This window comes from Miscanthus floridulus, chromosome 8, assembly GCF_019320115.1.
Source record: "Miscanthus floridulus cultivar M001 chromosome 8, ASM1932011v1, whole genome shotgun sequence".
Lineage (NCBI taxonomy): Eukaryota > Viridiplantae > Streptophyta > Magnoliopsida > Poales > Poaceae > Miscanthus > Miscanthus floridulus.
Window position 1 is genome coordinate 66,727,493 of NC_089587.1, and position 60,948 is coordinate 66,788,440.

The following is a 60,948-nucleotide window of genomic DNA, read 5'->3' on the forward strand; positions in this document are numbered from 1 at the left end:
CCCACTGTACTATCTAAATAAATATATCCTTTACATATATGCACCTTCACTGTTGGTTCTACTTACAAACCGGCACTCCGGCAGTGATATTAACTTTCACTGTCGGTTCTACTTAAAAACCGGCAGTAATGTCCATGCTCCCCTATATAAAACAAACCGCCGACCACATACATCAATCCCACCCACCAACGAACTCTCACAGTCTCATTTCTCACGTTTCACTCTCACTTCTCAGGAAATCCTCTCTCTCTCTACGTGATTTGGTCATGGCTCCTGTAATTTTCAATTGTATTGATATGTTGTCTTCTCCAATATTCTATCTATATTCATTTGATCTATATTTATATTCATGTTTCTTTGTATTCTACATTTATATATATTCTTATTCTTTGCATTCAATCTATATTTAATTATGTTGCCATATTTTACTTAGAAGAATTTTTTGTGCATATATTTTATGTTCATATTTTTTGGCATTTTATCGATCAGGTGTTATGAACAACAGACCTCCCCCACCACAAGAACCAGGTTTCCACCCTGGCGATGAGCCATTCACTCCTAATGTGGCCATTCCACGGTTCCCTGTTCTAGCTATTATATGAAATATTTTCCAACATCTTTTGTTTTTTTATGCTAACAAATAAGTGAAATTAGTTTAATATCATTGTTGCATACATATATGTCACAGACTATATCCCCAATAGATTGGCTGCGAACAGCACTTGGCTGGTTCTTTATCTCGGACATCGTCGAGAACACGGCATCTAATGCAAGTGGTTGGCTATGGACGTGTGAACTCAGTTTTTCTATCCCTTTGAGGGGTGCAAATCATTGGAACCATATCTACAAGACAAGAAGACAGAGCCCGAACATTATAAGTGCCCAATTCAGTGTCGTGCGCATCTGTTTAGAGGCACTTCGATGTGTTTGTTATGATGTGCCTGATTTCTTGCACTTCAAGGCACTTTGCTTTGAATGCTGGTGATATCCCCGTCCCGCAAGCAAGCGAATGCTTTGCAAGCTACAACCGTACAGATGTGGTAAAATGGTCACTTATACCTAAGTCGTGGTTATTTGTTGTTTATTATTGTAATAACATTCTCTAATTTTTTTTTCTATTTCTCCGTATGCAGATTGCGCTCTAGGACCTTACCAATGCTTCATATGGCTTGTGGGCCATTCTAGACCAAGCAACGGAGCAACTCGGGTACAATTGGGATTTCTGCAACGGTAACCTTGTCCAGCTCACTATAGAAGGACACTAGTACTACATAAGGATTACTAACAGGGGCAATGGTCGTTTAGTAGGTTACATCTATGGCCGACCATTCTTTCGGTATTGTGAGGCACGAGAGAGTGCACTCATACGGCTATTGGACTTCATTGATACAAGCGGATACATAATCCGTGATATCAATTACAATATATGGCTACAGAGGCATGTTAGTGTGCGTGGCCCGATTGAACCCGACAGTGATTCTGATAGTAATTAATATTTATTAGGTTGTTTTCAAGGTCATAGTTTAATTGGGTTCTAATTTTAATTTGTACGGCTTTGTGTGTTTAATTATTATCATGCTTGTAATTCGTGTAAATTTTGTTGGGCAACTAGAAATATACATTCTGGTGTCATATTTGTCTCAAACTTTTTCTTAGGCTTGCACGTGCCACGTGTCAAGGAAACACCAGTTTGGGATTTTCTGGAGATGGTTTGCTACTTTCTGAGGTTTAATTGAATTTCTGCGCGATGACACTATTTAATTATAGGTTGAATAGAGTCTATCCACAAAAAGATTTGGAATGGTTGAAAGGTCCTAATGGCTAGAGGGGGGGTGAATAGCCTAATAAAATTTCTACAACAACACTTAACAAAATGGTTAGACAATTATGAGGCGAAGCAAGTGTTGCGCTAGCCTACTCAAAATGCAAGCCACCTACCATAATTCTAGTTTAGATAGTATCTATTCACACAAAAGCTATGACACTACCCTATGTTAGTGTGCTCTCAAAGGCTAACTAAAGAGCCACACCAATCAAGCAAGCAAGCTCTCACAACTAGCTACACTAAAAAGCTTGAAAACTAGTTTACGGTAAAGTAAAGAGAGTGATCAAGTAGGTTATACTGCCGTATAGATGAAGGAACCAATCAATCACAAGGATGAATAACAATGAAGACCAATCACCTCAGAATCAATGATGAACATAATGATTTTTTACCGAGGCTCACTTGCTTGCCGGCAAGCTAGTCCTCGTTGTGGTGATTCACTCACTTGGAGGTTCACATGCTAATTGGCTTCACACGCCAAACCCTCAATAGGGTGCCGCACAACCAACACAAGATGAGGATCACACAAGCCATGAGCAATCCACTAGAGTACCTTTTGGCTCTCCACCGGGGAAAGGTCAAGAACCCCTCACAATCACCACGATCGGAGCCAAAGACAATCACCAACCTCCGCTCAATGATCCTCGCTGCTCCAAGCCGTCTAGGCGGCAGCAACCACCAAGAGTAACAAGCAAAATCCACAATGAAACACGAACACCAAGTGCCTCTAGATGCAATCACTCAAGCAATGCACTTGGATTCTCTCCCAATCTCACAAAGATGATGAATCAATGATGGAGATGAGTGGGAGGGCTTTGGCTAGGCTCACAAGGTTGTTATGTCAATGCAAATGGCCAAAGGTGTGAGCTTCAACCGGCCATGGAGCTTAAATAGAAGCCCCCACGAAATAGAGCTATTGTACCCTTTCTCTGGGAACAACGCGGGGTGATCGGACGCTCCGGTCGGATTGACCGAATGCTGGCCCTCAGCGTCCGGTCACGTGATACACGCCATGTGTCTCCTGCTTCAAATACTATTCATTAGATTTGAACGGTCATCTGTTGACCGGACGCAGCGCACAAACTGACCGAACGCTGAGCCTCCAGCGTCTGGTCATTTCCAGTAAGGTTCCAGAAATGATTTTCTTCGATCGGACGTGTCCGGTCATGCTTGACCTGACCCTGCAAGCGTTCGATCACTCAGTGACTTTTCTCTGCACTGCCCAACAATAGGACCGGACGCTGGACCTCAACGTCCGGTCAGTCCAAGACCCAGCGTCCGGTCGATGACCGACGCTGGCATCTACGCTGCCACACTTGACTAGACGCGCTGGTCCCTCTGAGACCAGCATCCGGTCACTCAGTGACCAGCAAGACTAACTCCTTTTCATCTCTAACTTCTTCACCCTTGCTCAAATGTGCCAACCACCAAGTGTATCACCTTATGCACATGTGTTAGCATATTTTCACAGACATTTTCAAGGGTGTTAGCATTCCACTAGATCCTAAATGCATATGCAATGAGTTAGAGCATCTAGTGGCACTTTGATAACCATATTTCGATACGAGTTTCACCCCTCTTAATAGTATGGCTATCAAACCTAAATGTGATCACACTATCTAAGTGTCTTGATCACCAAAACAAATAGCTCCTATGGTTTATACCTTTGCCTTGAGCTTTTTGTTTTTCTCTTTCTTCTTTCCAAGTCCAAGCACTTGATCATCATCATGGCATCATCATTATCATGCTAGGATCTTCATTTGCTTCACCACTTGGAGTATGCTACCTATCTCAATATCACTTGATAAACTAGGTTAGCACTTAGGGTTTCATCAATTCACCAAAACCAAACTAGAGCTTTCAATCTCCCCCTTTTTGGTAATTGATGACAACCCTTATACAAAGATATGAATTAAAATTCAATTGAATCCATGTTGCTTGCCCAAGCATATTTACCATGTGTAAAAGAATATGGACAAGTTTCATGAACCCCATATGGTAGCAATTGCTCCCCCTACATATGTGCTAAGAGTTTGGATTGTAGCTTGCACATATTCTTAGATAGGAAATATAGGAGACAATGTCTACCAAATGATGCTAAGGTATAAAAGATGGACCTTTGAAGCGTGATACCAATCGGAGTGCACCATTATACCATCCTTAGCACCATGGTTAGCTTGATACCACTTGGAAATACTTGAAAATGAAATCATTAGATATCCTATGCATGCTAGTTTTCATTTTATCATTTAAACCTATAACTAGCATACACCACATAAGCATGGATATTAAAATTTAAAACTTGTGCCATGCAAGCAAACCATTTGAAATGCACCATACAAGTTCATGAGCTTGCTCCCCCTACTTGTGTGCTTAAGATTTTAATTGATCCCTTCCCTTTGTCATATCTTTATATCTTAGTTTTTCTCCCCCTATGTGAAATATTCCCCCTTTCACTTATCTTTTCTCCCCTTTCACTATCTTTGTACAATATTCTCTCCCCCTTTGTCATTAATGACCACAAAGGTTTAAAATGTAGATAGTACCACTTGTAGGGTTGAGATTATCAATGTCAATCAATAGGGTGAGGATTATATTCTTAAAATTTGGTTCAAACTAGAATATTTGCCAAAGATATTTAACTCAGTTTGATCCAAGGATAAGCTTCTTCACACCTCTAATTAAGGGTTATCTTGTACCATGTTGAGTTAAACACTTAGAGCTCATTTTCTAGATTAAACACTAGGTTTGCAAGCCCACAAACATATCATATGCTACCACTAGATCCAGTCAAGCATAGAAGCAATAGTGGTACCATACAATCATCAAATTCATTTGATTTTCATGAATAAGCCTAATAAAATGTGAGAAATGACTAGATGCACTAAACATGTTCTTAGCAAGGATGTATGTCATGCCAATCAACTTTTACCTTAGATAGCTCGAAGGAGAGGCATGTCATAGTGGGGGGTGTATCAACACATATTTGAGAAATCCAATATGTTCAACTCATTCCTTAGCTTGGAAAACCTTTTCTCATCCAATGACTTGGTGAATATATCAGCAAGTTGATCTTCGGTGCCTACACTCTCAATGCAAATGTCCCCTTTTTGTTGATGATCTCTTATAAAATGGTGACGGACATCAATGTGCTTTGTTCTTGCATGTTGAACCGGATTGTTGGTCAACTTGATTGCACTCTCATTGTCACATAGCAATGGCACTTTCTTGAACTTGATTCCAAAATCACTCAAAGTGGCCTTCATCCAAAGTATTTGTGCACAACAACTACCGACGGATATGTATTCGGCTTCGGCGGTTGATAATGCAACACTATTTTGCTTCTTTGATGACCATGAAACAAGTGATCTTCCTAACAATTGACATGTGCCAAAGGTGCTCTTCCTTTCAACCTTGCATCCTGCATAATCCGAGTTGGAGTAACCAACTAGCTCAAACTTTGCTCCTTTGGGATACCACAAACCAATATTTGGTGTATGCTTCAAGTACCTCAATATTCTCTTTGTAGCCTTCAAATAACTTTCTCTTGGTGAGGCTTGAAATCTTGCACACATACATACACTAAACATTTCAATCATAGACCGAGTCTTGATGCGGTCACATAGAGTAGGCTTCCAATCATAGACCGATACAACTTTTGATCCATCATGTTTCCACTTGCATCACTATCCAAGTTGCTATTGGTTCCCATTGGTGTGCTAATGGCTTTACTATCAATCATTCCAAACTTCTTGATCATGTCCTTGATGTACTTGCCTTGACTTACAAAGGTACCATTCTTCAATTACTTGATTTGAAGATCAAGGAAGTAACTCAACTCTCTAATCATGGATATCTCAAACTCATTAGCCATCATCTTTCCAAACTCATCATAAAAATCTTGATTGGTTGATCCAAATATGATATCATCAACATAGATTTGCAATACAAATAGATCTTTTCCAATCTTCTTGATGAAAAGAGTGGTGTCAACCTTGCCCATTGTGAACCCTTTAAAGAGTAGAAAGTCCCTCAATCTCTCATACCATACTCTAGGTGCTTGCTTCAAGCCATACAAAGCCTTCTTCAACTTGTACACAAGGTTGAGCTTCTTGTCATCTTTAAAACCAGGAGGTTGCTCAATATATACTTCTTCATTGATGTAACCATTGAGGAATGCACTCTTAACATCCATTTGATAGAGCTTTATGTTGTGGGCACAAGCATAGGCTAGCAAGATTCTAATTGCTTCCAATCTAGCAACTGGGGCATATGTTTCTCCAAAGTCAAGACCTTCAACTTGTGTATAGCCTTGTTCTACTAATCTTGCTTTGTTCCTTACTACTGTCCCATCTTGATCTTGCTTGTTTCTAAAGACCCATTTGGTTCCAATCACATTGTGTCCTTTTGGTCTCTCTACTAATTCATATACTTGATTTCTTGTGAAGTTATTCAATTCTTCATGCATAGCATTCACCCAATCAACATCCTTCAATGCTTCATCTATCTTCTTTGGTTCAATAGATGACACAAATGAGAAATGCTCATAAAATTATGCCAATCTTGATCTTGTTTGTACACCTCTAGAAATATCACCAATGATAGTGTCCAATAGATGATCCCTTACAATATTAGTTAGTTGGAGCATTGAAACTTGATTGCTTGCACTTGCTTGATCATTGGATTGAGATGATGTACTAGCCACTTAATCTTGTTCATTGTCATGAAATCCACTTGAACTAGCTTGATTTGTATCATCTTGCTCATTTGAGTTAGAGAGCACTTGTACTTGATCATCTTCATCATCATTTACTTGCCTCAGCCTCAATTCACCAATATCCATATATCTTTATGGCATTTGAAAGTTGAATGCCTCTAACATCTTCCAAGTTCTCATTCTCTACTTGTGAACCCTTGGTTTCATCAAATTCAACATCATGAACTTCCTCAAGAGTACCATTATCCAAATTCCAAACTCTATATGCTTTGCTTGTAGTGGAGTAACCAAGTAGGAATCATTTATCATATTTCTTGTCAAACTTGCCTAATCTAGTGCCTTTCTTCAAGATATAGCATTTACAACCAAAGACCTAAAAATATGCAATATTGGGCTTTCTACCATTCAAGAGCTCATATGGTGTCTTCTCTTTCAATGGGTGACAATAGAGGTGATTACTACAATAGCAAGCCATGTTGATAGCTTCGGCCCAAAAAGATTGACTCACATGTACTCACTAAGCATAGACCTTGCCATATCAATGAGTATTCTATTTTTCCTCTCAACAAGGTCATTTGATTGAGGTGTGTACTTGGCTGAGAATTGATGTCTAATTCCAAATTCATCACATAACTCATCAATTCTAGTGTTCTTGAACTCACTACCATTGTCACTTCTAACTCTCTTGATGGTTGTTTCAAACTCATTATGAATGCCTTTGACAAATGATTTGAATGTTGCAAATGCATCACTTTTGTACACTAGAAAGAATACCCATGTGTATCTAGTGTAGTCATCCACTATCACAAATTCATATTTGTTTCCACCAATGCTAGTGTATTGTGTTGGCCCAAACAAATCCATGTGCAATAACTCAAATGCTTTACTAGTGCTCATTATGCTTTTCTTGGGATGGGTGTTTCCAACTTGTTTGCCGGCTTGACAAGAGCTACAAAGCTTATCCTTTTCAAACACAACATCTTTCAAGCCTCTAACCAAGTCATGCTTAACCAATCTATTCAATTGTTTCATTCTAACATGACCAAGCCTTCTATGCCATAACCAACCCATGCTAGACTTAGTGAACAAGCATGTAGATAATTTAGCTTCACTAGCATTGAAATCAACCAAGTATAGATTCTCATATCTAAATCCTTTGAATATCAAATTAGAGCCATCTACACTTATGATCTCTACATCATCTACCCCAAATATGTATTTGAATCCAAGATCTCACAATTGAGCCATGGATAGGAAATTGAAGTTTAAGCTCTCTACTAGCAACACATTGGATATGCTCATGTCATTGGATATTGCAATCTTACCAAGCCCTTTGACCTTGCCTTTGCCATTATCACTAAATGTGATACTATCATAACCATCATTGCCATTGGTGTTGATTGAGTTGAATATTCTTGCATCACCGGTCATGTGTTGAGTGCACCCACTATCAAGAACCCAATGTCTTCCTCCAGCTTTGTAATTAACCTACAAAAGAAGATCAATTCTTTTTAGGTACCCAAACTTACTTGGGTCCTTGAAGGTTAGTCATTAAGCTCTTTGGTATCCAAATGGCTTTCTTCTTTGAGCCCATCCATGGTTTACCAATGAACTTAGCCTTCACACCATTTGTACCCTTAGTAAGCATATAACATGAATCAAGCTTTATGAAGGATACATTAGCCTGTGATTTCTTGTTCATGCATTTTTACTCTATATGACTAACTTGCTTGCAACTAGTGCAAAGCCGACCATTGTTCTTCACAAAACTAGTCTTGTAAAGAGCAAAGGCCGCCTTGCCTTTCTTGGGGGTGTAGTCTAATCCCTCTTTGTAGAGAGAAGCTCTTTGGCTACCCAAGTACATAAGCAAGCGGTCCTCACCACCATAAGCCTTAGCTAAGGTGTGAGTGAGCTTGTTGACCTCCTTCTTGAGGTTCTCATTCTCAACCACTAGTGAGGCATCACAAGTGAGACCGTCACTACTAGATGAGGTGCAAGTACTACAAGAAGGGTTAGTGGGAGCAACAATGATAGGCATAGATAATGATTCATCAAATATATCACAAGTTAAGCCTATATTGCAAGTTTCAACATGCTTCTTTTTATTTTGCTCATTAAGCAAAGAAGATTGAGCTTTTTCAAGCTTCTTGTGAGCCTTGCCTAGTTTCTCATGGGCTTCCTCTAGCCTCTCATGAGTTGCTTTGAGCTCATCAAGGGCTTGCTTAAGGGCTTTTACCTCCTTATTCAAGCTATTGCATTCTCTTCTCTTAATGTCAAAATGTTCTTTAGCATCTTCTAGCATGTCAAACAATTCATCTTTGGTAGGCTCATCATCATCACTATCACTATCATTTTCATGTTTATTTTCATCATCATGTTCTTCATCACTTTCATCATCACAAGATTGTAGCTTAGTGGCCTTAGCCATGAAGCATGATGAAGATTCAAAGAGAGAAGGCTTCTCATTGATAGCAATGCTTGCAAGAACCTTCTTCTTGGTGGTCTTGACATCATCACTATCATCATCATCATCACTTGATGAAGCATTGCTATCCCAAGTGACTACATATGAACCACCCTTCTTCTTCTTGATGGCCATCTTGTCCTTCTTCTCTTTCTTTTCCTTCTTCTTGTTCTCCTTGTCATCATCATCATTGTCGCTATTGTATTAACATTGAGCAACAAGATGATCTTTGCTTCCACACTTGAAGCATCTTCTTGACTCTTCTTTGTTCTTGGATGAAGACTTCTTTCTCCTAGCACGATAGCCCTTCTTCACCATGAACTTGCCAAATCTCTTGACAAAGAGAGTCATCTTCTCATCATCATCATCATCATCCCATGAATCATCATCTTCACTTGATGTTTCTTGCTTAGCTTTGCTCTTGGATGATGTGGCTTTGAATGACATGCTCTTCTTCTTGTCATCCTTCTTCTCATCATTCTTCTCATTCTTTTCTTCCTTCTCATTATCATCTCTATATGTATCATTGATCATTATATCTCCCAATACTTGGTTTGGTGTCATGGTGCCAAATCGCTTCTCACTAGAATGGTGACCAATATACCAAATCTTGAAGGCAAACATCTCAAGAACTTATGTGAGAAGTCCTTGTCCTTTACCTCTTCACCAAGTGCTTTAAGATCATTGGCAAGTACTTGAAGCCTATGGAACATCTCTGACATACTCTCATCCTCCTTCATTTTAAAGCTTACAAACTTCTCTTTGAGGATGTATGTCTTTGCACCCTTCATGGCTTGAGTGCCCTCAAATGATTCTTCCAACTTCTTCCAAGCCTCATGAGCCATCTCAATATTCTTGATTTGCTCAAATGTTCTTTCATCAATTGCATCATGAATAGCACTTAGAGCAATGCCATTGTTTTGGAGAAGCACTTCTTTGGCCGTGGTGGGATTCTCCGGATCTTCAATCTCAATTTTGGTTTCCACCACCTTCCACACTCTTCTATTGATTGACTTGATATGTGTGGTCATCTTTAACTTCCAATATGGATAATTTGATCTATCAAATTGGGGTGGCTTCTTGGTATTGTTGATTTGAGTCATTTTTACACCGAAGGTTGTTAAGCCTCAAATCATGGTGACCTTGGCTCTGATACCACTTGAAAGGTCCTAATGGCTAGAGGGGGGTGAATAGCCTAATAAAATTTCTACAACAACACTTAACAAAATGGTTAGACAATTATGAGGCGAAGCAAGTGTTGCGCTAGCCTACTCAAAATGCAAGCCACCTACCACAATTCTAGTTAGATAGTATCTATCCACACAATAGCTATGACACTACTCTATGTTAGTGTGCTCTCAAATGCTAACTAAAGAGCCACACCAACCAAGCAAGCAAGCTCTCATAAATAGCTACACTAAAGAGCTTGACAACTAGTTTGTGGTAAAGTAAAGAGAGTGGTCAAAAAGGTTATACCGCCATGTAGATGAATGAACCAATCAATCACAAGGATGAATAACAATGAAGACCAATCACCTTGAAATCAATAATGAACACAATGATTTTTTACCGAGGTTCACTTGCTTGCTAGCAAGCTAGTCCTCGTTGTGGTGATTCACTCACTTGGAGGTTCACGTGCTAATTGGCTTCACACGCTAAACCCTCAATAGGGTGCCGCACAACCAACACAAGATGAGGATCACACAAGCCATGAGCAATCCACTAGAGTACCTTTTGGCTCTCCACCGGGGAAAGGTCAAGAACCCCTCACAATCACCATGATCAGAGCCGAAGACAATCACCAACCTCCGCTCAATGATCCTCGCTGCTCCAAGCTGTCTAGGTGGCGGCAACCACCAAGAGTAATAAGCAAAATCCACAACGAAACACAAACACCAAGTGCTTCTAGATGCAATCACTCAAGTAATGCACTTGGATTCTCTCCTAATCTCACAAAGATGATGAATCAATGATGGAGATGAGTGGGAGGGCTTTGGCTAGGCTCACAAGGTTGTTATGTCAATGCAAATGGCCAAAGGTGTGAGCTTCAACTGGCCATGGGTCTTAAATAGAAGCCTCCACGAAATAGAGCCGTTGTACCCCTTCTCTGGGCACAACGCGGGGTGACCGGACGTTCTGGTCGGATTGACCGGACGCTGGCCCTCAGCGTCCGGTCATGTGATAGACTCCATGTGTCCCTTGCTTTGAATACTATTCATTAGATTTCAACGGTCATCTATTGACCGAACGCATCGCACAAACTGACCGGACGATGAGCCTCCAGCGTCCGATCGTTTCTAGTAAGGTTCTAGAAACAATTTTCTTCGACTGGACGTGTCCGGTCATGCTTGACTGGACCCTGCAAGCGTCCGGTCACTCAGTGACTTTTCTCTATGTTGCCCGACAACAGGACCGGACGCTGGACCTCAGCGTCCGATCAGTCCAAGACCTAGCGTCCGGTCGATGACTGACGCTGGTGTCTACGCTGCCACACTTGACCAGACGCGTTGGTCCCTCTAAGACCAGCGTCTAGTCACTCAGTGACCAGCAAGACTAACTCCTTTTCACCTCTAACTTCTTCACCCTTACTCAAATGTGCCAACCACCAAGTGTATCACCTTGTGCATATGTGTTAGCATATTTTCACAGACATTTTCAAGGGTGTTAGCATTCCACTAGATCCTAAATGCATATGCAATGAGTTAGAGCATCTAGTGGCACTTTGATAATCGTATTTCGATACAAGTTTCACCCCTCTTAATATTACGGCTATCAAATCTAAATGTGATAACACTCTCTAAGTGTCTTGATCACCAAAACAAATAGCTCCTATGGTTTATACCTTTGCCTTGAGCTTTTTGTTTTTCTCTTTCTTCTTTCCAAGTCCAAGCACTTGATCATCATCATGGCATCATCATTATTATGTTATGATCTTCATTTGCTTCACCACTTGGAGTATGCTACCTACCTCATAATCACTTGATAAACTAGGTTAGCACTTAGGGTTTCATCAATTCACCAAAATCAAACTAGAGCTTTCAATGGTGCCAAACTTTTACACAGGCTCTAATGTGCCATAAGGATAAGAATTTATTGGAGGTGGATGACCAAATCTATTGGGTCCAAGATGAAATTCACCCTCTTTTGTCTCATTTGGCACAGAGAAAAATATAATAAATAAAAAAATGATAAGAAAAACCTCAGATTCTGTGTGGGGTCTTTAATTTTGGTGTACATGCTTGCCAAAAAAATTTCATGCCCCTTCGACATAGGCGGAGTATACATGCTTCATAGAGGTACATGTGTCTTTTCATCGAACCATGACTATACACATAGGTTATCAAGGTTTCTGTGGTTCATAGGAATTCTGGTGTCGTAATCATCTCAAACTTTTTCTTAGGCTTGCACATGCCACGTGTGAAGGAAACACCAAGTTTGGGATTTTCCGAAGATGGTTTGCTACTTTCTGAGGTTTAATTAAATTTTTGCGCGACGACACCATTTAATTATAGGTTGATCTGAGTCTATCCACGAAAAGATCCGGAATGGTGCCAAACTTTTACACAGGCTCTAATGTGTCCTAGGGATATAAATTTTGTAGAGGGGGATGACAAAATCTATTGGGTCCAAGATAAAATTCACTCTTTTATCTCATTCGGCATGGAGAAAAATATAATAAATAAAAAAATGATAAGAAAGACCTCAGATCCTGTGTGGGATCTTAATTTGGGTGTACATGCTTGCCAAACAAATTTCAAGCCATTTCAACATAGGCGGAGTATACATGCTTCACAGAGGTACATATGCCTTTTCATCGAACCATGACTATACACATAGGTTATCAAGGTTTCTGTGGTTCATAGACATTTTGGTGTTGTATTTATCTCAAACTTTTTCTTAGGCTTGCACATGCCACATGTGAAGGAAACACCAAGTTTGGGATTTTTTAGAGATGGTTTGCTACTTTCTGGGGTTTAATTGAATTTCCACGCGACGACACCATTTAATTCCAGGTTGAACTGAGTCTACCCAGGAAAAGATCTAGAATGGTGCCAAACTTTTATATAGGCTCTAATGTGCCCTAGGGATAAGAATTTTGTGGAGGTGGATGAAAAAATCTATTGGGTCTAAGATGAAATTCACCCTCTTTTGTCTCATTCAGCACACAGAAAAATATAATAAATAAAAAAACTAATCAGAAAAACCTAAGATCCTATTTGGGGTCTTAATTTGGGTGTACAAGCTTGCTAAAAAAATTTCAAGACATAGGAATACATATGCTTCTATTTATTCAGTATATAAATGAATTTTTTTAATATATATAAACATCACTGTCGGTTTTAAAAAACTGGCATTGATGAGAATAAACCGATAGTGATGCTGGTTATCACTGTCGGTTTATTTTGAAAACCGACGGTGATATATAAAAAATTAAAAAAAATTGTGCCAGCCCTTGGGTTCGAGCTCGAGTCTCGGGCTGTAGAGTTCAGAGACTTAACCGCTGCGCTAGTATAGGATGTGTGCCAAGTGTGATTTATTTTATCCTTTTGACCTTTAGGCCGCTTAATAAATTATAAAATAGAACAAAAAAATTTGGGCCGCCTAGGACTCGAACACGGGTCTCGGGGGCTAAGTTGAGGGGTCTTAACCATTGTGCCAGTAGGAGTTCGAAAGAAAACTAAAAGTTATCCTACTTAACACCTACGTGCTACACCACTTCACTACCGATTTGGAGAATCACCCGGCAGTGATATACCACCATCACTGTCGGTTTACAATCAAAACCGGTAGTGGTGAGCTATTTCTCGAAGTAAATTAATAATTTATAAAATAGAACAAAAAAATATAGGCCGCCTAGGACTCGAACATGGGTCTCTGGGGCTAAGTTGAGGGGTCTTAACCGTTGCGCCAGTAGGAGGAGTTTGAAAGAAAACGAAAAGTTATCCTATTTAACACCTAACTTAATACCTAACTGCTACACCACATCACTGCCGGTTTGGGGAATGACCCGGCAATGATGTACCCCATCACTGTCGGTTTACAATCAGAACCGACAATGATGAGCTATTTCCTGAAGTAAATTAATAATTTATAAAATAGAACAAAAAAATTTGGGCCGCCTGGGACTCAAACACAGGTCTCGGGGGCTAAGTTGAGGGGTCTTAACCGTTGCGCCAGTAGGAGTTTGAAAGAAAACTAAAAGTTATCCTACTTAACACCTACCTGCTACACCACTTCACTGCTAGTTTGGAGAATCACCCGGCATTGATATACCACCATCACTATCGGTTTACAATCAAAACTGGTAGTGATGAGCTATTTCTCGAAGTAAATTAATAATTTATAAAATAGAACAAAAAAAAATTGGGCCGCCTAGGACTCGAACACGGGTCTCTAGGGCTAAGTTGAGGGGTCTTAACCGTTGTGCCAGTAGGAGAAGTTTGAAAGAAAACAAAAGGTTATCCTACTTAACACCTAACTGCTACAACACATTACTGCCGGTTTGGGGAATGACCCGGCAGTGATGTACCCCATCACTGTCGGTTTACAATTAGAACCAGCAATGATGAGCTATTTCCTGAAGTAAATTAATAATTTATAAAATAGAACAAAAAAATTTGGGTCGCCTGGGACTCGAACACAGGTCTTGGGGGCTAAGTTGAGGGGTCTTAACCATTGCACCAGTAGGAGGAGTTTAAAAGAAAACAAAAAGTTATCCTACTTAACACCTAACTGCTACACCATATCACTACCGGTTTGGAGATTGACCCGGCAGTGATGTACCCCATCACTGTCGGTTTACAATCAGAACCGACAGTGATGAGCTACTGGTATAAAAGAGGCATGGGTTGAAATTATCCAAATTTATTTCAATCCCATGCCAACCCCTCCCCCCATGCTGCTGAAGCACCACCCCACACCGGAGCACCGTCCCACGCCATGCACTGCCCCAAGCCAGAGCACTGCGTCGTCCGTGCCCTCGTTCGTCGTCCACAATGCCAGTCGTGCCCCTCCTCCTTCATACCCGCACTCCCATCGTCGAGGCCTTCAGGAGCATGCGGACAACTGCTTTCTCTCCCCCATGGTGAGTGTGTGGCTCACTGCCCGCTGTGTGTTTGATGAAATGTCCCACGGTGTTGCTGCTTACTTGAATCAGTAGAGGTGTTGCTGTGAATCAGTAGAGGTGTTACTGCTTACTTGAATTAGTTCCTAGTCTTTAATATGTTTCTAGAACTCTCAGTCTCATTTCTTAAAGAGTTTCTTGACATAGTTCCAATGATTGCATAATGGGGACAGGTTTAGCTTTTGACTGTTTATTCCTGATCTATGCTTATTCTGTGATTGTGACATGCTGGTAACAAATAACATCACATGTACAGAGTTCTACTCTACAAGAGGATTCAGTGCTCTAGCATTAGTAGATGTCAGATGTCAGGCTTAGGTCATGAATCTGATTGCTAGCTACTTATGGACCCCTCAATGTTTGCACCGTTAGTTCAGGGAACGAAAATAAAGAATTGCCTTGTGACTTCGAAGAGCATTTGCTGGTTTTTATGAGCTTTTTAGCATCCTTACCAAGATAGTCTTTTCTACTAGATTTTAGATGATTACTGATGATGATGTATTGTGTGATCTTGATACAATCACTGTAGCTACGTATTTGATGTTCAAGTACAAATTTGTGTGCTCTCGCCTCTCTGTCAGTCAAGAGAAGAAATGATACATTTCAATGGCACAAACATGCACCAGCATCCCAAAAATGCATCTAGTTGATTTTTTAATTTCTTGGAAGATGTGGTTTTCTATTATTTGTTCATCAACCCTTTTACAACAAAAGCCCCATTGACATACCTACAAATATTGTTCATTAGAGCAGTGGTATCCAAGCCTCATGTTTCATGTAGATTTTGATATAACAGTGTGTGGATTACCAATGCATCAATGAGAGGTTTTTTAGATACTAATGGCAATGTAAAATATGACATAGATAGGTGACACCTGAATAAGTGGATTTTATTAAGATATGACTATATAAGTCAATTACAGCTTCCTCCATAATTCATAAACCAATCGGTATAATATGACTATTGGGAACAATGAAGAATTTGGTTATTCACCTTGCACATCAGCAATACTGATAATGTATTGTCAAACAATGTTCTTACTCTTAAGCTTCCCTAGTTTAGTGAGTTACTATTACCACTTACCACATGCCTAATTTACTTAAATGTATAGGCAACCATGGTATGGTATGTAGTGCATGTTGGTCACATGCCTGGGATTTCTCGAACCTAGGAAGATTGATATGCTCAAGTCAATCGCTACCTTGGTAATTTGCACAAAAAGTATAACACATAAGCTGAAGCTTTGAGGGCCTACTATAGTCATCCGGCCTACCTTGCAAACCATGGGCAACAAGCCTACTGTGGTCCAATGAATGCAAACCATGGCCATCCGCTAGCACTGGAGATTGAAGAGAAGCCACCTGACGGAGATGTGAAGATTTGGGGAATTGCTCCTTGGTCTTGGAAAGATATCATGCTTTTATTTATGGCTATGGTCATTGCTTTTCTTATTTGGAAGTTGATGGAGGCTTAGTTTCGTAGAATAGTAGGTGGACTTTGTTGTATGTGGTCAATCAAACAATGAATTTGTTCTAGGTGAACATATGCTATTATTTGACTTTGTTGAATGTGGACTTATTATTAGACTTTGCATTAAACATATTATATATATATATAATATGAACATATGCTATTAGTAGTTGTCCACAGCCAAAACTAACCACGATCATGTCATAGCCATGACTCATTGTCGCCTGTTACCCCATCGCCGAAGAACAGATCGGCAACAAGAAGCGGCTAGTATCGCTAGGACGGAAGAGCCGTATGATCCGATAAATGGTGATGGTGTCAATCAAGATGGTGAGAATGAGCAGCCATGGACCCCATCTGGCCTGCTCGATCTGGGTCAAAATGACCAAGATGGCCAGGTAACTTTGGTATCATGTGACTATGTAGCTACACACGCTAATCAATTGAGAGGATCATAGCTTACTTGGTGTCTCTAGTAGGAGCCTCCACCGGCTAAGGAGCCACAGGGTTCGGCTAGCAGGAAGGTCAGATCCAAGCAAGGCATGTCAAAGATTCCTATTGGTAGGAATGCACACTAGCACATTACTGAGTTTGATGAATTCGGGGATCCACTCTCACCGCCTATAGCTTTGACCAAATACAAGACTATCCTCGGGTTACTTGTTAGGGACTTCATCCCGATTAGGTACATGAAGTGGATTGGGAAAGATTATGACTCGTGGAGGGTTCCCGAAAGTAAGAAGGATTACATATGGGATGTCAAGATCCTAGAGTATTTCACTTTTCCAACCGAGTATGATAGGGAGTTAGTCAAGAAAAAAGCAAAAAAAATAATGGGGACATGCTTCAAGAATTTCAAGGAGACATTGTACAAGAATTTTGTTCTCTAAAATAAAGAGCCAGATTTCGATGATGGATAGTTTAGCAAGCAGAAGGACTTCTGGTAGGATTTCAAGGAATACAGGTTATCCGAGGAGTACTTAGAACTGAGCAGAAAGAATAAGGAGAACTCACAGAAAGCGATGAATCCTCATCATCTCGGCTCTCGTGGCTACGCCAAAAAGATACCAGAATTTGAAGCAGAACTTTAAAAGATGGATCGCCTTGCTGAGGAAGGCATTCAGGTTGAGACCAACGATTAGGAGCCTAGATCGGTAATATACTGTATGGGGAGGAATGTACAGCACGCCGAGGACGGGAGCTTTAGCTCCACAAATCAACCCATGAGCGAACTCATCTAGAGGATCTCCTAGGTAACTGAGGAGGTGAGGCAAGGGACTCGCACTTCTAATAGGGAGAAAGATGTTGAAAGGTCCTAAAATGGCTAGAGGAGGGGTGAATAGCCTATTTAAAAATCTATAAATCAACTAGAGCAATTTAATTAGTATGACAAATAGCGAAATGCAAACTTGCTCTAGCTCTACAAAGGTTGCAAGCCACCTATCCAACAATTCTAGTTGCAATGATTACTAGGCACACAACTTGTAATGTTACTACTCACTAAGAGCTCTCAATCTTGCTACTCTAAAGAGCTCCACTAGATAAACTTAAAATAACAAAGCAAGCTCTTAATTCTAATTACACTAAAGAGCTTGCCACAACTAGTTTGCAAGAATATAAATGAGTGAGTAGGGTGATTATACCGCCGTGTAGAGGAGTGAACCAATCACAAGATGAATACTAAATCAAACACTGGGAGAATACCAAAGGACAAGAGACAACCAATTTTTCTCTCGAGGTTCATGTGCTTGCCAGCACGCTAGTCCCCGTTGTGTCGACCAACACTTGGTGGTTCGGTGGCTAAGAGGTGTTGCACGAACCTCGTCCACACAATTGGACACCGTAAGAACCTACCCACTAGTGAGGTAACTCAATGACATGAGCAATCCACTAGAGTTACCTTTCGGCTCTCCGCCGGGGAAGGCACAAGACCCCTCACAATCACCATCGAAGCCGGAGACAATCACCAACCTTCGCTCAACGATCCTCGTTGCTCCAAGCCATCTAGGTGGCGGCAACCACCAAGAGTAATAAGTGAATCCCACAGCAAAACACGAATGCCAAGTGCCACTAGATGCAATCACTCAAGCAACGCACTTGGATTCTCTCCCAATCTCACAATGATGATGAAACAATGATGGAGATGAGCGAGAGGGCTTTGGCTAAGCTCACAAGGTTGCTATGTCAATGCAAATAGCCAAGAGAGTGAGCTTGAGCCGGCCATGGGGTTTAAATAGAAGCCCCCACGAAATACAGCAGTTGTACTCCTTCACTGGGCACAACATAGGGTGACAGGACGCTCCAGTCAGATCAACCGGACGCAGGACCCCAGCATCCGGTCGCCCGATGCTTGCCATGTGTCATCGGCTTCAAACGTCGATCGCCCGATCTCAACGGTCAAGTGATGACTGGACGCGTCAGTTAGAAAGTGACCGGACACAGGACCCCAGCGTTCGATCGTTTCTAGTAAGGTTTCAAATGCGAAATTTCATGACCGGACTCACCCGGTGTCTGGTCACTCAACGTTTCCTCTGTGCGCCTCACGTCAGCGTACGTCAGCACTGACCGAACGCACCTGGCCAGCGTCCGGTCACTCTTTGCGCCAGCGTCCGGTCACAAGACCGAGACGCGTGCTCACTGCTGCTACTGACCGGACTTTGAACCCAGCGTCCGGTCACTACACCAAAAGCGTCCGGTCACTCTGTGAACCCCTATCTTTTCTGTCTAGGGTGCCGGTGGCACCGTCGGACTGTCCGCACTCTATGGGTGGACACTCCACCGATAAAGTTCCTAACCCTTGCTCAAATGTGTCAACCACCAAGTGTATTACCTTATGCACATATGTTAGCATATTTTCACAAATACTTTTAAGGGTGTTAGCACTCCACTAGATCCTAAATGCATATGCAATTAGTTAGAGCATCTAGTGGCACTTTGATAACCGCATTTCAATACGAGTTTTACCCCTCTTAATAGTACGGCTATCTAACCTAAATATGATCACACTCGCTAAGTGTCTTGATCACCAAAACAAAATGGCTCCAACTATTTATACCTTTGCCTTGAGCCTTTTGTTTTTCTCTTTCTTCTTTTCCAAGTTCAAGCATTTGATCATCACCATGCCATCACCATCGTCATAATCTTCGCCATTGCTTCATCACTTGGAGTAGTGCTACCTATCTCATAATTACTTTGATAAACTAGGTTAGCACTGAGAGTTTCATCAATTAACCAAAATCAAACTAGAGCTTTCAGACGTGCTCACCCCAAGCACTCGGAACCAAGGAGCACCCTGGTTGCACTAGAGAAACCAGTGTTTTTCCTTGGAAACTAGCATTCCCCCAAGAATCTAACACTTACTAGAGCCGCTCGAGGGGTAGAGCGGATCAGGAGGTAGAGTATTTGAGGCGACTAAAAGAGATGGAAGAAAAAATGGATGCACGGATTGAGACGACTGTTGAAGCATGAGTCCAACAAATTTTGCTATCTAAAGGGTCAGGAGTACCACAAAATCCTACCCCTACTGCCTTTAGCCCACAGTTTAGGGGTCACAGCAGCTACGGATTAACCCCGCTCAACGAAGAAGATGCGAATGTGCCTCATCCGGTGGACGGCATCACGGAACCCATCAATGTCAAGTTGTACATCTGTCAGGAATGGACAAAGGACAAGGTGGCACTTGGCCAGGCCTGGCCTATGGGAGATGGGACCATTAATGGCCACCCAATTCCATAGGAGTACGCTTGCGTCACCATTGGCAGAATACTTGATAAGAAGTATAACAAGATACACATTGAGTACCCCGCAGCGGAAGATAGGCTGAAACTTAGTCATAACAAGGGCTCTCAAGTGGCCTGGCGCAAGTGCTTCATTAAGCTTGACCACCAATTGTCCTCTGATGATGAGGACGACTGTGAGTCTTCGCCCACCCGTGATGATCACTCACCATCTCCCAATAGAGATCACTCCCCTCCTCATCCCTTGCTATCACCCCCTAGAAGATAGAGGTCTCCTTCTATTCCTCCTCGTCCGACTCCATCTTCATCAGCCCCAAGAAAACAGAAGACTCCTCCTCCTCCATCTTCATCTGCCCCGGGAAAACATAATTCCCATCGTCATCCTCCTCCTCCTCCACCTCAGCCCAAAACAAGATCAAAGGCATTATCGCAATCACAGAAAAGGTCCTTGGATTCGATCGCTAATGCTCCCAAAGTGGACCAACAAAAAAGAAAAAGGCCGTTCAGTGGCAGCGTTACAAACTTGATGGAAGGAAAATTTACAGCACACATCTCGAAGGAAGATTGTATTAGTTTCTTCAATCTCTGTGCCTCACTGCCTCCGTTTTTGTTTAAAGTCCGAATTCGAAAGGCAAACACAGAATCAGTACGCTACAACAAGAGCCGATGAAATACACAATGAAGATTTAAGGAAGATATAGAAGTTCGTCAAAGACAACCCCAAATTAACCATGGAAGAGGCCACGACCATCTATTATGATGTACAAGGGATGGCAACACCGGCAATGAAGTATGAAAGGGGCAATCTTCTGGTTCCCGATCATGAGTATAAAAATTTGACAACATATATGCGTCAGTTGCATGAATATTACATGGCTCCAACAACAGAGACGGAGGACTTTGGTTTTGAGGTTATTATCCGTTCGCCACATGTTTTTAATTATCCTAAAGAAGAGAAATTCGATATCGAGTGGGAGTGCTTGTTCTAGCTATACCAGAAATGCTCTCTCGATACATAAATATTGACGCAGTGGACTATGTAAGTACCCTACACGCACAATATTACAATTAACTACTCTCTCAGGACACAAATTGATAACTTTTGAGCACTTCCCATGATTTTATGTAGATGTATAGCAAAATTTTGCATTCTAAAAAGCAAATGGGATAACATAGGCTTCTTGGATCCCTTGCAAGTTAATGAGAAGACATGTCTAGGCCTCCATGGATGTGACGTGAAAGACCTGAAACAAAGATTGATTGCTGTTTTCGATGAATTCAAGATGAAAAATAAAACCCACATACTTCTAGCCTACAACTGCGAGTATGTGTTCTCAACTTTTAATTTTATGCTTCTTTTTTGTTAAGATTATTCGATAATTAGGATTCTGTGATTGCAGTCACCATTTTGTCTTCATTTGTGTTAATCTTGCCAAAAAATCTAATCGAGGTGTGGGACTCAAAGAAAAAGTCATTTCATCATCTGGATGCACTGGTGGCAGTGCTGAATTAGTAAACGATCATAATAACATATTATTTTCTAATCACACATACCGCTTTCTAATGTTTCTCCTTTTAATGTTGCTCAGTGTCCGAAGAAGACATATCGGTGAGACGCAGGTCCCATTCAAGGTTGTCAAAATGGAGGGAAAGTACCTAAAACAGCCAACGGGAAACAATGAATGCGGGTTTTATGTAATGCGGGCAATGCTTTGCTACATCGGCGGAAAATCGGAAGAAGCCGATAAGTTGGTGTGTATAATCCACATTTCATTTATGTCTGCTAATCATTCAACAAAATGATATCATCTTTTTTGAACGACGGCGCAAGAAATATAACCACGAAAGGCTGTTAGACATAGAGATCGTCGCGCTGCAATCGGAGTTGGCAAAATTCATCTTAGCCGAGGTATTGAAAAAAGATGGAGTATTTTCCATTGCACAATCCATGAAGTTCAAGGACCAGTATGGCTCAGAGCAGCTCGCCAAATTATTGTAAGAAGTCCGAGAAGCATTGCACAATCTGTGAAGTCCGAGAACATTTCTTTTTTATTTTGAGGGATCGAGATCTTGATAAGAACATTTGAACTGTAACTGTAACATTTGTAATGTTTAATATTGATGAACCTGTCGTCTAAGTAGCGTATATAAAGCGAAACCCGATTTCACGAAAAAATATAAATTAAAATAAATTATAAAACAATAAAATACGAACGTGACATCACTACCAGTTAGCAGAAAACCGGCAGTGTTGTCGTAAACATCACTGTCGGTTAGCAACAAACCGACAGTGATGGCACTGCCGGCTGGAGCCACAAACCGGCAGCGTTGGCTTAGCCATCACTGCCGGTTCAAACACAAACCGACAGTGTTGGTGAAAATAAACTCTACCGGGTGGTCTTATGAACCGGCAGTGTTGGTGAAATTGAACTCTGTCGGTTGTGTAAAGAATCGGCAGTGAAGTTGAAGAACACTGCCGGTTTGTAGAAACCGACAGTGATAGCTTACCCTCATCACTGCCGGTATGATTGTGCCGGTTCAAAATCCGACAATGATGGGGTATTTTGAACCAGCAGTGAAGTGCAATTCTGACGTAGTGACATGTGTGTATGGCATGCACATTTCATTTCTTTCATAAATAAGACGTGGCTTAAACAACTTGCTGATAGCCTGATACAAGGGCCTACAAAATCTCTTTTGATCATGTAATGCACACTGCGCATGTGCATATACGTGTATATTTCGATGAGGACCGTATGTGTGTATCTATGAGTGGGAGCTCATTTTCTATATTGTTACTGTTTCTGAAGATACATGACACATGTAACGCACTGGAACAACTTAGGGTACTACCTTACAATGGAAGCAGTTTTTTTAATTGCCATGTATGTTCCTGTGGATGTGGAGACTGAAATAGTGCGTACTGTTGGAATAACCAGGGAATAGAAAAATAAATTTAACTAAACCAGGACATCCATTAAGCCAATGTCAGGGTTTCAATGCTCTTTTTCTTGGATAGTTGCTACATATAGATAAAGCATGGATCATCTTCTTTTTTATTAATATCAGCACAATACATGTGTGAAAATTAATTGGTTTCCCTACCTATGTAATTCTTTTGATTTAGTGGTAATAATAATAATAACCCATCACTTTTATTTACGTTGTTTCTATATTTCTTGGTATGATATATATATAGATGCACATAACCATATTAAAGTAACACTTAAGAGTGACACTATATCATATATACATTATTACCATATTATATTAACATATAATTAACCGCACACACGAGGGTGAGCTCAAATGTCTCGGAAAAAATCAGGCTTAGCTTAACATACGAGTTGGGGGGGGGGGGGGGGGGGGGGGGGGGGGGGGGGGGGAGGGGGGAGGCAACATGCTGAGACTTCTATTTTATTTTCATTTTACTATTTTTTTGTTAACATTTGTTCCAATGATTTGGCCCAATCCCAACAATTCTATAGCAACAGTGTTATCAAAATAAGGTATATCAAGTTTTCTAAAAAATATTAGAATATCATAAACTGCATAAGTGTCGTTTATGCCAATTCTTTCCTTAAGCTAGTTCAAGGAAAATTTCATTTGGTGTATGTTCCCTTCTACATGTTCATTTTGTACCGAGACTGCATCATGTATAAATGTGGACCCTTTGTTCAAGTTTCCCTAGTATTTTTAACAAAACTTTGACATGGAATCAAACTGCAAAAGATGTATCAACATAGCATTGTAGTGTTGTAGATGACAAATGCACTCCAAATGAGTTTGAACTGATGATCAGCAAGAGAGAGCATAGGTTTGGTTTTATATCAAAATCGGAAGGGGAAATTAAAGTATTATAACCTTAGCTTACATTTTAAAAAAAAAAACATATAACTCATATGGGTGTCAAGGTTGCACTTTCTCCTGGCATATATACCTAGGCTTTGCCATTTGAGATATATAGAATCCTCTTGTGAATGGAACACACATATCGGCGTGCACCAATACAGCAACAATGTAACATATGCAATCTGCATTGTATACATGCATGTACACAATGATTGATGAGTGTATCGACACAAAGTGGAATTACATACGATTGATTCATCGCTCTTTATTAACAAACATAATGTTTAGATTAGGTCAACAATTGGGCTCAAATGAAGCTACCAATTGGGCCAGATAAGTGTTATTTCATCATTCTTAATGGTGAAAAACATACTTGTCCTTTTAATGGTGAAGCGTGCAATTGCGCTAGATATCTATATACATAGAAATAAATTCAGCATCACTACTTGAAGGTACACAAATTAAATTCTTTTATGGCATCAAATGTTTGTGTTTTGATTTAGAAGTTGTTGAAAATGAGTGTGTAAATTAAAAAAAAATCAAAATACACGCATGATTTACGTGCATCTTACAAGCATGGTATCTTATTACTTCATTTCAGCTCGTTGTGAATGCATTTGCATGCACAAGACCTGCTATATTAGGTTACCATGGTGCACTCTTTACATGCCTTATAATTGGGGGAAAATATAAAACCAACTCGTACAAAGTTCATTGTGTGGTCTTGAACAACAATCAGTTGTCTTGCAATCTGAAGACGTCAAAAGCATCCTTATATGCATTAGAGCATTAGTTATATGTGAAGTGTGATGTAGAATATGTCGTTATTTTCATTAGATCTGACATTCGGCCTGTTCGCTGGTTAGTTTCTGGGCTGGTTTGGGCTGGCTGGTGCTGATTTGTTGTGAGAGAAAAACACTGTTGGTTGACTGGTTTAGGCTGGTTGAAACCAACCAGCGAACATGGTGATTATAAAAAAATATAGGAGAAACAAGGGGGAGTAGTAATTGACATAATACAGCTGGGCTTTGTGAAGACAAAGAGAATAATTAACATCTCAGAACATGTCAAATATTAGAAGAAAAAAATTGTTTTATGCTTCAGATAATTCAAGTGCCATTATCATTATACATATGCACATTAGAAGGCTGAAATTATACAACTATACATAATGCAAGCTTGACATCAAAATATGAACATTTTTTCAGATTACATCAAAATATGAACATGTGCATGGCATGTGTTTAACCTGTGTTTGATCTGGATTAAACATGCATATATGTACTCTCCAGAAAATGTGTTCTCCAGAAAATAATTAGTACAATAATTAGTAAACGTGCTCTCCAGAAAATAATAATATGAATTGCATTGCTAGAAGCATATATATCCTGTACATGCATGCATATATGTGTAATGGAATTTTTGGCAAGGGTGGGACGAAGAAAAAGAGCACAAAACATTGTCATTTTTTTCGATGCTAGCTAAGAGCAGCACGGTGCATGCAGGCTACTCCGTACTAGAGAGGGTAGGGTGGTGGTGAGGTAAGCGTGATCCACTAGACATCATGCATGCCATAGGTGGTAGACGACGATCGGTGTAGCTAGAGAGAGGTCGTCACGCACAGCTTTTCGATGGTTGGTTTGGTCCGATCCTCTGGGAACTCTCTCCAACCAAAATCTCCAATATTTTTCTCTCTTTCTCTCTGTCTCTTGATGCATAGAATTCAGCACCTCACCACTTATGACTGATCATGGCACTGAATACCTTGCACCAATAATTCATCCTCCACCACCCCTCCCATCCTATCTACTACGACTACCAGTAGCTCTACCTCCTCATCTCCCTATTCCTTCCTGCAGGAGGTCCATTATATATACACTAGCTAGTATATATAAAAATTTCAAGAGAAAAATATATGTGTATATACTCCTTCCACCACCACCACCAAAAAAAAACAAAGATGCAATTTTAAAGTAGTGTTATTAAGTCAAATGATTTCAAGCTTATAGCTAAATTTATATAAAAATAACCAATATTTCTCATACTAAATTAGTATCAGTAGATTTTTTATGAAATATATTTTTATAGCGTATATATACCCATTCAAAGTTATACATGTTTATGATATTTTCTACAAATTTAGTCAAACTTATATTAAGATAGTTTCATCTTTGGTCGGCCTTGAATTGGTTTTCTTGGGGTGGAGGTAGTATATAAGAGTATCTCTTGAATTAATTAATGAAATGAATGAATCAAAACAAAAATGCAAAGTAGTTAGTAGTATGACAAACCGCTAACAATAACAGTGCCTGTTTAGTTCCTAAAATTTTGCAAAATTTTTCAAGATTTCCCGTCACATCGAATCTTTAGACGCATGCATGAAGCATTAAATATAAATAAAAAAATAAAACTAATTACACAGTTTAGACGAAATTCACGAGACGAATCTTTTAAACCTAATTAGACTATGATTGGACACTAATTGTCAAATAACAATGAAAATGCTACAATATCATTTCCAAAAAAAAATCGTCAACTAAACCAGGCCCAGCAAAAGCGATCTGCATTCATGGATCGACTCTCTGATCCATCCATCTATTACATAGGAGTATCTATGCTGAAGCTGAAGCATACAGCAGGTAGTAGTGTACGGAGTATATATGTAGCTAGTCAACCAGCCCTGTGACTGCAGCCTGCAGGCTTGGATGATGGATGATGGAATGCTTGCCACCATGACACGGTGACACCACACGCAAGCCAGCAATGCTAGTACAACGACACAACAACACATCATGCATGCATGGACAATTTTATATGTGTGTAGCATAGCATCTAGTACATACTGTCGCCGTCCCTAAGATTCAATTTAAATTCTGGGTCAGTTCATTATTCCTTCCTTAGATATTGATGGTTGAAATTTCCCAAAGATATTATATATGATGAACATTCAGGGATATGTATGTATATATGTTATATAATTAATCAGGGAGTTGGGGAGAAAAGAACAGCAGTACAGCAAGAAATACACCTGCCCTGATGAACTGATCAAGACGAAGAAGAAGGGCCGGTAAAAATTGGCACAAACCCTAGCTAATAAACTTATTGATTAGTTTACTTTGATGATAAATTAAAACATGAATTAACACCGGAGACTGGGAGAGAACTGATGAGAACACATGGATTACTACCCTGGATTTATCACAAGAGCTGACTAGCTAGCTAGAATGATTATATTATGATCAAATCAAAATTACCTCTGATATATCTCTAGTTCGTCATCTCATCATCTCCATCCACCAATCGATCCACCATCATCGTCTATCATGGATAGACTGATGATTCCTAGTTAATCTGATCTGCTACAAATTAAGAAAAGGAAGCTCCTTTAATTAATTTGCCCTCCTCGCTCGCTCGACAGCTCGCTCAGTGCATTCCATGGCTGCTCTGGCCGCCGGCGCTGCTGAAGCCGAAGCCTAGGGCGGCATGGGCGCCGCCCATCGACGACGAGGACGACGACGACGTCGGCCCGTGGATGTCGACGGGCCTGACGAGCCCGGCCCAGTCAATAAGCGGCCCTGGACCCAGTGGCAGGAACGGCGGCCCGCCAACGGGTCGCCCTGGCGCCGCCGCGCCCACGACTGAGGTGCTGGGCCCGGCTCCGGCGGCCACCGGGTACTGCTGCTGCGTCGGCGGCGGCTGGTGCTGGAGCTCCTGCACCTGGCGCTTGAGGAACTTGATGTAGCGGATGGCCTCGTCGAGCATGGAGGCGGTGTCCATCTTGGTGCCGCCGGGGACGAGGCGCTGCAGGATGCGGATGCGCTCGCTGATCCGCTCGCGCCGGTGCCGCGCCGCCACGCTCTGCGGGTCCTCGCTGATGCGCACGTTGCGGCGCCGGGGCTTCTTGATGGTGGCCGGGTCGATGTCCACCGGCTGCATGGCGGCGATCCGGTACATCATCTCCTTCATGGCGCCGAGCTCCTCCTCCACGTCCTCGGCGCCACCGCCGCCGCGGTCCTCCTGCCCTCCTCCGCCGCCGCCCGCCTCGTACTGCTGCTGCCTCATCTCCTCCTGATGCTCGTGCCCGCCGCCGCCGGGCTCCTGCTGCTCGCCGTGGCCGCCGCCGCCGTACTCGTGGTGCCGGTGGTGGCCGTGAGAATGGGAGGCGGGATCGAGGTCGAGGCCGAGGAGGTGGAGCCGGTGGTGGTGGTGATGCGGTGGGAACAGGGAGGAAGATGGCGAAGGATCCAAGCCGGGATGGTGGTGGTGGTGTGCAGGATGCGGTGGAGGATGGTGGTGTGCAGGATGGGATGAGGAGAGGTGGAAGGGTAATGGCGGCGGCGGCGGCGGCGGCGGCCCCGGGTTGGGATGGCTGTCGAAGAGGAGCGGGTGGTGGTGGCTGCCGAGGCTCATGTCCAAATCCCATGCGCTGCTGCTGCTCGAGTTGTGCGTGATGTTGTCCATGCCGGCCGGCCGCCCACGGACACGGACAGCACCGCCCCCGGCGACCCCTTCTTGCAGCTTGCCTTGGTACAGCGACCACACACTGTAGTAGACGAGCTAGCTCCCAAGTGCAGCGTGTATGTAAACCTAGCTAGCTAGCTAGCAAGAAGAGAAGCTGCTGCTGATGCTGTCTCTCAGAGAGAGGGGGAGAGGAGAGGGAGCCCATGAGTGGTCACATAAGTGAGGGCTTTATAGGGGAATGGGGAGGAGCTAGCAATAGCAAGACAGGAGGGGGAAGAAGAAGCTAAGGAAGGAAGAAGCTAAGGCAGCTTGATGACTGATGAGGTGATAAATAATCACCTGCTCGCTTGAGCTACTTTTCAATAATGAAACGGTATTTTTCTCTCGCAATGTTTTAGTATAAGTATTAGTATAAGCTAAATTTTATTTGCAAGAAAGAGTTGTGTACTACCAGTACTAGTAGTCCTTCCTAGATATGCATGGTAGTGCAGCAGCAGCAGCAGCCAGCAGGTGTCGTGTGTGAGGCTACAAGAACAAAGGTTAAGGGCGGCACAGGCAAAGAGCTGGAGAGATAGAACTTGCAAGCTTGTCACGGTGCTGCTGCAGATCAGGGGCAATATGCATTGCATGCTTAGAAGGTGGGGCAAAGTTTGCCTTAACATCTAGGTACCTATACATGATCCAATATATCTCTATGCACGCATGCCTTGACAGTTAGTCACTAGCTAGCGCTAATTGACGACAATCCCCATATATAATATAGAGTAGCTCCGGTCTGTTGTCCCTTTCTATCTCTGCATATATAGCTTGTGCTTGTCCGGCATATAGTTTTCGGTGTAATCTCTTTTAGCACTATCATGGACAGTTATAAGTTTCTGTAAACTCTATATACTATACTCGGAATCAGGATTCTCGAGGGCAGATCTTTGTTTGGTTCTCCTCTCTCTCTTTTCTTTCCTTTTTCTTCTTTTTCCTGCCACTATCTTTGACCACCGTCAGCTAGCACCTAAAGCACTGTATAGGTAGCTAGTAGGTGTTGGGGTTTAGTCCCACATCGTGTAGCGATGGTGGAAGAACACAACATATAAGATGGGATAACCCCCACCTCTTAGGCTAGTCTTTTAGGTTAAGTAAGGCCCAAGGCCTTATATGTTGTAGCTCTGGTGGATCTGGGACCTGTGGGAGCGCAGGCTCGTGGTAATGAACCAGACCGGCTGCAAGGCAGCTCCAAGATCGGGGCCGGCTGCAAGCCATCTCCAAGATCGAGAACTCGGTGGTGACCTGTGGGAGCGCAAGCTCGTGGTAACGAGCCGGACCGGCTGCAAGCCAGCTCCTAGATCGAGAACTCGGTGGTCACCACCGTTTCAACAATTGGTATCAGAGCCCATGGTCAAAAAAGCTAAACCTAATAAAAAATCTCAAGCGTCACATATGGCGGGGGACCCCGATGTATGACTAAGGGAGAGATTGTTGGGGTTTAGTCCCACATCATGTAGCGACGGTGGGGGAGCGGTGGTCACCACCGTTTCAACAATTGGTATCAGAGCCCATGGTCGAAAAAGCTAAACCTAATAAAAATCTCAAGCGTCACATATGGCGGGGGACCCCGATGTATGACTAAGGGAGAGATTGTTGGGGTTTAGTCCCACATCGTGTAGCGACGGTGGGAGAGCACAACATATAAGATGGCATAACCTCCACCTCTCAGGCTAGTCTTTTGGATTGAGGAAGGCCCACAACATATAAGATGGGATAATTCACACCTCTCAGGCTAGTCTTTTGGGTTGAGGAAGGCCCAAAATCTTATATGTTGTAGCTCCATCGGACCTGGGACCAGTGGGAGCGCAGGCTCGTGGTAACGAGCTAGGCCGGCTGCAAGCCAGCTCCAAAATCAAGAACTCGATGATCACTACCGATTTCAACAGTAAGCTCAGAATATATAACAATAAATAACAAATAATGCAATCTAATGGTTAGAAGCCACTAGTGTTTGGACTTCTATTGTACGTAGGTATCTCATAAGAAACAACTAGTGATGAGGTAATCCTTGCAAATTATATAGGTTAGGCATAATATAGCTTTGATGTAACTAAAAATCATGTCAACAACATATCACTACTGGAAACTCGCATTCTTCGGTGTGTGCGAAAACACACAAAAAAATATTTTTCTAACGGTATACCCTCAGAAAAAATACACATGAAAATATAATGATAGAAAAATTCAATTGTTCTGTGTGTTCGCCGTCAGAAACAATTTTTCTATGGGTGTTACACGTACAGAAAAATTGTGTTCGACCATATTAAAAATAAAATTTATGTGCATTATTCCTCACAGAAAAAAGAAAAAACCCGACAGAAAATCATTTTCTGTTAGTGTTGTCCCGTCAAAGTTGCAGAGGTGCACTCACAGGAAAAAAAATTGTATTTTTCTATCGGGTTAGGTGAACATACAGAAAAATTGTATTTTTCTGGTGTTAACAGACCACCAATAGAATAATATACACTTACCCATGCAACAAATTAGAAACAATAATTATTTGGAAACAGTAGCAACAACATATTAAAATATGGACTGTCCATTAAGTAATTTCATCACAGCATATAAAGAGAGTCCAAATATTCAGCACATTCATTCATAGCATCCAGGCTACATGTAAATGATGTCCAAATGTTCCGGCATCAATACATTCAAAAGCATTACCATCTCATCTCAGCAGTTCATGAATTTCACTACTGATAACTATTGCACTACTATGCTGACAACCAGATCGATGTTGCTACCATTGAAAATGAGCAGCTCTTAGCTCTTTCATTGCTGCTCCTATCAGTTGCGCCACCTCATGCTTGAACGTCGCGCCGTCCCGGGCCTCAGATGATGACAGGCTACCTACCTGCCCACTGCCTGCCTGAGCCTGAGCCTGACCTCGGGGACAGGAGAAGGCCACCAGAGCTCTACATTGCTAGCAGCAGCCTAGTCACAAGAAGCACGCGCAATGTATTCTGAGTTCATTCAGGCTCGCGTGATGTGATTTACCTCAGTCTAGGACTCCATCAGGAGAGGGACGACGGCTTCCGTCGCGCCCAGCCTGCTCATGCTAAGAACCTTCAATCAAAGACAGGCAATACAGATCAGCAGACGAGAGGATGGTAAGCCAGACAGCATGGAACAGAGGAATGGTGGTGGTGGTGAGCGAACCTTCACTTGCAGTTGGATAAATTTGACGTATTCGATGATCTCTTCAAGCATGGATGCCTTATCAGTCTGCACAGGATAAACACAGGTTTCAGAAACTGATGTACTACAGTCGACTGTTCTTTGACAAGAAATAGTCGAAGAGGATGCAATCGAGTACCCTGTTGGAGTTTGGAACGAGCTCCTATAAGTTCTTCATCCTGTCAGAGATCTTCTCCCTTGGGAGCTGCGAGATACATGACCACGTTCAGAACTCAGTTTCTAGATGGATCGGCTATTAAGTATGCTACTAATCCATTCACATCAGTTTTCAGTCAAGATGCCACTAGTAGAAAGGCCAATCAAGTGAACTCTAATAATAACAGTAAGACTGTATTTAGAAAACAAATTACACTAGCTGGCTAGCTAGCTAAGAAAAAACAAAAGATTATATTCAGAAAATAAATTACACCTAGCTGGCTAACTAGCTAAGAAAAAACAATCATCAGTTTTTTCAGTCATGATCATTAGAACAATCAGAACATGTAAACTGGCATATAGTAACTAGAAACTCATAAATAAGCAACCAGTGTCGCAAGATCCATTCCCCCTTGTATTCTGCCATGTTTCGAGACACACAATCACAAAGAATGACCGCAAGTCAGATACCAAATGGCATTGACTACAACAAATTACACTAGAAAACATACTCTGAATGCAATAAAAACTAAATTTGCGGTGCAATCTCAGTCGAAAGATGGTGATTTTTGTTGCAATAATCACAGTGATTCAGGAAATGAGAATTTGCATCACAGATTGCATATAAAAAATACAACAACCAACAAATAACTATTTAGACTTTAGAGAACTACTGCTGACTTACAAGATACTATAAAACTGGCAAAAGTTTATAGTAAAAATGAAATGTTAAAGAGAGATCAGATGGTAGTGCATGATGTGATCATCATAGTGAATGCAGATATCTCCTATGTTATGATATCATCACTTCTCCCATTAAAATTCATCTTATACAACTCTAATAAACCTCAACCATAGACATGATCAAAATATCAGAGCAGAAGTGGGAGGGGAGGGCCGCCGCCACCACCACGCCCTGCCATCGGCCACCACCACCACCACCACCATAGCCATCGGCCGGATCTAGGAGAGGGGGGGCCGGATCCGGCCGGGTGAAGAAGGGGGAGGGGAGGGGCACCGATGGGGGAGAAGAAGGGGGAGAGGAGGGGAGGGCCGCCGCCGCTGCCACGCCCCACCGCTGGCCACCACCACCACCACCGCAGCCACCGGTCGGATCCGGGATAGGGAGGGCGGGATCCAGCCGGGTGAAGAAGGGGGAGGAGAGGGGCACCCGCTGGAGAAGAAGAAGGAGGAGGGGAGGGGCACCCGCCAGGGAAGAAGAAGGGGGGGGAGGGCCACCGCCACCACCACGCCCTGTCGCCGCCCACCACCACCACCACCGCAGCCACCGGCCGGATCCGGGAGAGGGAGGGCCGGATCCGGTCGGGTGAAGAAGGGGGAGGGGAGGGGCGCCCGCCGGGGAAGAAGAAGGGGGAGGGGAGGGGTGCCGGCGAGGATAAGAAGGGGGAGGGGAGGGCCACCACCACGCCCCGTCACTGACCACCACCACCACCAGTCGGATCCGGGAGAGGGAGGGCCAGATCCGACCGGGTGAAGAAGGGGGAGGGGAGGGGCACCCGTCGGGGAAGAAGAAGGGGGAGGGGAGGGGCGCCGGCGGGGGAGAAGAAGGGGGAGGGGAGGGTCGCCTCCACCATCATGCCCCACCGCCGGCCACCACCACCACCACCACTGCAGCCACCGGTCGGATTTAGGAGAGGGAGGACTGGATCCGGCCGAGTAAAGAAGGGGAAGGGGAGGGGCGGCCGCCCACCGGGGAAGAAGAAGGGGGAGGGGCGGGGCGCTGGGGCCGGGTGAAGGGGGAGGGGAGGGGCGGCCACCCGCCGGGGAAGAAGAAGGTGGCGGGGCGGGCGGGCGTGCGTAGCTGTGGTGGCCTAGCGTGTGCGTGCATGCGTGAGGAGAGTTGAGCAGGCGTGTCCGAGAGAGCATGCGTGCGAGGGTGTTTGGGGGCGGCGGGTTAGGGTTAGGACTTCTTTGTTTTTTTATCCTATGCGTGCATATATTGTTTTTTCTGTGCATTTTTAAAGAACCGACAGAATAAATTGCATTTTTCTGTCAGTGCTGATTTTTTCGTGTGTGTATTGTCACGCACAGAAAAATAATACATTTATTCTATGGGTTTTTGTATTTTTCTGTCGGGATATTTTGGAACCGACAGAATAATCGTAATTTTTCTGTGCGTACTGAAAAAACGCACAGAAAAATTCATCACCCACAAGGCAATTCGAGTTTCCAATAGTGTATGCATATGTTGATCCATGACTTTGTCATTCTCTTTGTCTCACTCTCACCAAAGGTCATAGTTTTTTTTGGCATGTGGGTCGCACCTCTCCACCACCGCCTCTATGACACCAAGACATTATGATGCTCAACAATAACTCCAGAGCTTGATTTCTAAGTTTTCCTGTGTCGGGTACCATAAAAAGGGGTTCCCTAAGCAAGAACCAAAAAAATCGCTTAGGCCTTGTAAATATCGAAGCCAAGAGATAACCACCGGCAAACCCCCACCTTATCCGAGGCCCGACTGGACCATGCGGCCCACCTCGAACAGTATCTGGGCTCACCCGAAGCTGGCTCGACCCAAGGATTCTCTGACTCGCCCAAGGCTCCGCGCCACGAGGCCTCGAACAAGCACCCAGTTACCGACTCGCTCGAGGCCGGCTCGGCATCAACCCCGTCGCCGCCGCCTTGATCGACTTCTCTGACAGGACGTCACATCCAACTAACGCGTCCAACCACTCTCGCGACGTCAGCCGAACGACGGCACGATACAGCGGAGTGGCCGATGAGACGGGAGTCACATCGACGCCATGCCGTCCGAGACAGGACGGGGCAGGGGTTACCGGCCGCTGTGCTCGGCAATGTGCCCACGGCTGACACCCACGCTGCACTGTGCTGCCTAAACCCTGCTCCAAGGACAGCGTGGCATGGAAAGTCAAGTCCGGGTCCCTGTAGCCTCGGAATCGACGTACAAAACCAACTACTCCCTCTGAGCCTCGGCTATCCGCTTCCAGGCTCCTGTAGCCTCAGGACTCACGCCCGCCGAGCCCCCCATAATGGTTCAGCCTTTGCACCGACTGGGCCTCGGCTCTCTACGTTGTCAGCACTCTAGGACCGGTATGTCGTCCGCAGTACGCGCCATGCCCTGCGTCAAGCCGCAGGAGCTCCCATGTCGTGCATAGGGCCAAGCTCCTGCATCCTCGGAGTCAGTACACCCGCGCCGTCGCATCTACCCAGCCTCGGCTCTCCGCGCCGGTCAAACATACAGTGACCGGCATGCCTCCAACAGAAGAAGGCGTGCATGCCACCACAGGAGCTCCCACGTCACACAGGATCAGGCGTGACCGGCACGTCGCTCCAGTGCACCGAGGACAAGGCCGCTCCACCGACCATGCCGCCACAGTGACGAGCTGCAGGGCTCAGACATACCGCCTCTGCTCACAAAACACCACGTAGCAAATACATGTACTGCCCCTGTGCCTCCCTTCGACTATAAAAGGGAGTGATCAGGGCCGCTTCTGGGAAAAAAAAGGAGACTCACACATGCAAGCAATGCACAACGCTCTGTAACACACACGCTTCCTCACTGCAAGAGATCAACATCTCAAGCAACCCACGCCACTCTACGCAGAGACCTGGGACTAGCTCCCTCTCTCGCTCAGCTTGTAAGCCCCTACTACAAGCACCTCGGTGCAAGGAATACAAGATCGCTCTCTCAGACTGGACGTAGGGCACCTATTGCCTGAACCAGTATAAACCTTGTGTCTCTTTGCATCACCATCCGGGATTACGGGCACGCAGTACACTTTCACTAGTCGGTTGAGGACCCGCCAGACCCAAAACACCGACACTCTGTTAATTTATTTGAATATAAGTGATCAACAATTTCTCACCCTGTATATACATGACTAAAGTTTTGTTCCGATGTTTTGACCAAATATTGTACAACTTCTTCAATGTCACCTATCACTGAGGTGGAGTCAGTGATGAGTAAAATGTTAGACAATAACCTTTGTTTAAATGTAATAAAAATTATATCAATAAAAATTAAGAAATAAAGGGCACTGCCGTGTTGAAGCCACTAACTCAACAATGAGGATCATACTCTCATTGCTGGTTAGAGGCTTGACCCAACAGTGATCCTTATCCTATCATTGGTGGGTTTAGCCTTGACCCGGTAGTGATGATGTCTTCCTATCACTATGGAGTTTGGGAACTGGAAGTGATATGCAAGCTCATCATTGCCGATTACCCTCTCTGTCAGGTTCGATTTGGATAGTAATACCGATTTTGTACCCAGCGGCCATGGACCTATAGTAGTGGTGTTGCCGATACCACAACACTCTCTAGCCCATGTATACTCAATAAATCTTGATGTATATGCATTCCTTCTTAGAATATCTAGGAAATCAAATTTGAGTAGTTAAGCACCTATCTAGACAAAACAAAAGCACCAAGGATCGGACCCCCTTCGTCTAGTCCTGGCTCTGCCCCGCTCATGTTATTACTTGAGGTTGAATATGTAGTATCTTCAATTTGTAGGTATTTCCTCGCTAAGCCGCCTATACCTAACATCAGAACTACCTCATGCTTTGAATGACAAATATTTTTCTGATTCTTAAATTTCTTGTTGAATTCAATCTAACGTAGCCACTCCCTAATCTACTGTGATTTTAATCTTGAGTATGTGTAGCCCAAGCCAACTCTGTTATCCAATGGAACCATTCCTTCATTAATGACTTGAATATTAGCACCCTTGGAGGTTACATTTGCATCATTTGCAGGTGACTTTCTGTGCCTTTCCATCACTTGCTTCATACCGCAAACTCATGCTACAAAGCCTAAATTTTCTAGCATCCATGTTCTCTTGTAATGACCATTTTCCATGGGCTATCTCATTCCATTGACTTGATTAATTTGAGCTATATTGTTTCCCTAATCAAATTGGTTGAGCTCACATGTAATTTCTTGTACCTATGTTTTCCTTGTGGGAGAGAGAATATATTGTTTCTTTTTTTCCTTTGAGACCTTATTTTATTTTCACAATATGAATAGATTGATCATCCTCTTCCATTCAAACTTAATTTTCGTTCCTTTTACGCTACTCATATATATTACTTCGCGTATGTCGTCCCAAAATATAAAGGTGGGACAAATTAAGTAGTAATTTAAGTGTGAAGTCCATCATGCCCCGGATTAAAAGGTAGGTCAGCTCCCGATTGTCTTACCTGTGTGCCATCTTGGGCTAATCAATGATATAGATGGTTGGTTAATATGCAGAATGGATTCTCAAAGATCCTGGACAAAATTTAAATGCCGAAGAATATATATTTTGAGATGGAAAGAGTACATTGCTTTCTATTCCACGGCGTTAACACTCCATCTATTTCAAATTATAGTTCATTTTGGTTTTATGCAAAGTCAGACTTCTGTATCTTTAAACAAGTTAGAAAAAATACTCCGTATGACTAAAGACAAAACCAAAGTGAACTATGATTCAGAACCAAGGAATCAATAACCACAATACTCCATATGAATAAGTTGCATGTTCTTGTATTTCTCATTTGCCACATTTTTCTTCCATTTCCCTCCTCTGATATCATCATATCCGGGTATTTATTGCGGAAGGGAGTCGACGGATGGGGGATCAGGTAGGACGAAAGATCCATGGCCTGTCGTGGTAACTAGGGCACGAGGTGGGGTCTGCCCATGATGGATATGGTGGTTACTAAATATGGCCATGGTGATGCAGCATGCATGAGAGAGCAATAGAATAATGGCGATCGATCGATCGGGGGTGCAGGTGCAGCAACAGCAACAGCAACGCAGCAGGAGCAGGCCACGCCAGAGGAGAGGGCCGGAAGAAGAAGACAGGCGACGCATGCATATGCAAGGCTGATGTGGGTGCGAGTACTAGCTGTTTCAGCAGGCCATGGCCATGCTATCAGAGCTTCAGCAGGAGAGAGAGAATGAAGGAGACGCAGCTGATGCTGAGCTGAGAGTGAGGCATCGGTGATGTTTGGTTGCCCCCGGTGGCTGTTCCATCGAATGTTTAATACATGCATAAAGTATTAAATATAGACTAATTATGAAACTAATTGTATAGTTTACGACTAATTTACGAGACGAATCTTTTAAGCCTAATTAATCCATGATTTGACAATGTGATGCTACAATAACATATGCTAATGACAGATTAATTAGGCTTAAAAAATTCGTCTCGTGGAGTACTGACGGATTATGTAATTTGTTTTTTTATTAGTATCCGAACACTCCATGCAACATCCTTCTGACGTGTCAGGTACCATAAAACGGGGTACCCCGAACGTTTACCGAATGAATCACTTAAGTCCTATCAAAGACGAAGCCAAAAGATGAACCATCGGTTGACCTCTGGCATTGTCCGAGCCCACTGGCTCTCCGTCTCACGCAAGGCCTCGCACGGGAGGCCTCGACGGCCTGCCAAGTCTCTGCCTCGCGAGAGGCCTCGCACGGGAGGCCTCGACGAGGAACCAATTCTCCGTCTCGCCCAAGGCCCCGCGCGTAAAGCCTCGAACGAGACAGCGATTCTCTGTATCGTTCGAGGCTTGCTCGGCAATAACCCATCGCTTCTGCCTCGACCGGGCTCCCCGACAGAGCGTCACGTCCCATTAATGCGTCAACCACTCCCGCAATCTCAGCCGGACAACGGCTCGACACCGCAGAGTGGCCGACGGGACAAGAAGTCGCATCAACGCCATACCGACCAGGACAGGGCGCGGCTAGAATTACCGGCCATTGTGTTCTGGTGCTGTGCCCACGATCAGCGCCTGCACTACACTGTGCCACGTAACCCCCATCCCGGAGACAACGCGGCATGGGGAGTCTAGTCCGGGTCACCATAGCCTCGGAATCAGCGTACGAGACCAACTGTTCCCTCCAAGCCTCGGCAATTTACATCAGGGTCTCGGCGACCTCGGGATTCACGTCTGCCGAGACCCCCACGATGGCTCGGCCTCGGCACCTACTGAGCCTCGGCTTCTCGTGCAGTCAACACACAGTGACCAGCACGCCGATCGCCACGCCCGCTCCGAGATAACACTGGAGCACCCACGACGCACAGGATCAGATGCGACCGGCGTGTCGCCCCAGTACTTCAAGGACGAGACCACTCCGTCGCCCACGTCGCCACATAACAGGCTACAGGGCTTGGACATGCCGCCTCCGTCCGCACGACGCCATGTAGCTAGCGAATGTATCACCCTGGTCCCCCTTCAACTATAAAAGGGAGGGACTTGGGCCGTTTCTAGAGAGGGACACGGACGATTAGGCATATGGCCACGCAACGAACTCACGCATGAACACACAGACGAATGCTCGAGCTTCCCCGCTGCCTGAGATCAACATCTCAAGCAATCCACGCCGCTCCATGTAGAGACCTGGGACTAGCTTTCTCTCTCGCCCTGCTTGTAACCCCCTACTACGAGCACTTCGGTGCAAGGAATACAAGATCGATCTCTCAAACTGGACGTAGGGTGCTCATTACCCGAACCAGTATAAACCTTGTGTCTCTTTGTATCACCATCCGGGATTAGGAACACGTAGTACAAATTTACTAGTTGGTTGAGGACCCGCCGGCCCGAAACACCGACACGACGCATCTCCTAAATTTTAGTCACCGGATCTAAACACCAGTCGGGCCTAAAAGTCTAGGATGTCATATCAGATGTCACATTAGGATAGTGTTCGGATAGTAATAATAAAACAAATTAAAGAAGTCCTAGATACTCCGCGAGATGAATTTATTAAGTCTAATTAATTCGCCATCAGCACATGTTTACTGTATATTTACCGTAGCACTACATTGTCAAATCATGGACTAATTAGACTTAAAATTTTGTCTCGCAAATTAGTCATAATTTATGTAATTAATTATTTTTTAGTCTATATTTAATACTACGTATGTCTTTAAACATGGATGAAAAAAGGGCTAAACTTTAAGGAGAGGAAGGAAAAGGCCTGAGCTCTCCTCCATGGCTGCCTGCGTGCCTTTCTCTCTCTACACAAAAGTCTCTCCTCTCTCCTGCCTGCCTGCCTGCCTGCACCCTCGTGAAGCTCCTGCAGGCTTTATCTCACGCATCCCTAGGTCTAGTCCAGGCCTGCTGCTGCTGCTGCCACCTTACCTGTATTCTTTTCTCTCCTCCGTCCTCTCCTATGTCCTCTCCTCTCCCTCCTCAGGTATCCTTCATTCATTCATCTCTCTTCCTTGTCCTCACTCGCTCATGGTACAAAATAGATCTCTCCCATTTATGACGTCGTTGGGAATTTTGCCGGCCGGCCTGCCGGTCCCATGAAGAAGATGAAACACATTAGATCTTTCACCAAGCTTGCATGCACAAATTACCGGCCTCGCTCGTCCAATATATAAAGATTAATCCGATTTACCCCCTGCACTCTCATATATATAGAATTAAATCCGGCCACTCTCCTTAACTAGGAGTACTCATCAACTGAACCCATCCATCAAATCGATAGTGACATATCATGGTTTAATATGTAGTAGAATTCAGCTTGGTCAACATTGAATGGGATGGATGGAGCATGAGCTTGCGTATTTCTTGTGGACAATGGTGCTGCACTTGAACCTAGCTATGTTCTCTCTCTCTCTCTCTCTCTCTCTCTCTCTCTCTCTCTCTCTCTGGTCCTGTCTTTCTCTGTCATGAGTCATGAATGTCAATGTGTGTGTGTGTGACGAAAGCAAGCAGGAGAGCATTGAATTCCAAGGTTTCCTGCTTCAGCCAATGTGCGCCTTCCCTCCTCGGGTATAGATCATAGCTTAGTCACCATCTATTAATCTATATATCTGCTAATATAACCACCCTTTCATTTATCTTCAAGTGTCCTAGCTAGCTTGCTCCATAAGAGCAGGAATAATAACGTGTTGGAGCCGGCGAGATGAGCTTCAGGTCATCAGAAAAGTTGCCACGTTAGGAGAGAGATGGTTTACCTTCTCGCCGGCTGAAACGCAGAATACGAGATGAAAAATGTACCTTGTAGCCGGATGCTGGCTGAGAGCTAGCTGGGAGTCACCGTTTAGTTCTTATGTATTGGGAACCAACTGTAAAATATTAATTGCTTGTGTATTGATACAGCTGACCTCTCAGCCAACCTATTATATGAATGGTCTATATCGCTTACTATATGTGATGTGGCACTTGCATTTAGCCAGCAGCAGGCTAAATTATTAGCCTTGCTCTAATGTTGTACTGTCACACATAACTCAAACTTTGAGGTATGCATGCCGCGCCTTTTAAGTCAACCATTCAAAACTTTTATCATCGCATATCATTTTTTACGCGTTGAATTTGTATATTTGCATGTAACAATAGTTAAGAAAGTATAACATTGTTATTATGCATCATAAATATTTTATTACTAAAGTATACTAGTCAGCAAATACAGTTGTGTTTTGAAGACCATATCGACGCCCAAAATGTCACTACTTATAGATATATAAGTGATTGAGGAGAGAGTAGTCCTAGCTTGGTAATGGACAATGCAAAGATTCTGTTCCATGCATGGACAATACCAGTTGTCCTGTGAGCTGCAGATTCCTCCCCATCCCAGGCATGCACCCCAAAGTTTAATTTGATATATAGTAGTAGCTATAGCTAGCAACGACAGTGAGAATAAGTTCATTTGTAACTCCAGACTGTAGCTAATTAATTATGCATGCATATGCAGCAGTGATCTCTCCAGATTGCTTTAATTTCTTATCTAATTAAGGAGCTAGGTACATTCTGCTAGCTAGATGTTCCTTAAATGGAAACAGAGTATACAATAAGTATGTTTCAATGGCCTTCCTGTATATGTCAACCTAAACAAATACTATAATGGGAACATATGCTAGATTTTCCATTGAATAATTGACCATGCATATATTGATTATTTCATGATTTATGCAGTATGATGGAAAAGGAGAATAATCATCTTCATCGGCTTTGGGAGAATATATCAAGGAAAAAGTCCATTTTTGGCCCTCTAACTATGACGGTAGTTTGTTTCTAGCCCTCTAACTCTAAAACCAGACACACGCGGTCCCTTAATTCTCAAAACCGTTTAAAAATGGCCCTCGCGCCCATTCAACCGTGGTTTCGGCCTAGTCAACCCGCCATGACCGCGGTTTCGGCCCGATCCTCATCCCTTCGCGACTGCTGCGCGGTCAACGAGCAAGAGCAGAGAAAAAAGGAGAGAGAGAGAGAGAGAGAGAGAGAGAGAGAGAGAGAGAGAGCACAGGGCTGAGCGGAGGGGGCAGAGGGCACTGGGGTGCCCGCGGCGGTCCTGGGGCCTCGGCGGAGCAGGCAACGGCGCTCGGCATGGAGGCGGCGGCGTCCGTCTCAGCGCGATGGCGGCTTTAGTCTTGGCGGCGCGGCAGGCAAGGGCACACCAAGAGCGCCGTGTGCTCCGTTGCGCTCCGCCTCGGCGTCACGGAACCGGCCGCCTCTACTGCCGCCTCAGCCGCGAGCGGTGTCTCTGCTGCCATAGCCGCGCAGGTGGTGTGCGCCCTCCACCGACACGGGGAGGAGGGCCACGGCTGAACCTCCATGACGTCGAGGCGGGTCGACGCGGGGAGACACGTGAGCCGGGCGTGGAGCGCCCGCGGCCGGACCTCCACGGCATCGAGCGGCCGTGCACGGGGAGGCAGGCATCGAGCGGCCGCAGCCGGAGCTCCATGGCGTCGAGCAGCTGCACGGGGAGTGCGGGCGTCGAGGCCGTGACCGGACCTCCACGGCGTCTAGCGGCCGCAGCCGGAGCTCCATGGCGTCAAGCAGCTGCGCGGGGAGAGTGAGCGTCGAGGTCGCGACCGGACCTCCACGGCGTCCAGCGGCCGTAGCCAGAGCTCCATGGTGTCGAGCAGCTGCGCGGGGAGGACGGGCGTTGAGGCCGTGACCGGACCACCACGGCGTCCAGCGGCCGCAGCCGGAGCTCCATGGTGTCGAGCAGCCATGCGGGGAGGGCGGGCGTCGAGGCGCTAACGACAGTGCATCCGTGGTGGCGTTGCCTGCACCAGTGGGGGAGGGGGTGGGGGAGGGCGTGGCATGGAGGAGGTACGGGAGCTCCAGCGGCCCGCGTGACGAGCTACGCGTCGAAGCGGAGGCCCTTGACGTCCGCGCACGGCCCAAAGTGCGCGTCCAGCGTCCCCAGCGTGGCCGCAGCGACGCTGCTAGACTTGGACTTCTTGGACACCGCCCCGCCGGCCCCGTCGTGGCTGCTCTTGGACGACTTGGGCTCCGCCATTGTCGACAGTAGCGGCGGCTATGCTACTCGTGCTCTGTTGCGAAGGAACAGAGGGAGTGGTGGCTCGGAGTCGGAGCTTGAAGGCGATGAGCAGGAGGAGCACGGCAGCAGCAGATTGGATAGCAGCCTGCAATGAGTGTAGCAGGCTAGCACCTCCCCGGCATGTCCACCATGAGTGTAGGAGGCTAAGCACGACAGCAGCAGATTGGATAGCAGCCTGCCATGTCCGCCGCGCCGGCAACTGGGGTGCCCTGGTGAAGGGTTTGGGCTGGCCTGGCCGCTGCCGCTGTCACCGGGAGGAGCAGGCATCTCTACGCACCATCCCTGTCGCGTGCCTCCGTGCCGGGAGGAGCAGGCGTTTCGACGCACCGGGAGGAGCAGGCGTTTCGAGGTCTTCTCCGCTGACGCCGGTGGCGGTTCGCAAGAGCCCCACATCGGCTTCACCAAGAGGATGGCGGCGCTCGTCTGCGCGGAGGAGGCTACCGTCGCGGCCTCCGAGCCGGCCATGGCGGACCGCCTCGCGCACGTGCTCATGGGAGGTTGCGACCATGTCAAGCAGCTCGGCGATGCGGCGTCGGGCTCCATGGCGAGGACGGGTCACATGTGAGCGGTGGGAGAAGTTTCTAGAGGCTTCTAGAGAGGGAGGGGTGGATGCGACCTCCGTTGCCGCCCAGCTCATGCCGGAGCCTGCTCCGCCGAGGCCCCAGACCGCCGCTGGTGCCCCAGTGCCCTCTGCCCCCTCCGCTCCGCCCTGCTCTCTCTCTCTCTCTCTCTCTCTCTCTCTCTCTCTCTCTCTCTCTCTCTCTCTCTCTCTCTCCTTCCCTCTCTGCTCTTGCTCGTTGACCGCGCGACGGTCGCGAAGGGACGAGGACTGGGCCGAAGCTACGGTCGTGGCGGGTTGACTGGGTCGAAACCACGGTTGAATGGTCGCGAGGGCCAATTTTAAACGGTTTTGAGAGTTATGGGACTGCGCGTGTCTGGTTTTCGAGTTAGAGGGCTAGAAACGAACTGTAGCCATAGTTAGAGGGCCAAAAATAGACTTTTTCCATATATCAATGAATAACGATTTGACCAGCAAAATAACAATGTTATCTTGCAAGGATGCAGGCAGAAGTTTCATAGGGATATGAGATGATATATAGCCCAATATGGAACAAGTACTATCCAAACAGCTCTAGCTTCTTGCTACAGTGCACAAAAAAGCTAAAACCAGTGAAGCTATAAATAGTGGTTTCATCATCTCCTATTCAGTTAAGAAGACAGATAAAAATAAATCCTCCTTTGTAGGGCTTCTCTCTCCAGCTTCAGCTCCGGCTCCTCCAACGGAGTCCTAGCAAACAGTTTTGTAGGAGTCGTTTGGAGCCGTTTTTTAGTGGGAAAACTAGGAAGAGCTCAAGCCATTTTAGAGAAGTCACAATCCAGCTCCTCTAGGAGTCCTCCCAAATAAGATCGAATTTTTTTTGCTACGGTGCACGGATAAACCATAGCCGGATCTGAGGTCCACCAAACAAGGCCCTAATTTCAAAGTGCTGGAGCAATTTGGAATCAAAACAAACGTGTCCATCACACCCCAATTATATAGTACTACTAGCTAGGTTCTCCATGGTTGTGATGACATGCAACCTGATATATGTAAATATATTAGGTGGTGTTTAGATGGATGGTGTAAAGTTTTTGATGTCACATCGGATGTTACATGAGGTATTATATGGGGGTGTTCGGATACTAATAAAAAAATAAATTATAGAATCCGTCAATAAACCGCGAGACAAATTTATTAAGCCTAATTAATCCGTCATTAGCACATGTGTGCTGTAACACTTTGTTGTCAAACCATGGACTAATTAGGCTTAAAAGATTCTCGCAAAGTAGTCGCAGTATATGTAATTAGTTATTTTTAGTCTATATTTAATAATCTATGTATATGTTTAAACATTCGATGCGATAGGGTGTAAAATTTTGACGAAGCAAATAAACATGGGCTTAATCACCGTGCCTCTGCTGCATCGATTACAGGCTTATGCTAGTTTATTGTGCAGCTAGCAGCTATAGAGCTGAAGTTGTCAGCTGTGGGAAGGTGTAGTCAAGTCAACAGCACAAGCAGTACCGTCACTGCTTCAACATATATAACTGACACGTACACCATCCCGTTCGCTGGTCTGAAACTTAGCTGAAACTGGCTGAAAAATACTGTTTCGGCTGAATTGTTGTGAGAGAGAAAACACTATTCCGGCTGAAAAAAAAAAGCCGAACAAACTATTTTTAAAACAAACGAACCGGGCCACACACATGCACGATCGAGTATGCAATCCCTAGATTAGTTACTGTTGTTCTACAATCTACACATTATTTGATAGACATTGCAAACGCACGTACGTGTGCTTTCTCTAAAAGAAAAAGGCCGGCCCTGAAATGGTACTAGTATATATTCTCATTTGCCTCTTTTAAGGCAAGTTCCTTTTGAACAAAGCGGCTAAGTGCATGGAACCCTAGTTGCCCTAGCTACAGTGTGCTCTCTTCTTTGTTTGTTTTTAACCCCCTTTATTTCCACACTTTACTATGTATTTCAGTCTGATATGTATGAATATATAAAGAAGCTGGAGATCTGCTAGCTGCTGTATGATAAAGCACCATTTATTATGGGCATTGAAACTCTAGCAATTTATATGTCTCCTTGGAGTATATATGTAAATTTATAATGGGAAAAATAAACGTTGCTACATGTCCATACCTAGCTAGCTAGACACACATACAATGCAATTTAAGAGGTATGTACATAATAAAATCTGTATCCATTGTGTTTCTAATAGCTTGACAGAACTAGATATGCTCTCTCTCTCTCTCTCTCTCTCTCTCTCTCTCTCTCTCTCTCATTCATTTTCCTTTCCCATTTGTTGTTGATGTTACAGCAACAACCAGTGCCCCTGCATTGCATATTGCGAGTTGGAATCTAGGAAACACAATCCCAAGTTAGCTTGGGCATCATCACAGGGCACCCAGCATGCAGCATTACTATATGTATCCAGCTAGATTGTGCCTGCTAGATAGACTGTAAGCATGTCTATGGGGCAGCATCTAGTGAGCTCAGATTTGTGTGGATATCTCTGCACATGAATACATATAAACTATTAGGACAGGAAGCAGAAAGACAGTTTACTAGGGCAGAAGATATTGATTTATACTTCTCTGGGAGGCCAAAGTTTCAAGAACAGATATCATCAAGTTGGAACCCCACTAACATCTATCTCTCCCCCAGCAGAAATGGAGGTATCCTTGGCTGCCAACTCATCCTACAGAGATGCCACTTGCTGCCTTCTCCTTGTTTAGTACAAGCACAAGGCAAAAGTAGTACTATACAAACCTTCCAAAGGTCAACAGCAGAAGCCAGAAGCTAACTTATTCAATGAATTACCTCTCAAATCTTTGTTTACTATATACTGCTTTCCTGAAATGGAAGTGAGGGTTAGGTACATGTGCATGGAAGGAATAGCGCATGTTATCAACATATATAGAATAGTGGTCTCATAATCATATCAGCAGCTACCTCCATCACGAAGGAACACGATATGTATTTTATTTTGGAAAAGTCAAATTAAGTTTAGTGTATAAATTTTACCTCTTGTAGCTTCTTATTTTCATATCTCAAAAACGTTCTCACACTATATTCGTTCTGTACTACAAATGATATATTTTTTTTTTTGTAAGAAAAGAATAGACAGTTTAATCTGAATGGAGAAATAAGAAAGATTAAGATGTTGTAGCAAAATATATAGCTTGTCGGTTACATAGCATCACGTTTGTAAACTTGTTATTGTTTAGCATATAAGCATATATAAGGCACCAACCTTCTACAGGTCACACTGAGACACCATACTCTATTTTTAGAGGATGTCCTAAATTTGTCACGCCCAACACCTGCCTCTTTAAACCTTTTTTTAGGCATGGATGGCTAAAGAGGCTTGCCTCTGAAAATCGTTCCATTTCAGAGGTGGGCCTCATAAGCAAACATCTCTATAAATACTATTTTCAAAGACGCATATTTATGAGGCCCGCCTTTGAAAATAGGCCGGAGGCCCGTTATACACACAATACTACAGAAAATAACTTTTTTATAGATGTCTGCTACTTTTTTCAAGGGCGTTCACTTAGCAAGCCATTTCTAACTAGTCCCAAAAGCACGGTAGCTTACAAACCATCTCTAAAAATCACTGTTCGCCTAAACGGCCGTTTAGCCCGTTTAAACACCGTGTAAACGCTACACGGTGGTGCGCCGTTTCCGTTTAATCACCCGTTTACCCCGTTTAATTGGCCGTTTAGCCCGTTTAATGGGACGTTTTGCCCGAATAATGGCTAAACGGTAGGTGACCGACTGTTTACCATTTAGCGTTTAGGAAAACACTGCTAAAAATACATTTTCAGGACGGTTCTTGTTAAGTAAACCACCCTTAAAAATATATTCATTTTCAAAGGTGGTTGACTTAAAGAAAATAATGAGAATATGATTTCTAGAGGTGTGTTAACTTAGTCAACCACCTCTACAAATCGATTTTTTAGTCAACCGCCCTTAAAATAGCTACAAAACAAATAAACTTGTATTTTTTTCAAATGGAGTTGGATGAAGATAAAAATTATATGAAAATTGTAGAGAGCAACGAGATCTAAAACTTTATAGTTGAAGACCTTTTCATTTGAGATAGGCTAAGAGCCTAGGTATATATATTAAGTTCTTAGATTTTGAAATTCAAAATTTTCAAATGTCTCAAATAGCCTCACATGGAGACATCCTATATCAAAGTTGTTGTGCTCAATAAGATCTAAAACTTTGTGGTTAATTTTTTCCATTTAAAAGAATTTAGAAGCCAAACTATTCAATACAAGACTCATACATGTTAATAAAAAAAGGATATACATTATCAAGGTTGTTGTGGTAGGAGAGGGTGCACACAAGGCAAGAGGTCGTTGGAATCCCCCGCTGATGCACTCGTTTGGAATATTTAAAAATCAAGGCTTAGGATAGCTATGACAATGCAGTAGCCCTCAAACACATGGAATTTTTTTCTTACAATTATGATTTTAACGATTCTACAAAATATTTTTAGAGGTGATTGACTAAGTCGACATGGCTAGAAATCAATTTTAGGAGTGGCCAAAAGAAAAATAGTGTAATGGAAAAAAGAAGTGCTTTGAATGATTGCTATTTGACTCGAACCTGTTCTGAAGAAAAAAAACCAAGGTATTTCGAATTGTTTGTTGACATGGACAAAGTAAGGGAAATTAAAACCTCTGATGCACATGCATGCAGTTTATTTTACACAGGCAGGCACTGCATTAGCAATGCAAGTTAGGCCCCGTTGAGATCCAAAATTTTTTGGGTTTTGGGTACTGTAGCAATTTCGTTTGTATTTGGTAATTAGTGTCTAATTATGGACTAATTAGGTTCGAAAGTTTCGTCTCACGATTTCTCACCCAACTGTGTAATTAGTTTTTTTCGTCTACATTTAGTACTCCATGCATGTGCCGCAAGATTCGATGTGACGGATACTATGCAAAAATTTTTGGCTTTTGGGTGGAACTAAACGGGGCCTTACTGGAAGAAGTTACCACCTACCTATCTCAGCAAGAGCTAGCAGCAAGACAGGGAATGTTAGTTGTTGCATGATAAAGCTGGACCATACCGAAGCTGCAAGGAAAGCTCCAAAATTTCTCATCACATAGGCAACTCCACTGGGCGCCGGCCGGTGGTGTGCATGCCTGCCTGCAAATAAAAGCATCATATGCCGGCCTGCATCTGCCTGACAGTTCTACATGCTATACGTTCGCCTTGGCAGCTAGGACAGGCACCAAACAACAAGGATAAAAATCGCATCTTGGATTCATATGCAATCTTGCTTTCGGCCTAGCTTCTCTGTCTGCATGCATCCATCCAATCGTGCTTGTTACATTGCAGATCGATATGATCCATCCAAAACTCGCCTTGTAAACCCATATTTATATATCATCACGGGAGGGACAGATCAATTGATCATACATATATATCGCTGCATCAGGAGATACAAATAATGTGCACAACACACATGATGATATGCAATGGGGGCCTAGCTAGAAAGCAAAGTATGCAAGGATCATTGTGTATGTGTTGAATATAATGAATAACTAGTCGGTCTGCAGAAAGATGTGATCAGGTAAGGCCATATCACGCATGGAGAGAGACAGAGACTTGCCAAGAAGATAGCATGTTCTCTAGGAGCGCGTACACATTTGGTCCATGCCTAGGCTCCTGCCTACATACCCGAAAGGCGCCTCTCGGGTTTTCAAATCAAGTAAAAAAAGGAAAAGGAATCGTGTACTCGATTGCTCCCCTTTGCTTGTTCCTAGTAGTGAGTGATAAGCATAATCTTTAAAGTAGCTTTATTGCTGAAAGATTAACTTTGCTCAAGCTGTTTTAGAGTATATGTAGTGTCAAGATCTATGGCAAGCTTCTTTTACCTTTTTGTGCTTAGGAAAAAATCTTTCACTAGTGCCTAGTGGTTCCAAAATCGGTGGTGAGTGTAATTGTACCAGGGTATTACTATCGAATGGCCGGCGTCGGTTCTAATGTTAGTAGTGTCTTTGTGACATGCAACTGTGGAAACTACTTCCGCTTGGTAGTGTCTGGGTTGGGACTGCACTAATTAACACAAACTATCTCATGTATCCAAATTGTCTAGCTAGCTCAAGACTCTAATTAACATCTGTGCAGATAATTAAATGACTCAGAAACTATTGTGGTGTGTGATAACTGCTGTCCAACGACAGCATGTACTAACTTATTAGCAACTCATGCATCATGGCATTGATCACATACATATAGGCCTTGTTTAGTTCCTCCCCCTAAAGTTTAGTCTCTATCATATCGTATGTTTGGACGCATGCATGGAGTATTAAATATACACTAAAAAATAACTAATTGCACAGATTGCGACTACTTTGCGAGAGAAAATTTTTAAGCCTAATTAGTCCATAATTTGACAATGTGGTGCTACAGTAACATGTGCTAATGATTGATTAATTAGGCTTAATAAATTCGTCTCGCGGATTCCTGAGGACTTCTGTAATTTGTTTTATTATTACTATCTGAACACTCCCCTGTGACACCCTCATGTGACATTCGAGGTGACATCCCTAAACTTTAGGCCCTGGATTTAAACACCACCATCTCATTCATGTGTTATTAGCAACTCATTCAACTGTTGTACGTGGACGATGATATATATAGTACTACTGAGTTATTTATAAAGGAATCGATGGAGCGATGATCCGGTGCCGGTAGGGTATTCATGGGGATCGTTGGTGCTCAGATGGTGGCCATGGATCATGGATCGAGATGGGTTGAAATAAATGAATATGGTAACTGCGAAAGCAGGTTCTTCTTGTTGTTGCTATGCTAGCGCTGCTGCAGGCGGAGCTGAGCATTGGTGGTCCAAGTGAGCTGATGAGGCTGGGGCTGAGCCCTGAGCTCGATCGATCCAGCATGCATGCACATGCAGTGCAGTGCAGAGTGTGCTTTTAGCAGGCGGGGAGGAGGGGCTTTGCTCTGCTGCTTCTGCTGATGCAGCTGTAGCGAGTCCCAAGGTAAGTGTACTTGCTGTTGCTAACAAGTTGGTCTTTAGGCGCCTTCTCAGTCCCAGAAGCATGCATTGCATGCATGCATATATGCAGCACTGCACCAGTACGCAGTCCTGCCTGCACTATGAGTGATGAGTGTGTGAGAATGCAGAGAGAGATACTAGTAGGGCCTTGTTTAGATTGAAAAAAATTTCAATCCAATGAATAGTAGCACTTTCGTCTTATTCGGTAAATATTGTCCAATCGTAGACCAACTAAGCTCAAAAGATTCATCTCGTGATTTCCAACTAAACTGTGCAATTAGTTATTTTTTTTTACCTACATTTAATGCTCCATGCAAACGGCTAAAAATTGATGTGATGGAGAGAGAGTAAAAAAACTTGGAATTTTGAGGGTATCTAAACAAGGCCTAGATGTGTAAAGACTGATGATGGATCTGATTAAAGGAGAGAGAGAATACAGTATAATGCAGTGCAATGCAAGCAGTTGGAAAAAGGTGTGGCATTTAAGGGCATGTTTGGTTGGCAAAATTTTTGGCGAAATGCTACTGTAGCATTTTCGTTGTTATTTGATAATTAGTGTTCAATCATAGTTTAATTAGGCTTAAAAGATTCGTCTCGTGGATTTTGTCTAAACTGTGTAATTAGTTTGATTTTTTATTTATATTTAATGCTTCGTGCATGCGTGTCCAAAAATTCGATGTGACGGGAAATCTTTGAAAATTTTAGCAAAATGAAGTGAACTAAACTGGCTCTTAGGCCTTCTGTAGTGTGCAAGTGATGCCCAAATAAAATGGGTCCCATAGCAAGAAAAGCTAGCATCACTAGTACGAAGCTGCAGTGTGTGAAAATGCAACCATCGCTGCTATCTTGCATGTTGGGGGCCCAAGGGAATAGAAAAGTACTGATCCTATCCAGTCTTCCACCCTGTGCTACAGTGAAACAATGCTAGTTTATTATTTGGGCAGCGGTGCCTGTACATGCTTCGCTCCCGATTTTTGTAGCATCACTGGTAGATGGCACCACTGGCTGCAATGTTGAAAGTGATGCCCAAATGTTCTTTTTCTGTTTCAGGCGTCACTTTAGCTCAACACTGCGGAAGGCCTTACAAGCCGAGAGTAGGATAGCGATGTGCGGGGATGAAGCAGGGCAGGACTGCAGCAGGAATCAAGGCAGGATTGCATCTGCAGGCAAGCCGGTGGTGGAATTGAATTGAAGGCTGGACTCTGCAGGAAGAAAGGGGTCCAGCAGTCCAGCCGGCACTGAATCGAATGCCTGACCGGCGCCCTAGCTTCTCGCTTCAGATTTTTGCATCGGAGTGCGAGCAAAGCGCATGCATGCATTCTTGCAGAGGGCTTTCTTTCGGTCCCAGCTTCTTGAGAGCGTGAGCTTTCGCACCGTTCGTTTAAGCTTATTTGACTGATAGGCCATGACTAAAGGTACTATCGATTGATTTGATGTGAAAGTAAAATATTATTCATTGACTAAAAAATATGACTTATAAACTAAACGAGCTCAAACAAACAGTGCCATTGCCACTGCAACTGCATCTCTCCCTCCTCTCCCTCGTGCATACGCACGGAGTGTCCCATGGCTGGATACATACCTCTGTCATTACGCTTTTCAGGCACATGCATGCTAAGCAGCAGCAGATCCATCTCATCTCATAAAGAAAACATAGTTAACACTCCTGCTGTCCCCTGCTCGCGTAAGTACAAGGTTGCATTGTATCGGTAATATCAGTGATCGATGATGCATCATCAGCTGGACCATGCTGCTCCTCATTCATAGTATGCATCAAAACAAGGAAGAGGAAGAATCTCTGAATCTGAACAGGAGTTAATTATTAAGGGCTTGTTTGGTTACCCGCCACCGATTGCCACGGCTAAAGTTAGGCACGCCACGGTAGCTTAGGCGGGTGTTTGTTCGTAACGGAAGCAAGACTCGCCGCACTCCAGCCACAATACTCGCCACCGTTTTCTACGTCGATTGTGCGGCGTGCTTTTCCTCCGCCACAGCGTCATCCCTTCTCTTGCTATGTGGCCACCCTGCCATCACCGCTCGCCCCTTCACCACGAGCCCGTCCGCGGCGGCCACCGGCTGCACGGGGCCCAGCACACCACGGCACCGCGCCCAGCCACACTTGGCGGATCGGAGTTGAAGATGACTGCGGGGCACAGCTGCTGCCTGGTCCTGGCGCGGCCGCTGCTCGTCCGTGTCCCTTCCAACGCCGACCACATCCCAAGTGGTGGGGTAGAACTGGACTCCTGCCTGAGCTGTGTGAGCTCTGGTGACCGACGATGGCGAGCCACAGTTTAGTAACGAACCAAACGCTTCCATTTTGCCACAGAATGTGGCGAGCCACAGTGTGGCAAATACTTAACCTTAGGCGTGGCAAAATGTGACCGGCAACCAAACAGGCCCTAACTGCACGATCATCAGTCTTTGTTTAATTAGTTTGCCCAGGATGGGAACAGGAATCATATTATACTGCAAATAATGTTTAGTAGTTAACCTGCAGATCGATGGAGAAAGATGTGGATAGACAGCTAGTGATCATGCCGGCCGCACCACTGCAAATAATGTATGCAAGTTGATCTCTGGATCCTGAGCTAGCTTTTTCTGGGTGGCATGGCATATTTGTCCATGAAACCGGTAGATATCAAAAGGAAGATGAAAGGCCCTGCTCATATATGCAGCATGTATTCTTCACTTCAGTGCAGCGCAGGTGCTTGCAGAGGAGGCCATCATGTCGTCCATGCATGTCAAAAAGAGAGGACGGCTGCTCGATGATGCGCCCAGGCCAAGTACAGTACTAGCACTACCAGTACTAGCCAGCCAGGACTGCAGGAGAATGAGTAATAATACTTGAATACAAACTGAACCCAGAACTGTATTCCCTCCATTCCAAATTGTACTTGGTTATTTAGACATAGTGTATATCTATCTAGGTTCACAACAAAAGTGATGTACCTAGACAAGTCAAATAGATTTACAATTTGCTACGAAGGGAGTAGAATATATACAAACCAGCCTTGCCTTGCTAGATGCTGGTCCATGGACGGATATTTTGTCTTCCCAGTGATATATATGTGGAAACCAGAAGGCCGGCCGGCTACCTGCTCATCAACTTGGCTTCCTGCTAACTAACGAGCAACTGATGGATGAGAGAGAGAGAGAGAGTCCCTGCCTCTGCCTAGCTAAAAACTACAGTACCTGCTGCTTTGGGCCCAAGATAGGATCCAACAAACTTTGAATCTGCAGGCCTACCTAGCTAGGTAGGAGTAGTAGCTTCATAGCTAGTCCTACACTGTGCACACATAGGCATATGATTACCATCATGCCTTCTTTCTGCATGCAGGGCAATGCATGGACTTGGGTCTGTGTCGATGAGCTAGCTAGGAACTTGGGGTCGCTATGTCTGTTGTCACAGTCGTCATACAGGGTAGGGTAGACCGGCCACTCACTCTCACTCAGATGCAAAGCCAATCAGAGACCTCTTTCTCAGCAGTCGTCTTCAGCAATCAGCACAGTGTGCAAGCAGAACAAATAGCAGCAACATGCATGTCACTGCATCTTCACCTGTCTCATTGTCACTGTATTATTATGTGGATTGGACCCATGCAAAACAAGATTGAAGTAGAGATATGTGCATCTTCACTTCTTTTTTCACACCATTTCCATGCACCCATGCAAAACACATCTAGATGATAGTCTGCAATTCTGCATTAGGAATTCAACCTGTGTATCTGTTGCCAGTGAAAAGGTACAAGTGTTTAGGAATAGTAGGATCTAACATATAGGTTCCTCTGCTCTCTTTAAAAAAAATGTTAAGGAAATGGAAAGAGGATCAAACAAAAAAGAAAGAAACAAAAAGAGAAACTCAGCCCCGGCCCGGTCTCAATTTCATCTCTGTGCCAGCCCATAAGGCCCACTACTACGGTGGAGCCCAAGACGGTTGATGTAAACCAACCTATGAAGTTGACCCTGCAGAACGGTCGCAGACACAGTCAAATTCATTATTGCAATTTGTAACTCAAACAGAATTTTACCAAATTAATGTTCAAAATTTGAATTGAAGAAATAATGCAGGACGTATAGGGTGACGTCTCAACACAAGTTGCGTTACATTTTACCGTCTCTGCGTGCTTTGCATGTCGTACATCAAACAACGAAGTTGCAAGATATATATATCTAGATAAGAGTAGTACGTGCAAATATATAAAATATATTTTGCACTCCAGTTATTTATATATTATAATGAGGAAAAACATACGTCTTGCAGCTTTGTGCTGACCAGCGAGCAAGACACATTAACAACGCTAAGAAACAAACGAAGGTAGTAATTGTTTTTGTTTTCTATTTTTTGAGGAGAACTGTTTTTGTTTTCTATTGGTTATTATATTATGGCTATTGTTTGGTAAAAGTGCAAGTGGGTGAATGATCTCATCGTCGTGATCCACAGATTAGGTGCAACTCGTGTTTTCTTCAGTTTGTATCTTTCATCCAGAAAGAGCAAAGGAACAAAAAGAGCACCATAAAAATTATTGGCGGTTGTTGGTACCGGCTGCAAGCATGAATCGAGATGACTCGTTTCAGACGTTTCTATTATTTGTTATTTTATTAAGGGGTTACAGTATAATAAAAACAACCATATTTTTATTTCTTGCAGAGTTTCTAGTCATGACGATGTATTTCTTGGTAGGTTAAATTAATAGTGAGGAACATAACAGAGCTCCGGTGGACGTAGGTGGTGTTGTCTCGTGGGTATAGCGAGTTAATCTCCGGTGGCCTTAGAAGAATAAGGTTTGGGGAGGTAGACTGGCTAGGTGGTGGAATGGCAGTTAGGGCCCTGATATGGTGGTGGAGGTGGCTAGGCCAGCAGGTCGGGGTGGGAACGTAACGGCGCGAGCTCACCGGCGCGTTGCCCTGGGGTTAGGGGGGGGGAGACAGAGATACGAGGATGAGGATGAGCTTCCGTGAGGCCAGCGGAGGGCGGGGTCGTTGGGCGGCGGGGGAGGAGGCGGGTGGGGGAGGAAGGGAGTGACTCGAGGTAGACGAAGACGCGCAGCCGGGGTCGCACGCTCTCGGAGCGCGCGACGGGTCAAGGCTTAACTTCGTCCTACTTTTAAGCACTCTAATTTTTGTATACAAAAACAATGCTATATATAATTCTTTGGTAAGAAAATCCAACAACTTAAGCAACGAGGGCGGTAAGCTGCAGACCAAAAGTGTCTACGTTTTGGAATAAATAGTGATTATTAAGCATAAATATTATAATCGTTTAAAGGTTAGCACTATTGACCCCTCATAGATCTCAACTCAAGCTCTACCTCTGTTCTTGAGCATTGCAGTGCAAGCTTAAACGGCCGTTTATATTATCATAGTAAACTAGTAATTAAGAGTGTTGTTTACAATCTAAAAAATCATTATTTTATATATAATAGAAAAGGAGAGTTTTTAATAAAATGTAATAAGTACGAGAGAAGTTTCAACTTAATTTGGGGAAAAATTATAGACTAATAAGATCAGAATCTGAAAGTCAGAATCTAGATTCATAACGTTCTTAAATTTGAGCTATCACAATTAACAAGGAAAAATTGTAAAAGTTGATTTGTTTGGATCAGCTAGGCTTTAAAAGCCACAGTATACAAGCTTTAACTTAACTAAACAGGGCTTGAGTCTGGTGTGCAGTTTTGTTGTTTACATGAGATCCCTGTATGTTTTAGTAGTTCTAATTAGTAGCTAGGCCTCGTATATGTTTTGTCATACTCGTGATTTATTCTGAAAAGGAAAAACTTCCTCTGGATTTCAGATGTGTTTGTTCTCTGGAATCAGCGAAAACAGAAGGGCGGGGAAGAAGTATCAAACATACCATTCCTCTGTATTTCAAGAAGATCCACATCTGAGTATCTAGCTAGGAAGAAGTAGGTGATTTTGAAGAAAACATGCACCATGAGCTTAAGAGGACTCTGAGCCTGGGTCATGAGGGGTATACATGCACTAAAACTGTAAAAGTCTAAAACTACAGGGACAGGGACACACTCAACACTTTTTTTTTCCACATTCAATTTTTCACTAGAAATCTACAAGCAAAATTAAACCTTTCGCTTTTACAAGCACGAGGCAAGGTCAGGTGATGCAGCTATGTACAGTCATCAGGTGATCGGCAAAATCCTTGTGTCCTAAGAGGATTTCATCTTGTCCAAGTTGTGCTTAGCCTGCAAATCATAGACTGCATGAGCAAGAAATTCTTATCTTTCATTGCAACTTTAATTAATCTCAGCAAACAGACGTGAAGTTCGAAAGCCCTAACCGAAATTGCATCGATCTCCTCTAACAGGGGCTGGACAGCATAGGACAGCATCTTGGCATCTTCTGCAAGATCCTCAAAGTCTTGACAGTTACCCATCAGCAGTGCTATGAAGAATTCTCTTTCTGGGATGAGCTTCAGTGCTACCTGACAACTATGCTCAACAGGTCAGCGAACAAAATCAAACCTATTAATCCATCGCACAATCAGCTCAGCAAGCATGATCACGAATGTAAACAACAAACAAGTGTGTCTGCAAACAAAAAAAATCAGAAATAAATGTTCAGGTGATACCTTGTAAGCAGCTGATGAGATCCAGCCATGCCATGGCTTCAGAGTATTTCCATAGGCTTCTTCGACAATCTCTTCCAGGCTCGACTCAGGAGTTTTCAGCAGCCTCTCCAGTAAATATTTTGAGAAATTTATTGACCTAGACAGCCAGATGATAGCTCTGGTGCAGCTTTTGGTCTTCTTTGCTGTCCCTTGCTCCATTTCCTCGGTAACTATCGCCGTCAAGCTCGCATATTTGGAAGAGTCTCTTTCATGCAGATCTTGTAATCTCTACGGGAGGGAGATCGAGAGCCAATTTTAGGTTAGTGATTCGGACAGATGCAAATGAATCGATGACAACTGCAGAGCACCCTGGGAATAAGTCTGTACATGAAGTGGCATGCTCAGTGCAGAAGGGTTACCTGAACATTTTCCTGAATGTCCTGCCTCAGGACTAGCAAAGTCGGCCCAATCTCGTCTTCATCGAACAGAAGGTAGAGTTTGTCAGTTTAATCTGATTTTTCAGAGTGAGAGATGGTGGAGAGAGTAGCACATGAAAAAAAAACAGCTGAATGGCATATGTTACTTTGGCATCCCCAAAACAAGTTAATAACTAGCACTTTGATGTCTGAAAAAGAAAGCATTTGGGAAGGCATATGGCACTACATCATACTGTGCCAACCTAAAAAAAAAATCTGTCAGAGAAGGAGATTTTAAAATCCCATCCCCCCCCCCCCCCCCCCCCCCCCCCCCACACACACACAGCACATTTTGCATGGGTAATTCCATGTCCAATTTGGTGGCATCATGACAGAAAAAAGTCAAATGCCTCTGGGCCACTTATTTAGTTATCCATTCCCTCCAAGAATCCAACAGGGCATAAAGGGTGTATGCAAATTCTCACATCCCATATATGACAACACAATGAGGAATGCTAAACCTGACCCACAACACATGCACACAGAACCTGCATACAGAAACAACCAATTTTCCTTTCTTTTGTTCAATGCAAAGTAAGACTCAGAACAATAACTTCACATCGTTGTCCTGAACACAGGAACCTATCTGAACAAAGTAATACATAACATACTGTATATGAAGAAAATAAAGACACATTAGACCTGCTGAAACTGCCTGACAACCGATCGAAATAATCCCAACTGAAATGGAAATCTTTCAGTACAGAACTTGCATATGACAGAGCATAGTCAGTTACGAACCAAGGACATGGATGAGCTGCTTGGAGACAGAGAGGAGGTCCATGGTGGATGACTTGGGCTGCTCCTGCACTTTCACCTGCTGCACCTGCACCTGCTCCTCCTCCCCATCTCCTGGACTGCACATACGGAGCTCCTCCATGGCCAGTCTCAGCTCAGACTTGCCCTTCTCCATCTCCTTCCGTTTCCTCTCCATCTATCCTCCTACCACTACCTTCCTTATCACCTGAACCACCCTGTGCCTCGGTTAATCCACTACTTATACACACAGATGCAAGCTCATTTGCTGACATTTCTTGGGACAAATGATGGGGTCAACTTCTAGTTTCTGTCCTTTTCTTCTTTCTTTCTTTTTTTAGGAAAAAACAAGTGGTGTCTTGGTGTTGTTCATCGCATCCCTCTCTATGTCAAGTCAGAACAGCCAATGGGGAATAATTGAGAGTAAAAAATGGGTGGTGGATCCTGTCCCTACTCGGCTGGGAGATGATTTTAATTGCTCGATGCAGTTGGCCGGGATGGACTTGTTTATTAACATTCACGCATTGCCGTGTACTTGTTATACTAATATAATCTCTTTTTATATGCATGATTGTTGGTGAAAACTTTTGGCAACCTACGCCCAAACTCCAGCCAGTGGAAATATAGATTCTTTTTTTGAACCAAGAAAAATATAGATTCTTGAAGGTAAAGTAGTACATTTATTCTTGGACTTCTCTACATGTCAGTTAAGTAGGTTTTGTTTATTGCAATGACAGTGGGCTTTAAACACATCTCATGATAAGTCCCATTGGTGTGAATGTGACCACAAGAAAAGAAAAGAAAATGCAGTGGCAGAGTTTCTGAGACAGAATGAACCATACTTAGTCCCTCTTGAACTCTTCTTTCCTGCAATTTAATACAGCTCCATCGGATAATGCCGTATTCTTGTTTGCTGATGCAGTGATGCACAGGCACAAACATTTTGTTTTGTCAATAGGCAACTGGGAACCAATAAATAACTGAAGCTGAGCTTTGGTCAGTTCTTCCAGAGCCTTGAGATGTTGGCCCTTGTCTTTTCTAACATCCTTTCCTGCCCAGCTAACCCACGGCCAGATCCATGCGTTCATCACAGAAACGGATTATTCCTGACAGCTAAGCTAGGCTAGCTAACAGGATACAGTATTCAGTGGGCTAGGCTACTGCAGCTAAGCTAAGCTAGCTAACAGGATACAGTAGTTAATTTAATTACATCCATCCTTGTGAATCTCTCAGTCAAATAGCTCAATAACATCGGCATGAGAGTATGTGACCATGGCAGCATGACTTGTGAAAGATTAAAACCTTAGCGCCCTACCAAATGTTAATTCAGGGGAGTGTGCCAAAAAAACAATCCGCAGGTAAAGCAGGTGAACCCACAGAAAATCTGCTCCCAGGGCAATTTGACCTGACCACACATTGGCCAAAGCAAAGTCAAGCAATACTAGGACTGTAATTAAATTGGAGAAAACTACGATCGCCATCTGTCATGGAGATTGGAGAGTATATATAATATCAGCAATGAAAGAATGTAGGCATGCAACATACAGTAGTATAGGCTAGCTGGGTGCCTCCTGCACGGCACCTTCTTTGTGATTTTGAACCAATGGCAATCGACCTCACAGACCTAGAATAGTATGTGTGCATCACATCACATGACTTCATCAAGTTTACATGTGGCCTATGAGATGAGAGCATGGTTGCTTACTTGCTTTGCTTCCTCACGAGAGCGATTGACTTGGATGTACTGCCTGATCTGTCTCAAAAGATATAATGCAATTCTCACTTCAAATTTGACCAAATTTATAAGAAAATACTAACATTTATAATATCGATCAAGTGTCATTAGACTAATTATAGAATATATTTTTATACTAAATATATTTGGAGACAAATATGTTGATATTATTTTCTATATACTTGGCCATTTTTTAAGAAAAAAGATGACTTGTTTCAAACTTAGAATTACATACTACTCTATTTGACGGGGGCTGGGGGCGAGCACCCATGTATATATAATACTAGCACTAGGTAAATGCCCGTGCATTGCAACGGGAAAAAATACTACGATAATATAACTATGAACGTGTGTTATACTGTTACAAAAACAATATTTCGAGTGTGATGTTCAAAACATCAATATTATATGAGTTTTCAAGAAGATGGACAATTAAAATATAAATAAAGTTTTAATGTGAAATTGAAACAATTTAGTTCCTTACAACTATCTATTCTACCACTTCCGGTTTATGATATGCTTAAGATCACTGC

General features: G+C 43.6%; 2 protein-coding genes, 2 non-coding genes and 1 pseudogene across 4 annotated transcripts; all 5 read right to left on the reverse strand.

The window, feature by feature from the left end:
• Positions 1-27,433: 27,433 nt before the first annotated feature.
• Positions 27,434-28,687, reverse strand: LOC136472402 (transcription factor HEC1-like). Its single transcript, XM_066470112.1, has one exon. It carries the CDS (start codon positions 28,649-28,651, stop codon positions 27,614-27,616), a length of 1,038 nt encoding a protein of 345 aa, XP_066326209.1. The 5' UTR covers positions 28,652-28,687; the 3' UTR covers positions 27,434-27,613.
• A 3,679-nt stretch (positions 28,688-32,366) lies between these two features.
• Positions 32,367-32,506, reverse strand: LOC136478898 (small nucleolar RNA F1/F2/snoR5a). Its single transcript, XR_010764558.1, has one exon. It is a non-coding gene; the product is annotated as a small nucleolar RNA F1/F2/snoR5a (small nucleolar RNA).
• Positions 32,507-32,564: 58 nt separating this feature from the next.
• Positions 32,565-32,646, reverse strand: LOC136478773 (small nucleolar RNA Z196/R39/R59 family). The gene has a single exon (XR_010764481.1). It is a non-coding gene; the product is annotated as a small nucleolar RNA Z196/R39/R59 family (small nucleolar RNA).
• Positions 32,647-32,757: 111 nt separating this feature from the next.
• On the reverse strand, positions 32,758-32,838 carry LOC136478770 (small nucleolar RNA Z195/SNORD33/SNORD32 family; annotated as a pseudogene).
• A 24,064-nt stretch (positions 32,839-56,902) lies between these two features.
• LOC136472404 (glycolipid transfer protein 2-like) lies at positions 56,903-58,858 on the reverse strand. Its single transcript, XM_066470114.1, has 5 exons — positions 58,666-58,858; positions 57,868-57,923; positions 57,470-57,736; positions 57,179-57,322; positions 56,903-57,083 (listed from the first exon to the last, which is right to left on the reverse strand). Exons 1-5 carry the CDS (start codon positions 58,856-58,858, stop codon positions 57,048-57,050), a joined length of 696 nt encoding a protein of 231 aa, XP_066326211.1. The 3' UTR covers positions 56,903-57,047.
• Positions 58,859-60,948: the final 2,090 nt, after the last annotated feature.

Bases quoted from the DNA above. Each gene is read 5' to 3' on its own strand.
- LOC136472402 (XM_066470112.1), bottom strand. From the start codon at position 28,651: ATGGACAACATCACGCACAACTCGAGCAGCAGCAGCGCATGGGATTTG.
- LOC136472404 (XM_066470114.1), bottom strand. From the start codon at position 58,858: ATGGAGAGGAAACGGAAGGAGATGGAGAAGGGCAAGTCTGAGCTGAGA. The intron at 57,924-58,665 runs GTTCGTAACTGA...TGTTCGATGAAG, and splicing joins GCAGCTCATCCATGTCCTTG to ACGAGATTGGGCCGACTTTG. The intron at 57,323-57,469 runs GTATCACCTGAA...CATAGTTGTCAG, and splicing joins TCTCATCAGCTGCTTACAAG to GTAGCACTGAAGCTCATCCC.